Below are 72,089 nucleotides of genomic sequence, written 5' to 3' on the forward strand. Positions count from 1 at the left end.
CTTTTATCTGTGCAAATTCTGTCTAATATATTGATAATGGTATTTCCTGTTTAAATCAAAGTTTGCTTGGCTACAGTTTAAAGGATGGTGAAAATTGATTGAAACTTAAAATACAGTTTTCTGCTTGAACAGTCTGTTAGCTTCTTCATGCTGACTAGTGGGTCAAAAATGGATTACTCTTGATTGTAAAGATTCAAGCTCTTGCCCTACCCAAGTCAGTTCATTGCAGTTACTCTGACTGTGATTAAGTTTTGTTTCTGAACAAAAAATATTCCTGATTCTATTAGAGAACTTAGTCCTGGTTTTAACTATGACTGTTGGTCTGCTTGTCCACGGTACATTGGGCTCTAAAAGTCCATAATCGGGGCCTGAACCACTGAGAGAGATGTGGGAAGGACTGAAGATGAAAGATTACATTGTTAAAGAATGACTTGGGGTTGCTTCTTTAGCCTAAACTTAAGTACCTCACCTTGTGCCTATGTGTTTTTCATTGCTCTATATGCTAGTATGTTTGTATTGATATGGATTTGAACATTTGTCTGAAATTTCCTCTGAGTCACCATCAAAGTTTTCAGCACAGTAGTTTTATCCCATTGCATCAACATTTAAGGGCAGGAAGGAAAGGCACTGATTCTGAATAGCTAAAAACTAATGAGATAATGTTATTTTTCCAGTGAAGTTGTACTCTTTCCAGGAAGAAAATTCAAAGTACTCATTGGAACTCACTCTATATTCAAAACCATTTTGTACAAATCCTGAGATATCCTGCTAGATAATTTTTTAGTGCAGACCAGCAAGTTATGCGCTTGAAGAATAATTCCTCTAAACACAGCAAAATAATTCAGCAGGAAGTTTTGGATACTGGATAAAAGACTGAAAATTCTGATCAGTTACCCAAGATCCAAATACTGATATTCTGCAGTGCAGATCAGCAGGAGAACAGAATTTTGAGAATAAACTTCATATAAATTCAAAAAGTAGGAAAATATCAGTTCTGTATTGAAAGATATAAACAACTTGTGCAAAATTTGCTAACATTTTATGGTCCTGGGCACTTGTTCTGATATCTGAACTCCCTCACAATATGCTGCTTTTTCCTTCTGTGCAGTCAGAACTTCTCTGATGCACCTTGTGTCCTGCCTTTTCCCTTGACTAGCCTGCATTGTGAACCTTTGGTAAGACAATGGTTTTGTCATCCTTTAAACTCTTTTTAGGTAATGGAAGACTAAAAGTACATTCTCCCTTAGATGTGCTTCTCCAAGCTCAGTTCATGATATCATGCATCTTCATGGTATGTATGAAACTTTGTTAAAAGTTACTCTCTTTTATAATTCCTGTTAAGTACAAGGAATATAAAGTCTGTGGAAATATATGTTTTGCTACAGAGAAGATCAGGTAACTCCAGTAAGTGAATACTCATCAAGTAGAGTGTCCTTGTTTCACAGTAGGAGTTCTTGAAGATCTTTTAATTTGATAGTTATCAATAAAGGCCGACCCTGCTCCAGGTTAGACCAAGCTTCGTGGTTATCTTATCATGCCACTGACCCTTTTTTGGTGCTGGCTGATTAGTTAATTTACTTGGTTTCCTCTTTCTAAATATACATGGAAAAAAAAAATAAAAAATCTGTGTCGTATTTTATGGGACATCAACATTTTACGGAAATAAGAAGCAGTATTTCTGCATGTTAGTTCTGCAGCATGCACCATTGTTCACTTTCTTTAAGTGTTTTTCTGTCACGGTTTTATGTAAAGAGAAAGCTCTTGCTGACTTTCTTCTTTTTGGTGGTAGCTGGAAGTGGGAAGAATCTGATTTGCAGTCTGACTTCTGATGTCATCCAGATCCTAGGGGTTGACAGTACTTTGGGGAAACATAGTGCAAAGCATTCATTGTAAAATATTATTGACATTTCCACATTATTCTCTTTGGAAATTCTTAATAATGTCAGACAGAATATACACATAAGGGGACTCATAACCATAGTGTTTGCTTTCTTCTTTTTATCTATTACTACTCTAGGCATATCACAGATGCTTTCAAGGTTAAGGGCCACACATACAGAATGTTTTCAATGGCAACCACTTACAGTTTACACAATGGAAAGTTTACTACTACTCAAGAAGTGTTACAACGCTTGGGTGAAGTCAAATCTATCCCTGTGACTGCCACATCAAAGTCTATAGAAATTAAATTTTGTCAAGTTTAGCTTCCACGGGAACACTAGAAGATCTTATTTCACAGTTTATGCATTGTTAACATGATGCTAATCAGAAGTCTTACTGTTCCCTCGATCTACTCTCGATGCATTCCGAGTTCTAAATTTCATGTTACCGTACGTTCTTCCAGCATCTGCAGGGTGTTTCTAAAAGGGGAAGATCTCCACGTTGCGTGAATGAGCAAAGTTTTGTTGACATTTTCTAATTTGCCTCATCTTGAATATCTGCTTTGTGAAAATATCTTTTCCTGTTGTTCCTGTAGCAGCTCCAATGTAGCTCATTTGTTCTAAAATCTCTAATTGTTTTTATTCAAGCACAAGTCTTACGTACTTTTCCAGCTCTTGAAGGATAGGAAAAATTACATCAAAAGAGTTTAACCATTTCTTAAGAATTTTTTATAGACCTAGACCTAGAAAGAGAAATCAGTAGTTTAGTGTACTGAACAGTGTCCTGTACCTGAAGGGGGTATATGTGTTACACCAGATGGAGTCAGGGCAAATATATGTAAATAATTAACTATTGCACATGAATGAGTCAATCACTTGTGCAAAGTAACCAGGTATAGGAGATATGGAAATGCTGCTTTCTGATCTGTTGGAATTTCCTAATAATATATCTGTCTCAAGATCGGTGTTTTCAGACAGTGCTTTGGTTTATTGCTCTGGAGAAGGCCAGGCCAGTTTTATTTATCATGAAATTGGAAAGAAAAAAAAATCCCAACCATCACTTTTCTGAATGCTATAATGAGATTTTTGTTGAAGGTGTTTTTTTTTTTTCTTCACTATAAACACCATTTTTTCTAGTTTTGCATGCCAAAGAAAGGGAGACCTGACATCTCAGGGAAGATGAATTACAAACAATAAGGTGAATGAAGTAACTGTTCAGACTTTTGCAAAGTGTTTCCTTATCTTTTGGCGGTCTTATATTAATATAAGATAGGAACTGTCTGCCAGTCTTCCCAATCCTAATACTCTTCTCTTAACTGTTCTTAAGTTCTGTTACACCACTGTTTTGGGGGTTTTTGTGTGTTTTTTTGTTTTTTTCCTTTTTTTTTTTTTTTAATAATATTCTGATTATCTCATTTTCCCATTTGGAACACAATCTATTCATAACTGACATACAATTTTGAATTGGTATGCTGCTATATGTGTGTTGCTTTCATAGACCGATCTTGGCTATCCACCAAAGTTATAAGCTAACATTGTATATCCTAAAGTATGTGAAATCATTGATTTTGGGGGCAGTCATTAAAAAGCTAATAGGCAGACTATTTAACATTGATGCTAAATGTAAATTGTCAATGACAGCAGCCAATGCTATCCTGCTGACAAGTGATAATGTCATTTCAACATGTCCTCAGAGCATGGTAATTACTGCTGTATTCATGAATGTATATGGCTTGATGTTTACCTGATTTGAATATGAAAGGCTCTCTCAAAAGTTCATACGTGCTCTCTGCATGCTGAATGCACCGCATAAAATATATTATGACTAACTATCTGCAGATAATTCAGATTCCACTGACCTGAGGATTTCTATTATGGTCTCTACATCAACAAAAAAGGCCGTCTGGAATTCAGAATCAGACTACATTATTAAAATACTACACTAAATTCTCTATTTCAAAGATGAAATTGGTATTTAGTAAGAATGGCAAAACAGATTATCAGTATGTGTCTTGTCAAATAACCAATAATGCCTTATGTTCTTTCTTTCACACTCTATAGAAGCATGCTCTATATGCTTGATGGTTGAAAGCTTCTTTAATATAACTGTACCTGGAAGTTGGTGCTTTTGTTGTTAGTGTTCTATTGAATGAAGAAATAATAAAAAATAAATTCAAATGCTACATAAATGTGGGCTAAAGTTAGAGAACTAGTATGTCTTTCTTCCTGACTTTAATAAATAAGAGCAATCGGTTGTCTTCCAAGACTTTGGGATATGCAGGAGTGAAAAGAGGGTGCAGTAAGGCAGTAAGATTTCAGTGTTCCTATATACTGAGGATGCTTATACAATAGTCACAGTTTAATGAGCTTGTGTGTACGTGTTTTGGAGCTGATGGAGATTAAAAAATTAAAAATATTTTAAAATTCATCCAAAATGCATATATCTGGGCTTAAGAGAAAACCTTCAAAGCCTTCCAATGATCAAATAATCATCTCTCTTTTGAAAATAAGAGGAAAGTAAATCATGTCCTATTTTGTACACCCTAAAATAAAATAAAGCCTGAAGAAGGAGATTAAAGTCCAGTAAACATCAATTTATTTTTTAATTGCATTTTAAAAAGGATACCCTAGAAACAGATCTGATTTGTCTCCTTGGAAAACTGTTCAAACTTCACTGTATAGAGGCTATATACCTTCTTTTAATTTCTATTTTACAGTTACTCATTAATTCCTTTGTTGTAATGCTGACATTCTCCTTTTGTGCCCAGGCTTTTTTGCTCCTTATTCTATTTATAGAAAGCATTTACTTCCTCTTTCTGCTTTTGGCAAAACTGAGCAAACCAGCTCATTTTCTGTCTTCATGAAATAAATTTGCCATAGACTTATTCTTCAACTTTTCCCCTTCTGTACATGACTGACCATGATTTCTCTCTCAGTAGATCCTAGGTTGCATTTAGTACCTTGTCATGTGCTACAGTCATGATTCTTAATGTACTGTGATTGAGTAGTGTGCATGGATTTGTCTTCACTGTACTGATGACCAAGCGCTTTGGTCGCCAAAGGCATAACCTTTCACTCTATTTTATCCAGTTTTTCTTATTCTATTTGTTTTAAGACATCCAGAGCTTCCTCTAGGCCCCTTGTCAATGATTCCCAGTGTGGTGATATCTGTGTATTCTTTATTGTTAAAGATCTCAGTAAAATTTGTCCACAGATACCTCTATGAGAAACCACAGCACAAAGCTTTCTCCCTATTAGTAGTTCCCCCATTTCACATTAAATTGGACACAATCCTTCTCTTCTTCCACACAACTAGTAACTCACGTGTACTAAGCCAAGATGCTTTACTGAATCCCAACAGAGAATTTCTTTATTCTCAGTTCCTTCTAGGAAGCCAGGCATTATAAAAGAAAGTATACTGGGTTAGTTTGGATCAGTCTGTTTCTTGTAAATTTGTTTGTACTTCATCCTTTTTCTTTAGCAGCTTGAGCCAGAATTTAACGTATTGTTAAAACTGCAGTTGTGCAAAGCATTTCCTTTCCTGCCAAAGTTACTGTATTTCTAATTACAAGTCAGTATATACATTGTGATGGATTGCTTAAACATCCTTGGTACTGGACACATTATTTTGCATGCAGCTTTTTCCAGTGTTCTGGAGTAGATTTTTTTATTTTTTTTTCAGTTCCTCTGGCTCACGTGAAACAATAATGCTGCTAGGTTGTATCTGTTGTCCTGTTTCCTCTTGATACACTTTTCAAAGCCTGGCAATGATGCTGACCTTGCTTTATGATTACTTGCTTAGATTTCCAAGACAGTTTGGCCAGTCAATGAGCTTATTTTTTTCCATTTTGAGTAGGTTTCCAGTCCATTCCAAATATTCTTCTAAAGATGATTGATTTGCTCCATCCTTCTTAAAAATTTCCTCTCCCTTCCGATTTTTTTTTTTTTTTTTTTGCTCACATTTCAGATTCCTAATTTTTGTAACTACTTCACTTAAAAATAATCCAATCCAGCTTAGGGTTCAGACAGCTTGATTACTTGATCCAACTTATGTCTTGGTTAACTTCTTAGTCTTCCCCTTTCAAATCAAGTTCAATGAATCCTACTTTTGATTCTTCTTCTTAGGATGAACTGATTTCTGGTAACTTTATTCATGGATTTTTCTAGAAATTCCTGTGGTGCTTATTTACTGCTTATGTGAAAGCAAGATGTAAGGTGTCATCTCTTAACAATTTGTTTTGCAAAAAGCAAACAAACAAAACAAAACAAAACAAACAAAAAGCCCCCAACTAAGCCCTGCCACCGTGGATGTGCATCTAGAGGAAGTGTATAATTTTTTTCTTGCAATTTAGGTGGGAGTATTTGTCTATGCCAAATACTGTCCCTATTCAGACATGATTCAGATGCCTTATATTCTCTTAGCTACAACTACAGCACATATTTTAAGTAGTTTTAATCCAAGTTGATTATTTTATCTGTTATTTTATTTCATTTTCCCCCCTTGAGGGACATAATGAGGTTAACTCATTGTGCCCTTTCTTTCCCCCTTAGCAACATTTCATTCTTTTCTACCTATAGTGAGTAGGGAGTACAGTTCAGTGTCTGTGGTCTAAGGAAAAGTCCAAGATTTTCACTTTAATACTTGATTTGATATATATATATATTAATGTTACGAATAAAATGTTTTGCTTTAGTCATTGAGAATGTTTTTGTGAAACAACCACCGAAGTTTAATCATATCACAAAGGTGTTTGATCCTTGAAATATTTTATTTGCTTCTGAGGATTTAAAGCTTAAAGCTGGCACTACATATGGCTTCTCTTTATTTTAATATAAACTATTTGTTTGAATATAATAATTTGATTTTGTATCTGTGTGGACTCAATTTTTTTGTTTCATATGTGTTTTTTTTCTTTTCTCTCCTCTCTATCTTATTGCAAACCAGCAACTGGGTAGAACATTTAGATTTATGCAAGATCAAGCTCTTAAACTACACTTTATTTATTTACTTCCTTTACAAATACATTTGTTACAACTGAGTATTTTTAAGTGGTACTCTAAATTATACTTAAGAACTGCCTTGTTCATATCTTTGTCTCCTTCTCAGAAGAACAAACTTTTAGTACTGAATGTATTTGTTCCATGGTCTATTTGTGCCAAAACAAGTGTTGGGAAAACTAAGAAGTTACAGCTTCTTTCTCCAAGGGAGGTCCTCCCTCCCTGTTGCTTCCCTCCACCCTCAAGTCTGGACTCCGTCTCTAGGGCAAAGGAAATGCTCCTTTGTACTTCGGTTTAGGTGGATATCTAATCCACTATAATTAGATCCTATGTGATCAGCGCATCTTCTGAGATTGTCAGTTTTTTCCAGTTGTCAGCTAAGATTTTTGTCCTGGCTCTTACTTAATACTCTGTCAGTCTTCCTATTATATCAAACTCAATCACAGCTTAAATACTTAATCTTCTAAGAGGAGCATCTCCTGTGGTGTGATGTGCTGTCACACTCCAATTATTTAAACAGAGCTGTAAAGGTTTATCTCCTCTCAAAATCTATTTATTGTAGCAGATTCAAATAATTATGGGTTGCTTTCATTTTGAGTAAATGCTGAAGAAATGGGCACTGGGAAATCTTGCAAGCAAAATATCTAATTCCTATATGCAAATGAAGGGAGAGAAAGGAGGAACAGACAATGAGCAATTAAAAACTGAAGAACAGCGCATGAAGTTTATTTATGCAAACTTTTTTAAAATACTGAAAAATATCTAAATCCAGGTTTTGTTGTTTTAGGCTCATTTTCCAGATACTGCTCTTAAGAATGAGCTTACTTTTGGGGCAGGGGGAAAATCCCATAAGGTTCTATCTGGCAAATAGTTTTATAATCCTGTTCACGGTAAAACACAGATGGCCACTCGGCAGTGCTCCAGATGCTCCTGCAGGAAGCTTAGTCTCTCTGTGGAGCCATTTGGAGGGTATCCGTGGGTGCTTCTAGCTTGTAACAATACAGCGTTTATTCTTCTCTTTTGAAATATGATCTGAAAAAGAGGAACTATGTCAACTGGGAAGTAGTTTTAAATGCAGGAAGTAAATGGTGCTTTCACCTGGAGCAGTGGTTGTGTCCACTTATTCATAATTAGGATGATGTACATAGCCTTCAAAATGCAACGCTGTATTACGTGCATTCTGTAGGCAAAATGTATGTGCTGAAAAGTAAATGTTATTGTATTGTATCAGTTGACAACAGGGTATCAAGCAGAACACTGCAGGACTGGTAGAACACTATCAGTATGTACTAAATGCAGTAAATTATAATTTTGTGAATCAAGTAATGCTTAAGTTTGTAGTATAGACAGCAGGGTGTAGTGAAGAGCAGCACTTTGAAAGCATATTTCAGATACTGGCTTATTTCACTTCTGATAGTAAAATGCAGAAGGAACTAAAAAGAACAAGTGAACAGATAAGAGAATTCAATACCATTGCTTAAACAGGACTACTAATAGGCATTAAATTGAACATCTGCTCAGCTGTATGTCTGAGTTATAGCATAAAGATAACTATTGTAATTGTACCCTTATGTTTCCGTAGCACAGAATTGAGTGGGTGATACCTAGTATAATGCAAATATAACTGTTATACTGTGGCAGAAGCTGTGCAATTATTTTACTTATGCCTGATAAGAAGAAAAACAATCAAGTGTTTTGCAGTATTCTTTTTTGAAAGAAACCCTTTGAATATGTTATTTGAATTGAGGAAATGCTATCATGAACTGAACACTTAAGCTCCATTGTCAAAAGATCTTTTCAAACAAGAGAAAGTGCTTGGAGTTATTCTTTGGATACCACAGCAACTTGGGGGAATTACTTTTGGTTTTCAGTTGTTATTATTCTTTTTCATAAAAGAAGCATTTCTTACTCTTAACAGTATAGTTTCGGTTTCTGTCAATAAATAATAGTGCTAATATAATCAAATACTGTCCTGGATGATGTCCTGGAAAAAAGACTATTATATTCAGATGAGCACCCTGTCAAATTAGCTCATTTTATTTATATGAGGAAAACCTGAATTGAAAATAAAAATGTTCTAGAAGAAATAGCATTAAGGAAGATGGTGTTGGTGATGTAAAGCAGTGATGTAGTGAAGTTTTAAAATCTTTGTCCAATTCCACTATCGAAAACTGTTTCATAGCAATCTCAGATGTATGCTGTTTTGAAGGATGCAAGCAATTCTATGCACATTTGACATAGCTGAGATAACTGTGACACAAGAGCAAGCTAGTCAGAGCCTGCACTGCAGTGTGGGAGTTTGTGGTGACATTTCTATGACTAGTTAACATGAAAGTATACAGAGCTTCAGCTTTTGGCAACAGCTTTCAAGAATATGCTCATGAAGATCAGAGATTTAAGCCTGTAGATTCTGACTGACATCTGCACAATCTCGAGGAACAGTAAGAGTTGAGTTTATAGATTGAAGACAAGTATTGGGAAAAGTTCTTCCTGGAGAACTCCACAGTTTTTCTACCAGTACTTTATAACAATTTCAGTTATATATATATATATATACACATATATATGCACATATATGTGTTTATTTACACACACACACACACACACACACATGTGTGAATCAAAATGGCAAAATATTTTTATAGCACCAGTCTCTTCTATTGTGGACATTTGATTTGGCTATTGGAATTTAGTAATTTTAAATTAAGTTAATGTTAGAATTTATTTAACTAGTGTGAAATTTTACCTTTTCTTTTAAGATGTGTGCATAGTTTGCTTATGGAAATGAAGATGTTCTGATTGAGAAAATAAGTTTTTCAAAAGCCTTTTCCAAGGTAGTTACACTTGAAATGGGAGAGTAAAAATAAACTCCAGGTTAATCAAAGTCAATGGACTAGCAACTTGATTAACAATAAACCATCTTCAGTAATTTTTTTCATCTTATACTAATATTAAAGTATTTTATTATGGTTCTTGACAGAGAGATGATCATTAGATTCAAAAGATAATCTTCTGCACAGTACAGCTTAACAGGCCATGATTGGGAAAATAACACTAGCTAGGTAATTGTCTGTAGTGCATGGTAGAAGTGAAAAAGATATTCATGGAATCTAAACTCATTCCTGTTGTAAAGAGAAAATAACTCAGTTTCATTCAAATCTTATTTTCTTAATTCACTGAGAGAAATATTGAAATGATATAGGTAAAAGCTTTTGTCAAAAGAACATGCCTGTAATTTATAGAAAAGAATGCACTGAGAGGAGGTATTGTCTACTGTTATGAACAATAAATTCAAGAAATACAGGCTTAGGATCTCCTAACCATCATCCAAAAACACTTGCTTTACGGATAACTGCATGAAGATGAACTATGTTAAATTGTACCTGCAAGTAGATACCTATTATTGCCAGGTGTTCCTGAAACTGGCTCTAGTTTCTGCTGCCATCCCCACATTTTACTTTACTAAAGGATTTTGTGTGATTACCTCGGAAATTAAGCTAGTTTTAATTTGTGACTGTATAGACTGACATGCAATATTTAATATTTGGTCTCATGGATTTTTTGGGGGAACAAAAGTAAGCACCAAGGACATCTTTCTTGTTATTACAAACGTGTGTTACGTTGTTGTAGCTTTCCTTCCATTTTTCCCCCCACCCACCCCTTCCTTTAGCGTATATTAAAGTGTTTCCGAACATTTTTGCAAATGGATCAGCTTCTCTAAAAGCTCTTGCTGATCTTGATGGTGAATATATGTGAGCTCCACTCAGGATTCTGTTGTGCTCCATTAGGTACAAATTTTGCTTACAGATGGAATATCAAGCACAAAATTCATGAACTTCATATAATATCCTCTATGACGTATGACAGTATTTCCTTATAAATGTCTTGCACAGCTTGTAATCTACACATGGAATCAAATTGATTCACTGTTCTTTTGCCCACAACTCCATGAGAGCAGTCCCGAGGACCCATGGCTTTGTAATCTGTTATGCTAACTAACTGTTCACTCATTACAAGTGAATCCAGAGGCAAAAAAATCCTGGTCAAAATGCAGCTGGTGTTGAGGCTTGAGTAATAACTTGCAGTGGTGACTGGTTTACTTTGAAGACACTAGGGAGACTGTTTTCCTGGTGGCCAACCTTCATAGATTGAGCAGCTTATTTTATGATAGCAGTTAAAGGAGAACCCCAGATGCTCTCTGACCCTTTTAGGTGGCTTATGGGTTTTTAATAGGACAGCTGAGAATAAAGTCCTCAATAATCATCATCGGACATTATGGAGTTAGCTACATGCATGCTTTCAGAATTGGGCCTTAGGTCAGAGCGCTACTGCTAATATCTTTCCTTAAGTGTCAGAGTTACAATAGGTGTAGCATTTAGCAGACTTCAGAGAGATGACTGCATCTGTTCCACAGAAAGCTCTTTGTGGTCAGTATAATTAGCTGAAATGGCTGAACGCTTGCCCTAGATTAATCCAGTTGTTTCTTTTGATGCTTTTCATTTGAGGTTTTTACAGGTTAAATCTGACAAGCAGGTTTCTTGAAAGTGGCCGTAGGTATAGAGAATGCAGGTTCTACTTATTTACTCATTTGTTCATTTATGCTTTGTAGGGACAGTTACACTTAAGGAGTGGCTTTCATATTTCTCTCTTGATGAAGGCAAGAATAATGACAATTTCATGTTGAAATCCTTACCTTCCCTTTGTTGTGTTTATTAAACTCGTAACTGAAAGCATAGAACTTTCAAGTTTGCCAATGGTTAAATATTTAAGGATTTATCTATGGTGCAGTTGAGCTGGTTAGCTTGACATCTACTACTATGAAATTTCTGAAATCAGCAGTGTCTAGAAGGAATGTTTTTGTTTAATATTTATTGCAATCCAATGCCAATTGAATGTGGTTACAAAGAAAATGGATATGGATGTCCATTTCGCAGTAAAACCTATATCTGCCTTTTACCTTGGACTAGAAAACTACTGGAAAATTGTTTGCCATAGTTGACTTTCTTCTAGATTAGACAGCTATGTATTTCAGTCTGCCTGGTTTTTTTATTAGAATGCTGCCATGGGATGGAATACTGTCATGTTCAGCCTCTACTACCATACACCAATATTCACCTCTGATGTTATGGGCCAACAGAATAAAATAAAAGGCATTACTTTAGAAGCAACCCTAAGACTTATCATGGTGAAAGGGAAGAGAAGAGGAAGGGAGGATATTACTTGCAACACCAGGGCCCGGGGTTCGAATCCCCCCTGTGGTGCAAGTGGTAGAAGTGCCGCTCTGCAGCACAGAGGCTCGAATCCCGGGAGTTGGACTCAATGATCTCTAAGGTCCCTTCCAACCCGCACGTGACTATTACTATTTTTTTTACCATTTTTTTTTTCCCCATTAACATCTCAAGTCCTTGGTAAATTAGCTGCCCTTTAATCACAGCCTTAACAATCTATGATGAGCTATTAACTGAATATGCATTACATCATTTGTGAAATGCCACTGCACTGTTTTAGCTTTCCCTGCCTTCAGGTTGTAGTAACAAGAATTTATCTTGAGATGGTTTCTTTTTCCCAATTCTGATTTAACAATTATAAAATGTTCTACTCCTTTCAGTCTCAGTAATGTCACTTTATTAACAATGTGGACTTAAAAAGAAGACCATTCTATTTCTGTCTTCTTTAATCCCCATAATAGTGTTTTTCCTCTTCTGAAAACAAAAAGATGAAGACAATAGCTGGCAAGGACTTGTTTGTGTTTGTTTCCTTGGAATGAGCATATTTTGTTTATGGAAAATGGTGTTTATAATGATTGAAATTATTTTTTAAAAAAAATAACCAAATATAATTTGTTTACATAACCTTATGGAGATTATGGCAAGTTCTCATCAATAGAAAATACTTTCTTTTTATAGTCTGGTTTGTTCAATGGCAGGTTACTGATAGCAGGCTCCGTTTATTTATTTATTTTCCCACTGATGGCTTAGTAATATCCAAAGAAGAAATTCAGTCAATTTGTATGGGGTGCTATTATATGCACATTTAATTGCTGTTTAATTTTCAACTTGATTTCTCTCTTTCTTTTTTTTTTTTCCCTTTTACTTTCCCAGAATGAGTGAAAGTAGAAAAAAATGCAGTTTATTTTCTCTCTGGGCAGTTTCTGTACTACCTTTTTGATGCCATACAGAGCAATGCAAATATTTTATCCTTTTTAATATTTGTTTTGCAAAAAATACTACTTGATTTTTGTCATATATTTTATTTATCCAAAGCTTTTTCAGTGTAGAAATCTGTACTACTTGCAGAAGAAAACTTGACTGTGGTGTAGGTATTGGTGGTTTCCTTGTTATCCTTTCTTGATTATCATGGAAAAACTACAGGAGAAGCAATAGGAAAAGCATGATGTTGCTAAAATGTGCTGATTTGTTGAAAGACAAGAAAGGTCTTATGTGAGAATTTGTTTGATCTGCATCGACAGTGCGTATGGATGAAAGGATGTACTTGGTACACCATTGAAAATAATTTCCTAGTACTGCCTGCTGGGCCTATCAAATTGAATTAGCACTTAGTGATCTGGTGAAAAATGTTGCCGGGATCAATCATTTGGGGGATGGCTGCAGGAAAACTGATGTGTATTCTGTCCACTCCCAGAAATCAGTGAGATGTATCACCAGTGCAACTCAAATTCAGGTCCATGTTCAGTGTGCAGTGAGGAGTCAGCACAATAACAGCTATTTCTAACTAAGACTAGTTGTTTGCATACCTCCTTCAGCCATACAGGCAGCTCAGCTGCTGGGCAATAAGTGCTCACTCAAAACTCATACCCACAGAAGAAAACAAACAAACAAAAAACCCACAACATTTGGTAATTATTAATTTGGGACAGTGATATCACATGAAGTTTGGAAGAAAACTCATCTCGTGAGTAACATTGGTATAAACCCATGAAAGAAGGAGAAAGGAAAGGAAGAGAAAGCTGGAGCATCAAGAGACAGAATTTACAGACACAAACAGTGTTTGAAAATCCAAAGACAAATATATTTTAACTTCAAAGTAAATCTATGCAATTTTTTTTTTAAACATTTCAGCTGCTTTCTAATGTATAATTATTTGTTAGTCATGTGAGAACATACAAGTGATATCAACAGGTAAAAAGAATTCAAATACCTAAAATCCCAGACTGCTAAGCCAGCCTAACATTTCTGTTTCAAAGCTTGTTCCATGACCTACTCTATAAAAATTCTTTCATTTTTTCTTCAATTATAGTGCCTTTAGATAGATCCTTTAGGAATCAAGACTTGGCTCACTAAGATTTCAGTGGTTTCTCTAGTGTTTTAATTACATTCAGCATCTTCACCCTGTGGTGAACATCTATATTTTAGTGAGGAGTTGGTAGAGTTTAAAATATATTTCTTGATGATGATTGAAAAATGAATTAATTATGGAAGTCTGAATCATTGATGTTTTGAAACCACTTGATCTTGACCAAATGAGTGCTGAAGTGTTATCAAATCAGAATTATCCTACCCTCTCAGCTCTGTTGAATAATCAAACAGTGGATAATGCAGAGCTCTGCCCTACACCTTTGTTTGCTCACCTACTAAATAAGAAACAAGCAGTTATGTCTTTCAAATTTGAATGGATCTCTTCAAAACAAAACAAATAACAAAAAGACTTCTCAGACATTAAACATTTCATTTCCCTTCTTTTGGGTGTCTGAGTTGAATGGCTAAATTTTCAGCTCAATTTTCTTTACAGACAGACCCTGAAATAGGATAGGAATTTCTGGTGACAGGTGAGAGGCTGGCCCATCATTTTTCCTTCAAAATATTTGATTACCTTATACCAAAAAAAAGGCTAAATATTTATCTTCTATCTTCTAAACACTGTTCTCTGATTTTTCAGGGATGGATTCTCCTAAGTACATGGTTTATCTGAACCTCCATAAATGTTAGCTAGGAAATTAAATCAAGAGTTATTATTGCTTGGCACCATTCCCTCCCAGAAACAGCAGCATTGTCTGGCAGGCTTGGAGCAGTGCTGCCCTGGGCTCAAGTGGTGACTTCCTTGGGGTATTTGAGTGGTAGGAGCCCTGTGGGGGCCACTGTCTGTGTGCCAGCTTCAGGATCCACAGCCAGTTTGGGACTGAAAGATAATTAGATAGAGGAGCTAAGACTTTCATTTGCTAAAGACAAGCATGAGTATCAAAATATCTAACAGTCAGCATAAACCTTAGCTTCATTGGCTATAAAAAAATATGTTGCAAGTATGTTGAAATAAATATGTAAGGATAAATAAATGGTGATATGATGAGTCTACTGTGTGTTCAGACTCATTGGATACATTTCAAATATATTTTATCCATATTTCTACTACTCAGCAGTGCTACCTCTAAAATACCTGTAAACAGCCAGAGAAAGAAATTAGAATTAGAACATTTACTGTCATTCTTACTTCCTCTATTACCACAACTTATTTTATCAGAGCTTCTTTCTCTCCCACCAGAATTTTGCAAAAGTTGGTTCACGTGAGGAGCCACAGATGTACCTTCTTTTCAGAAGTGAAGGCCTCTTTATCTGCTAGAAGTTCAGGAAGTGAAGAAGGTCTTCTGAGGTTATGTGCCATTTTAGTGAATCTATACAGATTAAGTTCTTGAATAACTTTTCATACTTTCAGTCTCAAAAACTCTCTGAGGTCCTTTCCATCCCAGTGCTTCCTTCTAAAAGGTTTCTTAATTGCTTACAACACGCTTTCCACCATGACCCTACCAAATGCTCTCAAATTGCTCACTTTCAGCCAACACATATGTGCTACCTGCACATGCACGCTGGATTGCCCTAAGCCTCTCAGCTTCTATCAGTAGCAGCTGCCCTGGGGCATTCCAACTTTCCTCATCACACCTGTGGGGAGGCGGCAGGAAGGGCTGCTGTGAGTAGCATGTTTCTGATTCTTGCCTTATTTGGTCTCCCTGCATGCCTGTTCTGCCATAATACCCTATAGTAACTTGGATTTGCTGTGATAAACCAAGTCTTTTTTATTACTTCCAGAATTGTTGAGAAGCAAGAACTTTTCGGGTATATGTAAGGACAGTAGAAAAGAGAAGAGGCAGACAAGTTGGGAACAGAAGGAAAAGCCAGGTATAACTGTGGTAATAAGCTTTTTGTGGCCCTCCTAGGGGAAAACTGCTGATCTACTCCACAACTCTAATAGTGTTTTTCTACCACGAGTAAGTTAATGTATTTAATTCTGAAGCACTTTATAACCTTGTATGTATAGTATATTTGAACTGCAAAGCACTGTTATACTTGGCCGTACTAAAAAAGTAAATTCAGACTTTTTTTTTATCCAATCAAACAGCTTGAGCTTATTATATTTAGCCATTATGGACCCCAGCAGAGGTCTAGGAATCTCATTAAGAATGTAAATGTCAGGTAGGACACTTAAGAACCTCGTTATGGAGAAGAACCCAAGTATCAAAAGTGGTTATACATAACATAAATGGCTGGCCAACTTGAATATTGCAGACAAGAAATCCTGCAGAGCTCTGTAATGCAGTTTAATTGGAATGACAATTATTACCAGCTTTATCTTGATGTAATGAAGATTAAGTGTATGGACAGCTAGACTTGTGCTTAAGCAGACTGACTGAAAAAGAAAGTAAAGTAGAGAAAGGCAATAATTCTCTGTAAATATTGAATAAAACTCTTTAAGGCAATAAGAAGTATTTTGTAGGAGTTTTGTGTACTTTAATACAAAATTTGTTAGTAGGAATGCTATGAAGTGTCTGTTTCAGATCTGAAATTCAGACTTTCTCAGAAAAAGCTATTTTCCTAATATAAACCTATCTATTAATATGGTTGTTCTCAGTGTTTGAATATTGTATGCTGCCCTTGCCTTTTTTTTATCGTGGAGAAGCCAGTGACTTAGGGGCTGTAGTGCACAAGGGGCAGACTTACCAGGAATGCCTGGTAAGATGGTTAAGTCCCCTTGTGTCAGGACCACCACACTTCTTTAACTGATTGCAGAGCTGAATTGGAGGGAGTGTAACAGTAGTGTCTGAAGGTGCAAATTTGTGGCTTGCTGCTGTAGTTGGAAAGCTGGCATGGTTGGTAGGGAAGAAGGATAACATTCAGACTCCTCATAAAAGGAGATGAGGCAGTGTGCAAACATTTTTTGTCTTCTCTTTGCTTTTTAGTTGTGTCACTGCGTCATCTTTCTCTACTTTTATATTTTTTCCTTTGTCAAGGAAACTTTGGAGGTTGGTAGGATTGGCTGTTTTAATGCAAGATTAGACTTCTTGTAGGCAGATGGTGTTGATTATTTTGATTTCTCTTTGTTTGAAGAAAGTAAAATGAGCATTCTTGCGTACCTGGAACTCTGATCGTATTGTGGAGGCTACTCAGAGTACAGAGCCTTATGTACTGTATGTTATCAAGATCAGCCACGTGGTGATTAGGAAGAGCTGCCACTTGCAACCAAAGTTCAAGAACCTGCAGCAGCTGAGCTGTTCTAAATAGTAGTCATCATGTTGGGGGTTTTTTGTTGTCTTTTCATTGTGTTTTTTTTTTTTTCTTTAAATCGGTAGAAGCATTGTCCAAATAAAACATCAAAACATGGTGCAGCATGCATTTTTTCTTTTGAGAAAAGACTGCAGAACCAACAGGAGATGCCAGTAATGAAGATGCTAGGATGAGTTTGTTATATCCAAATAACATAGTCGGACTTCAACTCTCCATTGGAATTTTTCCATTCACCACTGTCTATATAAAACCATCACATTGCTTAGCACAATTAGGCTTGAATGTTTAAACAGTCTGGATTGAAATAGCATTAATTAGCTCTGTCATGCTATTACTCATTGTCCATAAGCTCTCTGTTACCATTCAGATCATGCTTGAATTTACTGGCAGAGCAAAATCTGAAGAACAAATCAAACAAAGTATACTTTATGGTGCTGTTTTATTTTTAGCCTGTTTGTTTTTCTGAGGGAAGACATAGAGCAAAACATAGATTTTAAAATGTGAAATGGGATAGGAAAAATGGGAGAAGAGGAAAATAGAGCTGATTATTATTATTAATAATTTTTTTTTTCCTTTTAAATAGTCTGGTATTAACATTTCTATGTAGAATTCATAAGTGCACAGAGTTGGCTATTCCCCCATACAGAGATCCCATTCCAGCAATTTATAAGCATGAGATTTACTTTACTCCCTACAACTGTTTTACTTTCCCGTGCTTTTCTATATTTTTTCATTTCTTTTTAGCTCATTTAAAATAAGCATATAAACTCAAGAAATATAATAGCTTAAATTTGGATTTAATTAGTTCATTCAGAGCCATAGGAAGTCAAGCACAAAGAAATAAGTACACCATGCTTATTGTGATGCAAGTTAGTTTAAAAAGCAGCTGAACAGAAATGCCCACATTTATGATCATTTACATAAGCAAGTGCCTGTTTGAGTACAGTATGCATTTTTTATTTAAATGAGAAGTCATTTTCTGGTTATAAAAATCAGACGTTATTAGTTCCCTAAAGTAACCGATTAGCAATAACTCTGCATATTCTGTGTTGTGCTTGGATGGTGCACCAGCTTGCTCCTTGGGTGTGAGCAATTACTGTCATGTGGCATAAATCTGCTTCATAAAGCCACTGTTGGAGCTCCAGATTCTTAATGCAGGGCCTCTAAGCATAATAGTTTTTTAACGTAACACTTAGGGAATTACCCATGTGGATCAAAAAAGAAGTCTTCAGTAAAAAAAATTGTTCTGTTTTCCGGAGGACTCTCTGACTGGCTCTGTACTACTTATGCATAACAACTGCTGTTTCATAAAATACTAAAACTTACACTGATCTCATATCAGAACTTAAAGTCAATGAAAGTATAGGAAAGAATGAATGTCTGTAGTTCACCAGTTTGCCTTCTCCACTCATCCAAAATTTATGTATTTGTACACATATGCATATATATCAATCTGTAAGTTAAAAAAGACAGTGGAAAAGTATATTAACAACAGTAACCCTTCCTCTAAGACATGAGCCTTCTGAATTTGTTGGGAAAGCTTTTTTCTGCAAAACATATTTGTGATATAATAATGCATTGAAGTATAATCCCTTATTTTTTCACCCTGAACAGAAATACAAAGGAACACACTTTCAAAAACTAGGCACTAATTGAGAAACTTCTTCAGAGTCTATGTAGCCAATATAGTGAAGGGAAATAGTATGTCTATTGCTCTATTTGCTTGTGAAGACGTTATGATGTGAAGATTTTTATTTAATAGCCACTACTGAATCTTTTGGAAATTTCAAGTTGGTTGGATGACACGATCCTTATACTATGGTCTCAGACTGCTTTTTGACTAGCCTATGAAGTTAGCAAGCACCATTGTTTTTCCCTAACCACAAATGAGAAATATTGGCTTCTTGGGTAGCTGGTAGAAATAGTGCTTGAGGACTTCACAAGTAAGGTAATCATTAAGCAACAATTGGACTGTTGTACAATATCCAGGATTAATTTATTCTTATCAGTTATCAAAGCTTTTAAGAAATTATAACTTAGTGAAGAGCATGAGATGTATATCTAATCAGAGCTTTCTGACTGTAAAATTTTCATGCAACACAGACAGACTTCTTTGGTACAATGTTGCAATAAAGCTAACTAGTAAAATTTCATCATGTTGAGCATACAGTTCTTTAAATGTGCTCAAATATTTGGGTGCTCTTTTACTATTTTTTAAATTTATATTTCCAGACTCAGCTAAACCACGTCCTGGATGCAAACCATACAGCCACTATAAGAAATTTTGAGTCAGAAAAAGTTACTCACAACCATCAAGGGCTGCATGGATATTTTTTACAATTTTCCTTTCAATACTATTGACACCCAAGTAAGTCTCAGCAAATATGCTTAGTAAATAGTTTCTACTGGCAACACTGGTATGTCTTAGGAGAGAGAAAATGAGTCATCTTTGAGACAAAATAACTGTATTAGGAAGGGTACTACTTGTCACAGTGATTTGTGTTGTCTGCATAGCAGGAGATGTGAATGCAGCTTGCCTGAGATTTTGATGCTTTCACTGATTCTGATTTGGCCAAACTGAGTTCTGCTAAAGCCAATGGTAATACTTCACTCATCTCAAGTACAGCTTATGCTTGTGTAAGTTTTCATGAAGTATCTCTTTTCCTTCTGTGTCTGATTCATTCAGGAATCCCATCAAATATTGCAAAACCCCTAGCATTTACTGTAATCTATGGGGCAAAAAAAAAAAAACCACAAAAAAAACATTATTTCAAACACTTAGAAAACCTGTAATTAATAGATGGATAACATAATATCATTACATCTAGGTCAGAACGAGATTTGAAAATTACGAATCCGTCCTAAGAATGAAATTGTAAATGTGTATTTCTGCTTACCTTCAGCATTTGTACTTTCTGGCTTGGTATGGTTAAGTTGTTGTAGGCTGGCACATAAGTCCACAGCTTTGTCTCACCAGGGGCAATTGTTTATTTTTTTTTATTTCTAGTATGTTTTTTAATTAGAATTTTGAAATCTGTTTTTAAAGGTTTTATGTTTGTGTTTTTAAAATCTACATCAAGTAGAAGAAAAAATTTTAGTGAATCATAATCTGTTGTATCCTGAAGACCTCAGTGATGAAATATAGAATCATAACATCACAGAATTCTTTCAGTTGGAAAAGGGCCTATAAAGGCCATCTATTCCAACTCTCTTGCAATGAACAAGGATGCCTACAGTAGATTAGGTGCTTAGAGCTCCCTCCAGCCTAATGTTGAATATCTTCAGGTATGGAGATATAGGATAGGATGAGGTATATACTTTTTCTACTGTTGAATGTCAATAAGATGGAGACCTTCCTATGTTAAGGTCTTAGCATTAGCTAAAGCAAATTTCATTTAAAGTAACACTCGATTTAGAGTAGTATAAACAATAAGGCTGCCAATTCGTTGCTCTAGACTGCTGTCAGGAATCTAAGTGAACTTGGTACTTGATTTTGACATACATGTTTATTTTACACCACACGGTTTGCTTTTTCCAATCATACTTCTCCTCAGGGTTTATTTAGTTTTGCCAATACTAACAAAACTATTTGTGTGGTACCTGCTGGATTATTACCAAAGACATCTAGCAAGTCATTCTACACCCTCTTCTTAACATATTTTTTAACTCAATTACATAAACAGTTAACTTATTCCTAAAGTAACTGCCTTCCTAATCCCAAGTCACTTGATTATTCTCTGATTATTTGTTTTCTTGATGTCACTTGTTGAATTTTGTTTTCTCAACATTATTATAGTGCAGTGCTCTTATTATCAGAACATACCTTTCGTGACTTGTGTACTGCAGTCGTTCCATGTTTGTATGAGCCTCTCATGCTTCCTGTATTGCTTTCCATGTTAAAATTTTGCTTGAAGCCAGGGCAATTTAAACATTTAATTCATTCTCTTGATTTTTCTTTTTCTTCTTTTTTTCAGTTGTTGGACGCTAGGTTTAATATTCCTTGGTATTCCTAATATGGACAAATGGAATGTTTGTTGTCATACACTAGAAAGACTAGCTCAGTGCCTCGTAAGTGGGAAAATCAATGTTTTTTGCATGATTCCTCTATTTTGGGATACCCTAAATTTATTAGATCTCTAAAATAAAATCTCATTTGGACCCGAATATGCTTAAGAGCTCATGCTATCCCTGTTTGGGATGTGGTTTAGTAAGCATGGTATTGTTGGGTTGGACTAGAAGCTCCTGTTGGTCTTTACCAACCTTAAAGATTCTGATTCTGCATCTTCTGCTGGCTACCACTGGTCAGAGCTGGGAATTCCCATACATCTTTGTGTATTTTGGCATTTTTCTGTCAAGACTATTATTATGTATTGTGTTTTCCAGGGACAAATTTAACATGGGGAGGGTGAATGAACATTTTCTGCCAAATTTTGAGAGTGTTTGGCAAAATGATAGTATTAATTGAAGAAAAGAAAAAACACACACACACACACAAAAAAACAAAAAAAAAACCTTCTGGGAACTTAAGTGTGCCAATGTAAACATGAGCATTTACGGTATTGAGAAGTGTATTTTAGTCATTTAGTGGTGGGTTTGTAGTTCCCAGTTTTATAAAAGCTGTCATTCTTAATATCAGGCATGGAAGTGTTTCTTCAGGAAGAACAATATTGCTGTTCTAGAAGAAAATGGGAACATAGCTGAAGCTATCCCCTACGCTTCTTCAAGATTCTGATGTTTATTATTATTTTCCCTTTTTAGAAGGGATTTGAGAGAAAGTAGAGTACAAATATTTTTTTGTTTTTTGTAGAGGTGACCGTTTACCAGGAAAATGAAATAGAAGAGGAGAGAGTATAACTGTCAATCACCAGACTTAAATATGGTTTTCTAAATCTTCAGCACAGGTGTTTCTGCATCATCTGCCTAGAGGACAAGTATAGTCCATAATAATATTTCAACTGATTTGTGAGCTATGTGATGCCAAATTGTTGGTAAAATTCGCTTGGGTAGGTATAACTTCAGTGTCCCTTGAAATGGATTAGGAGTCTTCCATTCAGCTATGAAGGCATTATTATTTTCGTATAGATATTTAAATCCAGGCTTGAGACTGAAAGAAGAACTTGTATTTTGAGGAACTAAGATCTTTAGCTATATACTTAGAAGATTTAATTGATAGCCTGCATAGAGACAGTAGTATCTTATTTGCTACAAGGGCAAGTTTTCATCTGTTCACTCTGTTTGCAGGGACAGATGCCAATGTGCAGTGTTATTCTCCTTTTCCCTGCAATTTTAGTGAGAAAATATCATAACTGGGATGAGCTCAGGTATCTCTAGCCTCCAGCCCTTAATGCTTGTGCTCTGCTATCCAGCTGAGCAGACATTCTTACAGGCAAGAAACCAATATTTACAGGCAAACAGACTGGCCAGAATATTTTAATATTTAGCACTGCAAAGCTATTTCTAGTTCAGAGTGGGTCTCTAATTTAAAGGAGCCCTGCTGATTTTGATGAGATGAGGAAAACATTTAAATCCCGCTTTAATCTAATTAGACAGCTCAGGTATCAATATGAAAGTTCCAGCCAGGGCAGTGGATAATTAGGCCACGTATTTGTGTGGTGCTTTTTTTTTCTGTTGATAATATCTGATCTAGGTATCTTCAACTTGTTCTGTGCAAAGATCATTCCTGCAAGTGATGCTTCTGACTTGGTCTAGGCATAGCCCATGACTTTCATTTCTCAAGGGAAATGTGCATGTTTTCTTGGCATAAATGGAGAAACGAACAACTGCATCTACTTTTTGTCATCATCTTCATTTTGCTGCTGCCATTAAGCAACACGTTACTATTTAGTCACAAGTGTCTCTGGAAAGTGTAAACTGTTTATAAAGTCAGCATACATCACACTGCTGAAATCTCACACGTGATTTCTGAGTGCTTTTTTCCTTTATGACTGTAGGGTAATTTCTGTGGGTGAGATTAGTTGCTGCTCAGTATCTTTGCTTTCTCCTCTGTTTATTAGTTGTTTCTTGTTAATAAATAAATCAAACTTCAAAGATTTGTTTCGGATACAGACAATTAATGTTTCCTTAAAAAAAAAAAAAAAAAAGCTACTGCTTATGTACTTATGTGATATTTAAAAGAGACAACTGTTATCGTGACAGTTCTATTTGATTGAAACTGGTATGAACCTGTATGCTTTATGCTATTAAGAAAAAGGCAACAAGGGTTGGCTTGGTCTTGTGACAATCTTATACATGGATAAGTTTTCAAAAACTAATGAAACCTTGATCCTTTTTAATTAAGCTGCACCGTAACAAATGGCTAGGAATAAGTTGATTAAAATGAAGAAAAGGCTATTACGAAATTTTCCCTGAAATTAAGTCTCATGATATACTTGAGGCAAATCATTATGTACCACACTCACAATTTATACCAGCTGCCTTAGAGTGTGCTGCATTAGAGTAATGCCACTGAGAATTTTCCACTTAGTAAAAGTCAAATGAGTAACAAGCTTTTAATCCGTGATAATCTAAAACACGAACAGTCAAAAGTAAAAATGAGCTTTTTGCTTATAACACATTTGATTGTATTAGTGATGCATGTAGCCTAGAATCCCTATTTCTCAGAGATCTCAGGTAACTTATAACTTGATTACTTTTCTGCTGGGAAATTCAAGTCTGGGTCTATGCTTAGGTTATCTAATCAGAACAAAACCATTCATCCTGTTAGGAAAGAGTTACAAAAGCCATCTTATAAACACCAAGACTGAAAAATAATTATAGTACTAGTGTATTCATTAGTCCTTAAGATAAATGTTGCATGGTCTTGAGTAAACTTGTGCTTTATAAAGGTGGTAGGCTTTTTATTTATGCAATGCTAGTAGTAAGCTGTTTCACTGTAAAATGTAAATGGATTCAGGAAGTATTTGTTTTATCGTTGTCTCTGGTAATGACTTATTGTTTGTTCATGGGAGCAGTGAAAGCCTTATTAAATGGAAAGCTTCTCTTTAATGTTTCTAGATAAAAGAGAGTGATTCTTACCTCGTATTTCTATAATTCAGTAATTTTAGTGTTGTCACTATGTTTTTATGTTACTATTGCTTTTCCAATAGGAAAATGAGGTCTTAAATTTTGAATAGTTAGCATTGCTTGAACATTATTTTAATGTTTTTACTTGATTAATTACATTTTACTAAGAGCCACAGTGAAAGCATGAGTTGATACTAAGTCCTCTATATTGTGTGACTGCATCTAGCTTTGAAGACACATTTGAACTTCTTTTGCTTGCAGACTTTGTAGCAGTCAAACTGCATTAAAATGGTTGAATAAACCTGCAACTGTCATTAAGTAGTACTAAAAATTCCTCAAAGGGAAATGATTTACAGTAGATGAAATTTCAGAAGAAAAGCGTACTCAGAGAAGCTACTGAAGTTTCTTTGCAACTCTAACACTTCGAGTTTGTAAGTATGTAACAGTTTTTCATCAACGTTCTTCCACCCTGAAGGACTTATAATATAATTTGAAGTAAGATGCAAAAATTCATATTAAAACAAGATGAGACCATTGGAAGTGCAGACAGCGCCTTGGTGCTTCTCATGTAAATCCCAGTTGCCTGCAAGTGGACCAAGGACTGTCAGACTTGACTTTGTAGGAAGCAAAGGAGGAGAATTATAACCTTGTATAGAAATATCTTGCTTCCATTTTTGCCTGTGTAAAAGCTCATTGGTCACATGATGACCAAGAAATCATTGAAAATGATGATGAGCAAAAATCATATTAAAATACGCACTCACTTCCTTGTAAGTGTATGGGATATGAAGTGGCATAGGTGAAATATGGTGAACCTTGACCACAATTGGACAAAGTGAATCTTTTTTTCTCTGACTTAGAGCTTGTTAATTTGTAACATCACAAATTGTACAAGGGCTATTAATTTGACTTTCAAACAAACTTTTGCATATCAAAAGTGGATTTAATGTCTCCATTAGACGCTGCATAACATGACACTTAACCACTAAATTTTTTTCCAAATACATTTTTGTATGTCTCCTCTTAGGTAGCACGCTTATTTAAATTCACAAGAAAAAATTGGGCTTGGAAATATATGCATGGAAAACAAAGTTGCTCTGAAAGTAATGCTGCCTGTTTATTTCCATGGAAAAGCACAATAAAAGTATTTGGTAGAGCAAATTCTCAGCTATCAGATGAGATTTTTCAACATAGTCACCAGTGTGTGTATTTTCACCAGTTGTGAACAAGATTCTTCATGTCATGCTCGTAAAAATCTGCACCTGCAGGTGTGACCTGCTGTCACTGTCACCACTGCTGAAATGCACTGCCCAATGCCTCACTACACTCACATCCACTGTTTGGTCTCCAGAAACACTGAAAAAATGTTGATGAATGTCAGTGTGTGTCATTTTTTTTTATTTTTTTTTTTTCCTGCATGGAGGAATCTGATGGCACACCTTTGCTTCATCTGCACTGCCATGTCAGACTCTAATCCATGCATGGATTACACCAACATCTACCTCTGACATGATGAGTCAACATAATACAATAGAAGGCATTACTTTTGGAGCAGCCCTCTTAATTCTTTATATATTATGATGTCAAATTGGTGAAATATGAGGATTTAACATAAGAGTTTTAAAGTATTTTATAGGAACAGTGATTTAAAAGGAATGAGTTGGTGTTAAACATAAAAATTGCAGAATACAGCTTGCGTTCCACAAATGACTCTTTGAAGTATAGTAGAATAAGTATAGTGTCAGGGATAGCCAAACATAGGATTTTTGTTCCACGGTAAATATTGAGATGTCCTAATTGTCTTCTGACATAAGCCGGGTTGCAATTTTAAGTCTTGACATTTTAAATTGTGTTTGTAGAATATATTTATTTCCAAATTGTAATGCTATTGATTATATATTCTTTTTAAAGCAATTAGATTTTTAGAAAGTGATTGACTTGCCAAATAGCATTGATCTAACATTGTGCCTTAGAAACTCTGCACAATTGCATCTGGATTTCAAGTGTTGCTCCAGGAGGGTGGAGGACTTCAGTCACGCTTGCTGCCCCAATATTCATTTCTTATACACCTTAGAGAATATAAACCGGCATTAGGTGCATTTCATTAGACAGCTGAATGCTATCCTTACAATGCCTAACAGTTATATTTTATACAAAGAATAAATTTTTTAAATTATTAGCAATATGAAAACAGATTACATTAGTCAAAAACTTCTAAGGCAACCAAGGAGCAGTTTAAGTGTGCACAAGAGTGACAGAACACCAGAGATGTGAGTAACAGTTATCTCAGAGGAGCTTCAAACATAAGCTGAGATTTCAGAAAAATGTTTTCTATTGCTCTTGTTGTAAGAAAAGTTGGGAGAACTTAGTGAGAGTGCAAGTAGTGTGGCCTAAGAGATTCTACAGTGTTTTTGAAAAGAGAGGATCATTTTGCTAGATTCCAAGGAAACCACTTGATGCAACGTCTTCATCTTGCTGGAAGAGTATCTGTTACTGCATCCAGGAGAGATGGCAGCTGTGTCCTGATGCTCATGCGTGTGGATCCACCCGCATACTCTTTCAGAGGCTCCTAAGATTTTCTTTCAGCAATGGACTGTTGCAAACACAGTTCTTACATCTCCTCCCTGTGGTCCTTTGTTAAGTAGTTCATACTGTCATAGTTATGTTGACTCTTGCAGTCTGGATCCAGGCGTTCTGGCCCTTTTCCTGGGTGACTCAGATGGGATATAAACAGAACCTTGGAAAGACTTCGTAGTGTTCAGTATCTCTACTGAGTTGTACGTGTAAGCTTTTGTAATAAGGGAAGTTTATCCTGTCTCTTTGTAATGCAAATTTTTGAAGCGCTTTTCAAGCCTTAGATGAAGTGATTTCCCCATCCCCTCACCTTCTCTTTAATGACAGAAAAGAGAAGACAGTTTGGCCCTTGCCATATCATAAGCAATTTAATATGTCCTACTGGAACAGGAACAACAATGTAAAATGAAGAAAAGAACACGTTTGCAGATTAGGTCCTGTTTGGAAAACCAGTGTTTTCTTGGAGAAAGTAGAAAATCAAGAACTGATTCTCTGGTACAATAAAGAGAATATCAATGAAAGAGAGGAATATTGGCACAGACTACATAGGCTGTCATGTTATTTTTCTTAAAAAGATGGACACTAGTTTCCCTAGATTGCCTTCCTATAAGTGTTGGAATTAGAAAGTAGTAAAGGCAGAGGAAGCAGAAGTATGTGTGTATATAATGGCTGTCTTTAATCTTTTATATGGGAGACAAAACACGGAGAATAAATTGTGAAAAGATTTTTGTTGAGTATAATTGACAGAAGCTGTAGCAGAGAAAGTCAATAAACTTAACATGCAAATAGTGACTCTCATGAATCAGCCCAGTCTCCTGTTTGTCAGTGTAGGAGAAATACAGTATGGTCTACATAGGAAATCAATGCAACTGCCACGCTTTAAATACTCTGAGCTTCTAAAGGTCAGATCAGCCTGGCTATTCTGTATTCACTCACCTCTGTTACAATCTCCTCTTGCTGCTGAGTTTGTCCTTAAAAAAAGAGGGAAAAAAAATCTATCTTGAACATTATGGCCTCTGTCCCTCCTTCGACTCTTGTAATACTGCTACTGTAAGCTCAATAATTTCATCAGACATAAATCATGCTGTCATTCATTTTTTTATTTTCATTTTTTCCTCAAGACATCTCCTACCCAAAGGATTTCTAGAATTTCTTTTAGTTTTGGTGTTTCTACAGCTTCTGCCAGTGCAACTGTGCTTCCCAAGCACGGGGGATACATGTATATCCAGATGTGCATGCTTGATACTACAGCTACATAAATAATAGAGAAGCAAAGCACTGAGAGGTCAAGTTCTTTCCACTTCCACTGCATTAGGAGTTGGATTTGAGCAGTGCTCATCACTGGAGAGACACCCTAAAAAACCTACTTAATTTCTGAGGGTAGTTTTTCTGTTTGTTTCAGGCCAGAATTATGCACTTGACAAAAGGAGAATTGACAGTATCTTAATGTTAGTGAGAAGGTGTACTTGGCAAGAATGAAAGGAGAAATCTTGATAGGAACAAGGGTGTTTGGAGAAGAAAAACATGCTCCACTAAAGAATATAAGAAATGTGGTGTGAGCATCCAGTTGATGAATAACTTTCTAATTGCATCATTTATAATCACAGAAATGTTGGCTAGAAGGGATCTGTGAAGGTCCAGGCAAATGCTCAAGGCATGACTGTCACCAATAGTAGATTAACTTAGTCATGGCTTTGTCTGGTTATCTGAGAGGGAGATTTTGACATCTTCCTGGGTAGAAAAATGCACCACAAAGTGTCCCATAGATCAAATGAAAGCCAGGTGATGAGTTGCTTCTGATCAGTCCTTTCTTTGCGTAGATCTGAAAGAAGCCATTTAATTAAAGGTAAGTATTTGAGTATTCTGTTTTGATTTTCATATGTGCTTGGAGATCCATCATATGTTGATGAAGACATACGTTCTTTTTGACATAGCCATGTTTCTCACTTGACAGTGAATTATGCATAGCAGTAGAAGGCATTGTCAATAAGCCATAGATATGGCTTGGATAAGCAAGGTAAAACTTTAGTAACAGACTGATTGTTTGTGCACTAAGATCTCATTTGTCAGTATGGGATATATTCTCATAGCCCATTATATTCTGTGAGTTTATGATTATTACACTGCTTTTGGTCACACAGAATAGAAGATAACTTATAGAAATGTGTCCGGTATCTCTCTACTAATACATTTCAGCTAGAAATCAGACTGATTTGAAGGGAACGATATACTGTTTTTGCAGCATGTACGGTGATCCGTGCTGCAGGCACTGTTGAATCACTTTCCTCTTTTGCAGTAGTGGTAGTTTCCTAGGTAGGCATGTATGCACTTCTGGCATAGCAAAAGGAGTTTCATGATTCGTGTTGCTGGAAAAAAGCAAAATGTGTTGATTTTCACCTGCAGTACATATGTGATATCTCAGTATCTATGCAGAAATTCTGGAGATCTCTGATTACTTAGGAGGTAAAAATAAACTTGTAAAAATGTGGATGTTGGTGGCATGGTAGAGATATGTGTGCTACAGTATAGTAGCCAATAGTAAATATTTTTCAATCTTTTGACCTGAAATCTTGTTTCTACTTGCTTTTTCTGAATGTGATGAAATTTTGATGCACAAAAGAGACTTAATTTAAATGATTGCTAATTGCAGCTTGCTATGGTTTTTAAGAGCTACGTGGATGATAATTACTAATTTCATACCAGCCTTACATGTGCAATACGATGAATCTGTAATGCTTCAATTATGAGAGTAAACCGGGCTATGCTTTAGAAGAAAACTGATAAAGTTAAGGTTTCCTGATGTAGTATTGATGCAGTACTTCATCTTCCTTTATGTTTGTTATCTAAGGAAAATACATCCCTAAGTGTGGACTCTGATGTTAACTGGAACAGAGACCACATATTTTCCATAAGCTTCAAAATGTGCATAGAGCAGGATGAGACTAAATTGGTAGCAATGGGTTCAAATCCAGAAATCAAATTTTCTGTACCGTCACATCCTTGAGCTATTCTGTTTTGTTCTGAAGTAGCATCTTGCAAGCGCTGTTTTGCATTCTACGTTAATAATTATCAGAATGAAACCTAACAAATCTTAGTAAGTTTTGGATAATGATATTACTACTGAGCTATTTCTAACTTATCTTGTATAGCTTAGGTGGTCAGTACTCCTAATATGATTACCAGTAGCATGGAGAATGACAAAGCTGTGGATGTTGTATGAGTAACAGAAGACTGTAAAACTTTTAAGTTAAAATACAGAAAACAACAGCAGCAAAACACTTTGGTCCATAGAAGACAGAAAATAATAATACCCGTTACAAGCAGAAGCTATCCTTAGCATTAAGATGCTTGTATGACATGACATATAAAAATGTGACTATTCTGCACACTATAGTGCAGTGTGCACACTATGCACACTGCACACTACAGCTTTGCAATAGTGAAGGGGTGTTTTCCTCAGTCTAAAGACAAAAACTAAGATAAAGTACAATAGATAGTAGTCTGAATTCTGTTTTTGGACTCATATGCATTCATTTGAATTCCATTTCCAATACTTTTAAGACAGATAACAACTTATCCTATTTACAGTCCATGTTATCCCCTGGTTTATTGCAAGAGATGTTCTGTAATTGTGAGCGTAGTTCAACATCCTCCACTGCTTAATTCTTCTTCACCTTTCAGGCTCTAGTTTAAAATATGAAAACTGCAGGGGAAGTGATGCTCCCAGATTGTTCCATGTTTGTCTCTGGTCTCTGTATTTTATACAAGTGAATATTTAGGGGTTTGCTCCACAATTGACTAAAAGGATGAAAGGCATGAAAGGAATTGGATCTGCTTATACTTTGTTGGGAGAAAAAAATGCCTATTTCTGCTCGATCTGGTTGTACTTAAGTTAAAAAGAAAACAAAGTCAACAACAACATTCTGGCAAATGCAATCATGTGTAGTTTTGTTTATTTATCTCTTGCCCCCAAATGCCTGAACTTGGAGTTTATGGCCATTTTGTAACTCGCTCAAATCTGAGCTGTCTCATGTAAATTGTGAAGAAGTTCTGGTTTTATTCCTTGATTTTTGTTTTTAAGATTTTACAACATTCCTTCTGCTTGAATCGCTGAATAGCAAAGTAGAAAGTCAGACATGTATAACATGTAATTAAGCTGAATATAGACTGAATATTTGTCATTACTTTGGGAACAAATAGGTTTTTTGTTTGTTTGTTTGTTTGTTTTCTCTCTTTTGTGGGGTTCTGACAGTAAATACTGTGATATGTTTCTTTCATTTTTACAGGTGGATTTTTGAGAAACAAACATTTTAAACAGAACTTTGCTTTTCTTTACAAAGAAAAGCTGAAGAGACTGGAGATTAAAAGTGATGCCTAATTCAAGATACATAACAAAAATCGCACTTGCATTGCACATCTTCACAGTATGCTGTGTGTTACATTTTATGACAATCAGTGCAAGTCAAGCACCTCACACCATGCTGAGCTTAGAATCAGCATTCAGCATGCAATTCTCAGGACAAAAGTAGGTGGTACTGATGGGTATGAAAACTGGTTTGGATGAAAACTACAAAAAGTAGGAAAAAGATCTCCTAACAACAGAATCACACCTGGTGTTAAAGCCTAGTCTTTCATTAAGCAATGATTGTTGCCTGCTGTGTATAAAAATAGCCAACACAAATAGCCCAGCTTAGCAGTGCTAATTTAATAGTTGAATGTGCTTATGGGTGTTCAGTGGAGCAGAGCAAATAATCCAATGGGAGTAGTATGTTGAATGATTTTAGTCCCTTTTTTCTACTTATAGAATAACCACAAACAGATCACAATTTCCTTTAACTCATCTCTTCTTTTTTATTTATATTTTTTTATTTTTATTTTTATTTATTATTAATAGCATCTTCAAGATACATTTTACTGAGTTGATTGATCATGAATATTCTGAATTTAAACCATAGTGCATATTTGTGGTTAATCAAATAAGTCACATTTTATCATTCTTATTGACTGACTTTGTGAGCATACAATGGTTTTCAGGGAGTTCAGCCCAGACATCTGTAAAGAAAGCAAATGAGCAAAAACACTATTATAAATAAACTGTATTTAGCAAAAAAACTTTTGTATTATTTATCTTAAAAATAGGTAGAACAAAATATTCAAAGCATTTATTGACTACGAAGGAGATAATAAGTATTAAGCTACTAACTTCAAGCCTAGTTAAATGTTGTTTCTTAGTATTGCAAGTATGTATTTAAGTGGGTAACAAGGTTTACAAATACATGGATATGTGTATGTTTTGTACATGTTATCCTATAATTACGCTTTCATCTGAGGCTGTTGGAAAAAGACACTGAAATAAGTGCAAGTAGTCTTGAAACATAGTTACTATGAATTGTGCCATTTGTTGCAGTGTTTGTCTCTCTCTTTCTCCCTGGAGGATACCAACAGCTTATAAAAGGCAGAAGTCAAATTAACTATAATTTGGAAATAATACATTAAAAAGATGTTTGAAATGAGAGAGTTACAGTAAAGTAATATTTACAGAAGCAAACCTGATGTCTCAGGAATTTCTGTTGTAGTGTATAACAATTGTTTTAATTTTGTCTTCCAGACTCTTTATGAGAGTTGAAAAGTAAAGACCATGAGGTACTTCTTCAGCTACAGAAACTTGAGATTTTTTGGTAAGGGCTGGGAAGGGGAAACAGAAACTGGGAACCTCTTAATAAATTGGAGGGTAAGCTTACGTTGGATATCAGGAAAAAGCTTCTTTATAGGAAGTGTGGTTAAGCACTGGAATAGGCTCCCAAGGGAGGTGGTTGAGCCATTGTCCCTGGATGTGTTTAAAAACCGTTTGGATGTGGTGCTCAGGGGCGTGATTTAGTGGAGGGTTGTTAGTTAGGGTAGTATGGTTAGGCTGTGGTTGGACTTGATGATCTTTAAGGTCTTTTCCAACCTGAGCCATTCTATGATTCTATGTGGCTCTGCAGTGAGTGGAATTAAACTTACATCTGTAACTGTAATATTTAAATTTTCATATATAAAACTAGAAATACTCATTCTGAAACCAAGTTAAATACTTTTATCTGGAAACATTTATTTACTTACAGTGTTCTGTTATGCTTCCCTCCACTTGGCTCCAGTTCTTCCTTTAAAATAGGGTAATAATAATCAAATCTTGCAAAATGATTTTTCCCAACCAGATGAATTTGCTGCAGAGGGAACTGTGCTGGCTCAGCAGGAAGAAGTAGCTTAGGAGGATGCTTAAGCTGTTTGGCAAGGTTTATGCAGCTCTTCTACTCTATGTATAAAACCACAGTTCTATCAACTTTCTAAACAAAATGGCAAATGATTCCGTTTGTCAGGAAGAGTAGGACCAAATCTGAACTTTTATTTATATTGAAAGGTGCTAAACAGGTTCAGTGTCAATTGACTGAGAAATACTTGTATTCTGTGCTGCCTAGTGCCACGTTGCTTTTATATGTAAGCTTTAAGTTTGGATTTAGTATTCATTTTACTGTTGATCAAAATTTGCCATGAAAAAGAAATTCAGTTATGTGATGACAAGCAGGTCTTTAAAATACATCTTGAAATTTTAACCAGGACCTCCACTGACTGGAGGTTTAGCACTTCAGCTTTCTCTTGCTTATGTGGAAAACTGGTAAGATGTTCAATGTGTGGTTAAGTAGATTATCACAGCTGTCTTTGCTGAAGTAGAATTGAGATTGAGGACTCTTCTACATCAAACAAACGTACTATTTAACTTGAACAGTAATATCCTGTATTAAAGAAAAATGAACAGACAAAGTATGCTTTAAAATGTAATCATAAATGTAATAAAGCCTGTGTCTTGGAGACCTCAGGATCATAGTATGCATCATCTTTTCTCATGTCCTCCAGTTGTTAATATGCAGCTGGTCTCCTTCAGGTGATGTGAGTGTGAGGTTTAGGAGTGAATTGAAAAATTCTATTTCCATTTCTGTCCATCTCAACAGGAAATGATTAAAAATTGTTGAATCAGAGGGTACTGCAATCCTCACTTTCTCATTTAGCTGTAAGAGGGAAATGCCTGCTAAGGATTCATGGCAGCTGATACACTTTATTTCTTGGTCTTGAAGAGACTCTTAGATAATTTACAGTTCTCCTTTAAAAAATCTAAATGTAGACTAGGTAGATGTGTTGCTATAGTAAGCAAATTACAGAAGAAGGTACTGATACAACTGATTTATTTGGGGTTTTATAGTATAGGAGAAAAATGGGAACGAAATGAGATTTTTCTTTGAATTAGAGAAAGAATTTTAAAACAATAGGGTTTGGGCTAGTTTTTCCTTGAACTGATATAGCCTGTTCATCCTGCGTCATAGATTTTGTATAATTTGACCTTGAGCAAAAGAGCTTTTATTCTTGATAGAAACTAATTGTATGTGTTGAGTTCAAATCATAGTGTTAAAATGAAATTAGTACTGCACAGCAGGGGATATTACAAGGAAAAACACACTGTCTTAATGGGCCATAAACCTGAGTAAAGCAGTATTTTCAAACCAGAGATAACTGTAAAGTCATCTTTACTATCTAGTATTCAAGTATACCCCTGAAAGTTATAATTTAGACATTAAGTAGAAAGACTGTAGGAGCTGAAAAGCTGCTCTTACATCTGGGCAATATTCAGGTTTCAGTAACATTACAATAAATCTTTTAGGATCCGTGACAGTATGGACTACAACTGAGGTAAATTTAAATTAAAGTGGTTTTTTTTGTTGTTTTGTTTTTGGTTTTTTTGTTTTTGGTTTTTTTTTGCTTGTTTGTTTGTTTTCTTTTGTTTTTTTGTTGTTGGTTAGGTTTTTTTAGTTAGTGTCAAAGATTGGTGCATTGAGTTTTTAACATTTTCTTCAGAGAAAAGTCAGATTTTATTATACTGATGTGGTCCTCTGAGTTGTGCTCTTTTTTTCATAAGGAGCACATTGTAAATTACTTTGTCTTCTCCCCCCCCGCACCCCCCCCTTTTTTTTTTTTTAACACATTTCACTTTCACAGTGTACACAGTGATGTGATCAGAGCTTGTTTGCTCTGAAGATAGCACAAGTTTTGCCAATGACTTTGACAAAGAAAAGCATTTTGCCCAGTAATTGCTTGTAATATACAGCTATAACTATTCATAATATTATGTGCTATATTTCAGAAACAGAAAGGAAGAGAAATGTAAAGCCATAATATAAAGAACTCTGGAGTTTTGATTCTCATTTACTCTACAATTCCCTTTTATACTGGTTGGCCCTGGGAATATAAAGCATTCTTGATATGATGCAATTATGAACAATGCAATTATAAAGCATTCTTGATATGATGCAATTATGAACATGGGTCGCTTCAAGGTTCCTTGACTGTGACACAATGTAAAGAAGCCATTGTGTACCAGAAGACTAGCACCAAGAGGTACCAGCCTCCCTGACCCATCCTTGGTGTACCCACCTAAAGCTTTTTAGCTTATTCTTTAGGCTCCATGCACTTCATGTCATGCTTACATCTGTGATGCTGACATAGGTAACATGATAAAATATGAAAGTATGAGATAAATTTGTTCTAAATTTCTTTTTCAAAATCTGAAAGTAATTTCTGTATTGTGTTTAAACCCTCTCCTGTAAACAGCAATGTGATAACTTCAAACAAATTAGCCACAGAAAAGTGAACAACTTCATTCTACAGTATTTTGATGGTTTAGAGCATTAAGTGTTAAATACTTTGGAAGATTTATGGTGCATTCAGAGCTAACGAAGATCACAGGGCCTTTTGTTCATGTATATGGAGCACCATTGACTGTGGTGGAATTAATGTCAAAAGGAGTTAGAGGAAACTGCAAGATGACCTGGCAGAGGTATCTTTATATATAGACACAAAGAACTCTTTCCACACAGGCACAAAGGATAGAGGCCAAAGAGCTGAGTTAAAGCTGCTGCTTTAAACTATTTTATCTTCAAGGGGCCCAAGTAGTTGAAGACTCACTGAAAATTGCTGTCTCTACAGTACTGTAGCCCTTACTATAGTGAGTCTATTCTGTGCTCTTGTGTCTGATTAAGGTGATTTTTGTCTACTTTACAGCCATCCACCTCCAGAAGTGTCCTCTTCCACTTCAATACCTCTGCCTTTTGGATAGGCTTGACATGAACAGTAATCAGCAACAAAAAGGTGTGTTGATTTTTATTTTTTATTTTTAAATAATAAAATAAAAATGTATGAGCTGTGGAAGACTGCTCTTTCTCAGCTGTGAAACGGGACTCACAGTGATATGCAGTAGAGATATCTCCTCTGTTTGGTGGTAGCATACTCAGTACTGCTGCTTTCCAGTTCTTGTCCTGGATCACAGCTTTGAATGACAGGATGGTTGCTCCCTGTGACTGTATTGCTGACTGCAATAGGGTGCAGTCATTTCCTACTGTGCTATCATCACACTACATTGTGTTATATATAGCTAGAGAGAAAATCAGAAAAGATGACACCTGGGAAAAAATCATTCTGGATAAATCTTGGGGTCAGTTGTGTTAGTTGAAATGTTCAAAAAGAAAGGGCAGTTATTTGTAAGCTGAAATTGTCATTTGGTAGAAACGAAAACTGAGATTGAAAATTTTTACCCATTTAAGCGTGGGTATGAGAATATCAACTGTTATGGTCTTGGTACTTTCCATCCTCTGCTTTTGGAAATATCAGTCAGCAGAATGAAGTTTGAAGAAGAAGAGTGAAGACTACTGCAAAAGATTTGTGCCTGCTACCACTGTTGTAATATGCATTTAATGGGGATTATTCCCTGTTAAGATATTTCTGAGTCTCTTTGTTAAGTGAAAAAATCTCAGTGTTGTTTAAACAAATGAACTTCTGTCACAGAGTAAGACTTGAAAGTGTAGAATCAATCTGAAGGCAAGGAAAACAAAATTCTTGTCTTGGACTTGTGTTTCAATTTAAGCCAGCCTCAGTATCTGCACGTGCCCAAGACTGACAGTACAGATTAAGTGTAGTCCTGAGACTGTAGCAAACTGAGATGAATATACTGGGCCCTTCCCCTCCTTTTACTTTATTATGGAGAGAGGAAAATAATAGCAAAATAATTTCCTGACGAATAGCTCTGGCAGACACATTGCCTCTTTAAAGTTTCTGATCCGAAGCCACTAACCTGATTGTTAGAAAGTACTGGCACCCAAGACCTTCTCACTGAAACACTGATACACTTGCTTGGATTTTTGTGCCATTCTACTCAGCCTCTTGGCACAAAAAAGTGAAGAAATATGGCAAGATAGATAACTTTTCCCTGGCTAACCCAGGGAATAGAATAATTTCCCCTTGTAATTTTAATGAAGGAGACAATTCGCTCACTGATTAATTATATCTATGCCCTTTCTTTATGCAGGTGTCACCTATGTGTTATCCAAGAGTAAAAAGGCAAAGGAAAGAACAGATGGCATGAAATTAAGACATCCAAAACTATTTATATCCACTGTTAGAAATAAGGCAAATTAAGATCAGTTTTCTACTTCATTGTATGGAAATAACTAATCTTGCAGAAGTATTTCAGAAAGAGCTTTGAATAAGCATTGCTTCTCAAGAAAGTCTTGGTCCTTCATTCTTTTCATGAGTAAATGATAATCTCCTTGCAGACTGGGCTGGAATTGTCTTAAAATGTGTAGTCTCTTTTCCATATACACATTCCCATTTCTTTGGCTTTATTATCTGATGGGAGCACTTCACAGATTTTAATTACAGTTGTATAATAAATACTCTTAATATACAATTGCTAACAAGAAAAAATGTTGCTCAAGTACAAACTACCCATTCGCACCTCTGGATTATTGTTTCTAATTTATTTCCTTTCAGCATCACAAAATGTGTTTGGCATCTTTCTTTAATTGTTCACACATCTGAAACTGCTACTTTGGCTCTTTCCAGCAGGCGCCAAAGTTATGCCTCACTAACATTAGAGGAATTTCATTTGCTTGTATCTTTTGGCAACTGGACAAGAGAGTTTGTAAGAGTAAGCCTTTGCCAACTGAGTAATAGTTGAGTTGTGATACAGGAAAGGGTACATGAAATGTGTTTGCCAGTCAGCAAATGATTGAGTGAAATGTATTAAGTCTGCAGTAAGCAGATAGAAATAATGGATTTGTTATAAATCCACAAAATTATACATGATCTTGAGGACGAAAGACAATCCCATTTATATGTTTCATAGTTTCATAGTTTCGTGCGGGTTGGAAGGGACCTTAGAGATCATCGAGTCCAGCCCCCGGGATTCGAGCCTCTGTGTAGCAGAGCGGCACTTCTACCACTTGCGCCACAGGGGGTATATGTGATGACTACTAATTTCTTGTTGAAGAAATGGTTGTTAACAGTGACTAATAGCTATACAAAAGAGTTGTGTCCAATTTTAAAAATGCTTTGCCTTTTCAATATTTTAGTCATCGTTCTTCTGGAAGCAAAGACTTTTATAATTTACAGCCATAAAAGCATTGCTGTTAGTAACCAAATCATTCACATCAAATGTTGCGTTTTGAAAAGACAGAAAAATAATGCTTTCATTACTTCATACTAAAGGTTGGTTTAACAGTGCTGTAAGCTGTCACCAAATCCAATGGGATCTGACCATATTTTTGGTTCTTTCTCTTTCAGTGCGCCTAAAGTGAACTGTAATCAGTGGGAAGTAACTGAAGTGAAATATTTTCATACAGAGGTCATCATTTTCTTGTGGAAAATGGTACAAGTACATAATTACTTCAAAGCAGGTATGTCTGGCCTTCAGGTTGCAAGTGGCCCAGGACAGCTAGTAATATGTCCCACTCCATGCCAGTGTACCATCATGGCGGTAGCTCTCCTCCACTGAGTGGCCTGGCCCAGCCTTAGGCAGCACCTATCACTCAACAACAGCCAAAGCATTGGCCCAAAACAATCCCTCTTGTTTGAGTGTGGGCCAGAGAAACCTGAGCATTAAATTAATGTATAATTTTGTCATGAAATGAGGATGAATGTAAAAACATTTTAAGAGCTTCAAAAATAAGGAAGATGCTTGATAAAAATGTCGTTTAAGAACAATTGAAATGAGCCAGGTTTATTTCTTTAAATCAAATGAACTTCAAATAATTGGCTTGATGTAAACTGACAAATTACTTCAGCTTATCTGAACACAAATGCTCGTGTGCGCAAACAGCTCAGCAGTATTAAAATAAGAACATGTATATTTTCAATTTGAATTGAGATTTTAAGAATACAGATACCCTCCAGACTAAAGTGCACAAGCTAGAATTTGAAACACATTTGTGGAAAAATGCAAATATTTCTTGCATGAATTGTAATGGGGCTGTAACTTTATTGTTTATAGCTGAGATTAAAGATATGCATTATAGCCAAAGTGAAAACAGTTGTGAGTGAATCGGAGATTTCTCTTCATTACACAGAAGTATTAGATAGATACTGACAGTTAGCAAAGCAAGCCCTAGAGTTTCAAATCCATGTCTAGAGCCATTAGTTCAAGTCAGGTTCCACCAATTTCTTTTACCATGAGCAGGAGACATGCAAAACATCACCTTCAATGGCCGAGTCCAAAGATTTTTATAATATAGCTTTACCCTGAGGGTAAAAAGCTGAAACACAAAAAGGACCTTTGTTTCTATGTTGATTATTGCAGAAGATTTTAGGAGAATAAAAACAGGGATGGAATTGAAGAAACAGAGAATTCAAGGTCTACTAATTTATTCAGTTAACTTTGAATTAAGTGAAAATTGAGGATACCACTCTGGAATGCTCACAGATAGCAACACAGAGAGTGGTTTTCTCCTCCTTATTTAAACAGTGGTCTTAGTCAGAAACCTTAACAAGTACAGCTCTACTCTTGTACAATACATTTTGATTTGTTTGATTATTTGAGGGTCATGTGACATCTGAATTGGCATCATACTTTTCCACAGGCAGTCTATGACAAAATAAATAAATACAAGAAACTGAGGAGATAAAGGCATTATCTAGATAATTTGAGGGAGAGCAGTGGGACATCCAAATGAACGATGCTTTCTCATGTCAATAATCAGAGCAACAGTATTCAGAAATGGCATAACGTTATATCATCTGGCCTGCCAGTTTCAAACTGTAACTCAGAACATCTTTTGTTTCCTTTCTAAAAAGAACAGAAAATCCATACAGGAAAGAAAAATACATCCAAAGTTTGTAAAAGCCCTCAAAATGCAATTTAAAAGTTCCAAAAATATTTTAATTATTCCAATACGTAAAAGTGAAAGGTTACTGGGATCAACACTTTTCTTTAGAATGGAAAAGAAGAAAAAAAGCAGTCACTTTCTCTTGCATTAGGAAGCATCAGGGAGATGGCTTCACTCATGGTAAGGGGATTGTTTTGCTGTGTGGGGTAATAACACAAATCAGATGCTTCTGCAAGATTAATTACAGTACAACTTTTTGCCACCAGTTTCAGGATCTTGGAAAAATAACTCATGAATTTCTGAAGATGTGTTTTTTTCTACCTTAGGCATATAAAATGGTTTAAATTAATTTAATTAGATTAATCTGCTTCTTAAGTGGAAAATGTCTCCTTGTTGGAGTAAATAGACAGGAAGGCTAAACTGAAACCTCATTAGTATCTGTGTTAAGCTTCCTTAAATAAGTTTCTCTTTCTTCCCTTCAGAAAGGGAAAAAGAAAAATACCATAGAATATTAACCACAAACATGAGGGGATTTTTCTTAATTGTACTGAACTGTTATCCTTTCACATCTTTTTGTCATCAGATTCAGTATGTGTTCAGTTTCACAATTTACTGTTTCTCAGCATCATTGTTGCATCAACTATTGACTGTCCTTCCATCTAGTAAAATATGAAAATGATAACAGCTGTCAATATTTACTATGATTTTCAGATAGGATAAAATGTTATCTTAACACCTGTTATGCCTATTTCATAAAATTAGGGTTTTTTTTGTTTTGTTTGTTTATTTGTTTTGGTTGTTTTTGTTTGTTTGTTTGTTTGTTTGCAAAAGTAGAAGTGGAATGTTTGAGTATACAACAGACAGCGCAGTTAATCTTTCTGCAAAACCTTTGTGTTTCTGAAGTTGAGACATCACCCAGAGTAGAACAGTCCACATTGGTTGCAAATTTTGTGCGCAGTTACAGTTTAAAGTTTTGTGTTGTTTTAGTAGTAATGAGAAACAAATGCTGAAACAAGTGGTGTACTGCTAAAAAACAAGATTAAAAAGAGAAAAGCTTTCTGAGTATCTGGGGGATTTTCTCTCACCTTTTTTAAATGCTTGGATTGTTTATGTGTTTGATTTTTGTCTGCTTGAAATGAACTGTGTGAAAGTAACTTACTGTGTTCTGTTCTTGCTGCTGAATCTGGCACAGGGTGTGGAATCAGTCCTGGGAAAGATTATTTCTTGAAGAAATAATGAAATAATAGGAATATTGCTGGGTTTTTTTTGTTTTGGTTTTTTTTTTTTTTTTTGGTGGTGGTTTGTTTTGTTTTGTTTTTTTTTACTTCTCCCTTTCTTTCCAAGTGGATTTGAATACATCCAGTAGTTTGAAAAGATCTTACACTGAAGTTTCTGTGAAAGCTTCCATGAGGTATTAAATGATTATTCTTAGATTTATAAAAAATGCAAGCTCCAATTCATAAATTTGTTCTATGTATAAGAAATTGTATCAGTTCAGGATAACCTCACTCAGGACAGCAGGAACCATCCACACATAACTCACTATAGACAGTGGAAGACAGCAGAGAGGGAAAAGATAGTGAATGAAACATCGGTTAAGGGTATTGATGGCACTTAAGAAGCAGTTTTGAAACATCTCTGTGAGAATCCTTTCACTTGTAATATTTTTCAATAAATAATGTAATAATTTTTCAATAATCTGCTTTTGTTTCCATTCATTATTTTATTTGTTTTCCCTCTCTTTTTTGCTTCTCTTCTTCCCTGAACAAGTTTCTCTTGGGCTTTGCCTTTTTATTGATGGTTGTATTCTGTTCTTTTTCAAAACAAGTTTACTGTGACTTGTTATAATTGTGCTTGCCAAGCCTGTAACAACTGTGCCTCAGAGCTTATTGTTACCTGGATCCACTTAAGCATGTAGAAACTCTTTTGATTCAAGGAGTCTTAAACTAAAAAGCATTTGCAGACCTTCAACAAAAGTACTACTGTGTTACTAAATGTTAGCTTAAAATTCACTCTCACAGAATAATAAGCATTGTCACTGGGGGAATATGGATCTCAGCAAGAGCTAATTTAATCTTCCACCCAAACTGTCTTGACATTGGCACAAGTTTTTTTTTTGTGCTGTGAAATCACAGTTGTTGCCCACCTCTTGGTGACATAAACTTATTGCTGCCTTCTGAACCTTCCATCAGCAGTGTCAGATTATCGTTCATAATGTTGGCCTGTGGTGTTGCTAATACTAATTAAATAACATTCTGATAACCTACTCAAATTGATTTACTCTCAGTTACAAAGAAAACAGTATTCTGAAGAAGCATTGTTTCCATCTCATGTGGCTGATGCTTTTCTGTCTTAGCAACAGAATCATCAGAATTCAATGCAGACTTGATGCCTCTTCTGTTATTTTAAGTCTTACCATACCTTCTTCTTAAATACCAAGTTATTTTTGTATCATTTTTTCAATTTAAAAACATAAATTGTTATTTAAAGATTTTTTCTTTTTACAGGAAAAAAATTCTTGTGGTGGACAAGAAGGGCAATGGATATAATTTATCTGTAATTATGCAAGGCCTTTGACACAGCCCAACTCCACTTCCTTATCTCTCTGTATTGGAGAGTTATGGATTTGAAGGGTGAACTACTTGATGGACAACAAATTTGTTGGGTAATTGCAGCCAGAAGGATATGGTCAGTGTCTGTGTATCCAGGTGGAGGGTGTTTCAGACAACCACAAGTGCACCATGCAGATGCTTGCTGATCACTTGCAAAAATAAAAAGCATATAGTAGTGCTGAAAAATAGTGTTTTGTAGCTGAAAATTTGCTCTGACAAATAGGGTTATTGTGATCTTTCTAACTATTGTAGCTTCCATGGAAATAAGCAGGAGGTATTACTTTCAGAGCAACCTATGTATTTAGGCTCTAACTGATAAAAATATATTTGCTAATATCTTTGCATGGCAATATGCGTTATCTAAGTATTGCAATCAGAATATTCTGTCATACTTGCCAATTTACTGGGATCTGTTGTGTTTCTGATAAACAGTGACAAAAACAAACTTCAGTTCCCTTAGAGACCACTGGTATATTTGAGCTTTTGTCTGCTCGAAAAAGGTAGAGTAATAAATCATGTGAATTCGGACTCTTTTAAACCTTGTGGCCATGTCCCACAGCAATATGTACATACTAATACAGAAATTTGAATATTTGAGTTATTGTTGACCGAAGTGGGCTCAAATGCACTATCAAAGATAAATTTAGGCATAAGGTTTAGATTTTTGACAGTGGGTTGTGGCTTCATTAACCATGAGTTTCTAGGTCCTTGGTTATCTGGATGTATGGGTACATCCAGTTCCCGTGACCAAAGGAAGTCCAGTTTTCGTGGCTCTGTTTCAGTATACCAGAATGTCTTATTTTGCCTATGGGAGATGTAGACCAAAGAATTAGAAAACCTACTCCTTTTTTTCTCAGAGCCAACAAACCACGTTCTGCCTTGGGCCAGTGGCCCAGTTTATTTAAGCTTGCCTGTTGGCCTTTAATTCTGTCCATGTCATTTCTAGGTGTAACAGCATTCATATAGGTTGTCAGATAGCTACTACTTTTAATGATGCTGTGAAGAAGCTCAGTCCTGACATCATAGTGCAGTTTAGCTACTCAAACAGTCTTTTGGTCCTGCTACTTCAGATAGTGTGATCTACATCTGGGACCTACAGAAGATGGATGACTAGTGAGTTCCACAGCTTTGCAAGCTGTCTAGATTAACCTCTGTGATAGCAAAAGTATACCAGTTGTTTTTCCATGCAACCATCCTTTCCCTTCAGTCCCTATTAAGGATTTAGATATTACAGTAGTGATGGCCCACTTTGAATTGGGACTTTCACAGAATCACAGAATAACTTAGGTTGGAGGGGACCCTAAAGATCATCTAGTTCTAACCCCCCTGCTATGAGTGGTGTTGCTGTCCACTAGGTCAGGCTGCACAGGATCCCATCGAACCTAGGCTTAAGCCCCACTGGAAATGGGGCATTCACAACCTCTCTGGGCAGGCTGTTCTAGTGCCTTACCACTCTCTAAGTAAAATATTTCTTCCTGATATCTAACCTATATCTCCCCTCTTTTAGCTTAAAGCTATTCCCCTATTCCCCCTTGTCCCATAACTATCAGACTATGTAAAAAGCTGGTCTCCTTTCTGTTTACAAGCTCCCCTTAAGTACTGGAAGGCCACAGTGATGTCTCCTCAAAGCCTCCTCTAAACTAAACAAAGCCAGCTCCCTCAGTCTTCCTTCACAGGAGAGGTACTCCAACCCTGTGATCATCTTTGTGGGCTTCCGCTCTAACAGCTCCACATCCTTCCTGTATGGCAACCAATTCTTACATCTACTAAGTTCTTCTATTGCAATTGGATGAAACAGGAACACAAACAGTCAACCACAACCTCATGGCAGCAGCTAGAATTAAATATACCAAACTCCAGCATATAGAGATTAGTACCATTTAGAACTGCTTCTACCAAGAAACAGATTATGAAAATAAGTGCATAACAATGCAGTTTGTCATTTGTCACCAGCATGTATTGTTTGTAAAATGCCACAGCCCTTAAGAAGCACAAGAGGGACATTACAGGAGTATGAAGGAGAAGAGGAAGAAACAGAGGGCTTGATAACTGAAAGCTAAAGAGTCTGGCAACTGCAGATAAGCACTCACCTAACAAGATGCTTATTGCTTAATCTATGAGGAAGTATCATGAGACAGGTAAGAGGTCTGGCATGCTACTGAATTTATTAAATATGCTTATTTATTTATTTATTTATTTACTTCTAATTCCTCTTTGGATCTCAAATTTGTACTTTCAGAGAAGCAGAGAACTGCATCTTGGCACAGAAAGGCACAGACCTTTGAGTACCCATCTAAAAGAAGAAATTCCACTTGTTTTGATAAATTTTTGCAGGACATCTGCGATGTGAGCAGAAATAGAATTACCTGTGCCTCATAGCTAGAATGAAAGGTGCCACTTCTGTTTAAGAGAAACAGCAACAAAAAAGAAAAGTATCTTATGATGTTTGTTTTTCCTTTTTAAGTGTTAGTAGTTATAAGAATAAAAACATTGAATAATTACACTTGATAACCATTCAAAGCTTCTCTCTGTTGTCAGGAATGTCTTGGTAGCTACAAGTCTGCAGAGGTGCATACTGAATAAGGGTTTTTTTTTAAAAGCATGTTTAAGAGAGGGGAGCACGCAAACAAGACAGTGAGACAGATTATTGATTTCAACCACAGCAGTCAACACCAGAGTATCCATCCCTGGGAAGTTCAAAGGAGTGTGGATATACTGCGAATTTTAAGTAAGACTGTGGTTATGATGTACTTTATAGCTTCTGGCATTCAAGTGATTTGGTTAGAAACCATGTTTTTTGTGTTTTGTGGAAAAAAAAAAAAAAAAGAAAGAAAAAAAAAAAGACATCAGAAGTTGTGCTTTGTTTTTGAAATGCTGAAAACATTAAAATGTATAAACAATAGCAAGGTTTAATCATGTGCTACAGTTATCTCCTAGAATTATTCCAAGAGTTCCCAATGTTCTGAAAATACTCCTCCTTTTTTCATCTGCTCCCTTTACTTTCACTGGGTTCTCTCCAGTCTAATCCAGTGCACCTCACAGTCTCCACTGGGATCACCATTTCTCTGATCACAGTTCTTCACTGGTTAAACTGCTTTTTGATGTGAACTTAAGTTTGTTGGTAAATAAGAACCTTGTCTAAGCTGTAGCCTTTTGATATCAACAGGAGTCATTCCACTATAGTAACTCTGAGATGGTATCTCATATTTCATGTGATCCTGTGCAGACACAGGAAAATGATGATGAATATGGTTTACATTCCAATTTTAATCCTTCTGCTCCCCATAAACTTTTAAGAAAGTTAGTTTCAGAAACTCATTTAAAGCCAGATCCTAGCTGGAGGACCACAGAATGCATGGCAGGCTTTGTATCTCTGTATCTCTGCACCTCTAACAATAGGTATTAACAACTAATGGAACTGTGAAATAACACTGAATCAGGGCATGAGAGGGATGATTTCCAGTACACCACCTCTTCTTTCTAAAACCATTTTTGTGGCTTAGAAATGCATACTAAGTCATTTGGAACTTGTGCATTTAAAAAAGGAATGTTAACAACTTCAATATCCTGTGTTATCCCACATGTCTGAGTCTCTAGAAATTTGTGAGTAACATGCTTCACCAAACTTCTTATGGTCTTGACAGCAACTGTATTTTTGCCTTTTATCTGTTTTTTGTTTTTTTTTTGTTTAAATTATTATTATTATCTGTTTACTTTCAAGGACAAAGGTATGTGTTGTTGTATATTTCACGCAACATATTAGCCATGTTGGATCCACGCTGTAAGTTTGATGGCACTGAGACACACTCTCATTTATTCACTACTTAAGCAACTTTACTGTGTATCTCTTCTGGACCTTTCTCAGATGCTTTAGCCAGAGGCATTCACATACTTTGTCAGTAACACTGTCAAAAGCGCCATTCTTTGAGATGTCATTTCATTGTTAAGATGTTTACAAGCATACGGTCTAACCTGTTTAAAATTGCTCATATTTTACTGATTGGTTTTAGAAATTTGCAAACAAGTGGTATGTTGGGAAACCTGCAGCCAAGCCTTGAATTACAGTGTACTTTTTGAACATGACAGTATCAGTGTTTGACAGAAGTCAGTTCTCATCTTTTTCTCTAGGTTTTGACAACCCATGTAAAATACTTAACAGACTTTATCTTAACATCACACAACTCTTTCTTGGTCTAAACATTTGCTGTTTTACTTTTACACATTAATTATATACCTATTTGCTAAGGTAAACTTTCCTGAGGAATTTAACTGGATCTAAAAAAAACAAATAAATAAACAAGACCTTTCATCTTTTTAGTGGGATAAAAAAGAAAAAGTAGACCATATAAATAAATACTCGGTAAATGTTTTCAATAGGAGAACTGTGTCAATGTTATTGTTAACATTTTGTGATTGCTTTATATCCTAAATACTCTGAGGGTTTGCATTCCTTTTTTTTTTTTAAGTAGTGAACATAAGAAGATGACTTTGTATGTGACCAAGAACTTATGTTTTAAAGATAGAGTCAGAATAAGTTTGATTTTGTGCTATTTAAGTGTGGTGTAGTTACTTGGCTGATAACATTAAGAAAATAGAATATCAAGATATAGGAACAATTATACAGGTGAAAGAGTATATTTCTAGTTCACGTGAGCTAAACATGTGTATTTCTTTAATAAAGACGAGAAACTACTTGAAAACTTGATTATCCAAAACACGCTGAAGGTTTGGGTGCCTTCATTGCAGAAAGTCTTTCTATCTATGTCAGTCCTTCCTATAATTCTTTTCATCCAAAATAAGCTTTCTAATGTCTAAGTAAGGAAGCAAATGCCTTTCCTCTCATCTTTTTTTTTGTTCCTACTGTTTTTAATAATGTGTCTGACATGCTAATGATTAGGCATGTGTTCGTTCATTGTTGTCTCATCTCAGCTGTCTGATAATAACTTAAGAGGAATGATGAGTAGAATTGCACATCAAGGATCTCTTTTGTTAATGGAGTAACCAGGAGTGCATTTCCAATTTGCAGTTTGGCTCTGGGGCTTCAGAAGTACCACAATTGTTTGATATACACTTGGTTACTTGCCACCAAACATGGCGATGGATCAGTGTGTTATGAGTCTATGTAGAAAGAAAACAAAAAAAAGAGAGAGAAAAAGAATAAATCGGGGGGGTGGGAAGCTTTTATTTTTAAAATAGTAGGACACTTGCCAATTGAGTGCTTGTCTTCTGCAAAACATGTGGAGTAGCAAGCCTGTGTGAATGAAAGAGAAGGAACACGTGTATGTCTGTATTTCTCTTTCGTAATATCTCAACAACAAAATAATTTATACTTTGATTCCACTGTCAGTTATTGAGTTAAACCAGGATTACACTGAGTCGTTTTAGACAACGATTTTGATGTTAGTTCAGAAATCCTTGTGGCAAATCTGTGTTTTCCTTAATCACTTGCAGTCAATCAGATTTTAATTTGTCTGTTTCTTCAGTCCTGCAAAGTTTGGGCCTGGAACCCCTTTCCTTCGACAATCAAAGAGTGTTTTTCCTGCATATGTCAGATGCACGGAATGTTTTTGTATGTTTATTTAGCTCTACAATTATTCCATATTAACAAAAGCAGATTGATTGAGGAATGTTCTTCAGAATGGCTTTTTGAAATCTAGCTTCATTGGAGCTTTTTCACCACCAATTCTGTTATTTTATTTTTGAAATATGGTAAAGGAATTCACTACAAAATCTATAAAACCTCATTCAGGGGATGAATGGCTTATTCTGCTTCTTATCTTGTTAATCGATATTGTTAACTAACTGTGATAGACATAGTTAATGACAGGACTCTAGCTCCTCCAAATTAAAGGTAATTGCCTTGTTCAGTCACGTTCACTCTCCCAAATATAAGTGCATGAACATAAGCCTCATAATTTGTTTTAGACTCTACCATGATTGTTATGTACTCTGTTTTCTTGTTAACAACTAATATTAATTCTAACTCACCCAGCAAAGTTGAAAGCTATAAAACAGTCATCTTGCCTTTCAGATCTGGATGGCTAAATAACACATTACTGTGTTCCATGCTTACAGTTAAGAAGGTAAAAACAGAATTCCAGTACTTACAAGGCTTTGATGCTGGCCTTAATCCGTCGGCCAAGAACTTGGTAAGAAGCTGTCTGATGAGATTCATTTCTTAGCTTGAAGTTAAGTGGTACAGATATCAGAATAACCCCCCTGGATTTTGGTATGCCTTTCATGTATCCTTTTATCAGCTTTATTATTTATTATATTTCTGCTGAGTTTCCTTGAAAAAGAATAAAATGTTTCACTTATTCTGCAGCAATTTAGTGAAAGCTATTTAAAATAATATTTGAGGAGGGAAAAACAAATCAAAATGAATAAAAGCCTAGGAAATACATGATGAAATAGAATGAATATCAGAGCTATTAAATTAATAGGCTTGCAAAGTGCTATTTGTGGTATCTCAGTGGAAGTTTAGAAATTGATACTGACTTATGCAAATTAATTGAATACTTTTGTTGTACTTCAGGAATACATATTCAGGCTCTCTGTACCTATTCCCTGTGGGGAAAATTGCTCTACTTGCCAAAATTCTAGCAATTTCACCTTGCTTTCATCTTCTTAAGGAAAATAGTTCAGGTATTGACTCAGTATGGCATTGATTCAGCAAATCTGTGTAGTCTGAGATTTCATTTGTAGATGGTTGCCGTCTCAAGTTGCCCACCAACTTGAGTTGCAAAGAGTAGCATGAAACAGAAGTTTGGCTTTTGCATATTCCTAAAAGGAGCCCTTTCCTAATAAGCACTGATGTTGTTGATGAAACAGCAGAAAAGCGTATAAAGGATTTTGATGTTAAAGGGAAACAAGCTCATAGAATCATGGCTTGAGTTGGAAGTGACCTCAAAGATCATCTAATTTCAACCCCCCCTGCCATGGGCAGGGTTACCAACCACTTAATCAGGCACTAGATTAGGCTCCCCAGTTTCCCATCCATCCTGGACTTGAACGCTTTTCTGGGCAGCCTGTTCCAGTGCCTCACCACCCTCTTGGTGGAAAATTTCCCCCTAACAGCTTATCTAAATATCTTCTCTTTTAGCTTGAACCCATTTTCCCCTGTCTTATCACTATGTCTGTACATTTACCTAGGTTTGTCTCGACCCAAGCCCAACACGCTGCATTTGGTCTTATTAAATCTCATTACATTCGTATGAGCCCACTTTTCAATCCTGTCCATGTCTCTCTGGATGACATTCCTCCCTTCTCTTGTGTCAGCTGTACCACTCAGCTTGTTGTCATCAGCAAACTTGCTGGGAGTGCACCCAATCCCATCGTCTATGTCAGTTATAAAGATGCTAAATTGTATCAGTCCCAGGAAGAACACAAGCTCATCCACATATCTGCTTAGACATTCAGCCAATCTGAAGCCCAGCAGTACACTCCTGTAGAGCATCTAATGTGCCTGGGCTGGCATGGCTTACAGGGAGCACAGGGCCGGGCCCAACTGTGTCCTTCAGAACTGTTAAAAGCAGGATATTTGATAGGGCTTTGTTGCTTTCTAGAATGAATGTTTTTGGGTATTATCTTCACTGTATCAACTTGTATTCACTGTGCAAATTAGGTGATGGCACAAGTGTTTTGTTCTCTGAGAAGCAGGTGTCAACAGACCAAAGCTGGCTCTTTGGAGTCAGCTGGTTACTTTTTGATGACTTTGAGTGGTTATGACTGACTGAATACTATTCCTTTATTCTACAGCTATGAAATCTCTGTAGCTAACTCCTTTTCCCTACCAGGAGTGTAATTTTTTTCTGGGGCAGGTGTTTTCAGTTGGTTTGCCACAGAATTGCTGGATTGACTATTGCTATAGCTTCTGAGACAAGAGTAGCTGCTTAAGTGACCCACCAAAAAATTAACAGTGAAGATTCAGGAGTGGTGCCAGAAATAATGTCCTTCCTGTTACTGGTTTTGTTTGCTATTCCATTTTAATTTTTTTTTTTTCTGTCTTTTTTTTTTTTTTTTCCTCTGAACAAGATTTTCTTTTAAGTAACAGTATTTTCATGTTCTTTTTCAGAATAATCCTGCTGTATTACAAAGTTTGTCTACATCATGCTTGCCAAGTTACAGTAACATAAAAATCCTATGCGAAACATGTTGCAATATATGTTCTAGTTTGTGGTGTTTATCTGCTAATGGGATAGCACTTCTAGCTTTGCGTTACTTTTCCTAAGGCATCTAGGTGTTGTAGGGTCAAGAGAGCTTGGTACGTATGTGGTATGCTTGCAGGGTTGTTCATTTTGACAGGTAGAATTTGGATACATTGGGCGCAGGTTATACCAGCAAGTGTCCTACTGTCCATGAGCTCTTCTTGGCCTCCCAGTGGCTGCTCAAAGAATGAGTAGGTATTTTGGAGACACTCAGGCCAGGACCCTACCTGGCCCTATTTACTTCTGCAGCCTCACATAGATGCCTTGCAAAACTGGAATGTCTGTGCAGATGGCCACACTCCCCAAATATGGTCTTCAAAAAACACGTTGGTTGAAAGCTTGCAATTTTCAGAAAAGATTCCTGGATGCATAGAAGAAGGAATAGAGTGAATTGACCAATAGTACAGAAACAGCAAATCTCCCTTTGACCTTTCTGTCAAAATTCCTTCTACAATTATTTGCAATTCTGCCAATAGCTACAGACGTTACTTGCTAGTGCTATCAGTTCTTAGAAAGCTGTAAAAATCTCTTCTACATGAAGCTGTCTGTCCTTCCGTTGCACCTCTTACAACAGTGATAGTTGAGCTATAAATACTGTTGCTAATCAACGTTTCAAAATGTTATTTTTACTTTGATAGTCATCACCTGAAAGGTGATATTTGCTTCCCAGAGAGTAGCATCCTACCGAATCCTCCCATGTTTAACTGGGGAACTCCGCCATAAAGACCAAAACTTTGGTCTTTATGTCTTTGTTCTGAGATGTTATCAAAGCGGTAGGTTTGCCATTTGATATTGCCTAAGTTGCCATTTTATTATTATTATTTTCTGCAATGTTTCTAACTTGAGCTTCTTGCTGCTGTTTTAACTCCTTAGAGTTGTTCTTTATAAGAGTGGACAACCTAGTAATGGAAAAAGAGACAGAGAATGGATTTTTAAGAATCAAGTTTGTCTACACCCTAGCAATGAACAAGCGTTTGTGGTTTTGTCTCTCTTTATTTCATGCCTGCACCTTTTTTCTTACTGGATTGATATCAAGGACTTCATGGTTGAGGGCTGCATTCTCAGAGATCACGGCTCCAAAGCCTGTTATTTGTGGTTAGTACCTCTAGGTACTGCTATAATCCAAAAAGAGATTGAGTAATTATATATGTTGCTTATATTCATGTTTGTGCTTGTAGAGATGTGCTGATGGGGTGGTGTGATGAAATGATAAAAATGTTATGAAAGGAAGCTATTCCTTTCTGTGAAATAAGAAAAACTGACACCACCAATTTAATTCCTAGGAGGATAGTGAAAAAGACTAGGGCTACATAAATGTAGCACAAGAAGGAATTGAAAAATAATAATGGAAAAATCCATAGCTAAAGTGCTGCCAGGTATATAGTTATGCATGAAGAGTATTTGGTGATTGATCCACAATAGGACTGAGTGAGACAGAGGAACAACACACAGATATTTGTATCACTTCACAACCTCCACAAGAGATAAACGTGAAATATAGTTGTATTTCATAAGAGACTTATTTTAAGCATTCTTTGTTCCAACACTCCCTTTAACTTTTGTAGTGGGTTTGTAAACACTTTCTTGCTTCTGATGTGTTGGGTTTTTTTTTGACCCAATAGACTCCTTTAGAGAATAAGTTTTGTCCTCACTATTGAAATGGCTGCCTTAAACTACAAAGGCTACAGTTCTCAAAGTATGCGTTGAGAGACAGCAGCCCTGATTTCCCTCAGTTGTATGTATTAATCCCCTATTTTTTTTTTCATTATAAAAGAAAACCTTCTGTCATGTTGTCACTATATTCATTTTTCTGTTAACCGCAAAGTAGAAAAATGACTAGTGAATTACAGATGCCTCAGTCTTTTCACTGAGGTCAATTTTGTTTGAATATGAAAACAAAAAGCCTGGAGAACTCAATTTTTCTCCTCTCCTATTTGTAAAATGATGAAAGTGAACTAAGTTTTGGAGGATTCTGTACATTCTCCTTTTAATCTTCATGAATGCTGGAGAGTGAGGAGGATTTCAGTATTCTCATTTTTAATCTACTTTTCTTTGAATGTACACAAAATGTAATGCAATAGATGATGAAAAAATTCCAATCAATGACAACATCATGTCTCCCAAATTCTGAAACAAAGTCATATTCCTGTCCTCAAGTTTGACAACATGTACCTTGAATTTGACATCACATACTTCTTTAGGAAAAAAATGTGAATATGAAATTTATTGGTAAAGGCCTATGCTGAACATACCTTTCTTTTTTTTTTTTTTTTTTTTTTTTTTTGTGTGTGTCTTTCCCAATCAGAAGAGCAATAGGTCTATCTTACTATTGAAAGATGATTTCTGCATGTTTTTTCTCCTTATTATTATTTTTGTAAATCAGATCTTATTGTTACCAATAACTGATGCCGGGCCGGACCCCATCCAGAGAGAGACACAGTCATGGATGCCATGGAGTCTTCTCTCAATTTAATGCTGTGTCACACGGCTTATATACCAGCTTATTATTTAGAAAACAGCATGATTTGTAAAGCATTTTATAGTAAGGCAAGTGATATAAGGATCAGATGAAATGGTAATGAGGGTTTATGATAGAAACTTATTTTCCATCTAGTCTTTTAAGATCAAGACTGAAATTTTGTAACATTGTCACAAAACCGCAGCTACTTTCAGAGGAAACTTGATAACTGACAACACACAAGGCAAACTGTGTTCCTTTTTGGGAATATGCAGTCCTATGGAAGTCATCAATGTCTCCGAAGGCTGATAGACACAGTGAGGCAAGTGTCTGGAACAGAGTAGTAGTTTAAAATCTTATGGTATATAATATAATAAATACAAGTTTCATAGATTTTTTTCAGCAGTTGGTGAAAGAATCACAAATGAGATAAATTGTTCTGCAATTATTGATGGAATGAAATACTCAGTAGTGCAAAAAACTAATCTAAAATTCAAGTCAGGATAAGAGAAAGTCATTAGCTATGCTGTGTAAAGCAGACATATACAATCAATGTGTGAATGTCACGTTTGTCAGGCCAAAGTGATGGGAAAAGACTTCTACTAACAGAGAGAAAATTGAACACATCTATAACAGTGGAGGATAGTTCATATCCTGTTGTAATTGCAGTGCAGTTGAAGCAGAATGAGAATAGCAGGGGAAAAAAAAAAAAACCTCTCGAGCTTTACAGAAGTATTGTCTGGAATGCATGACAAAGGTAGAGGCCTGAAAGATGAGGAGTCTTTGAGCCAAGTGAAGCAGATCAGGGAGATGCTGTGGAAAGAAAAAAATAAATAAAAAAAGCAGGGTTAAGAATTAGGCAGCTAGGAAGAAAGTAACTGAAAAAGAACCCCAGATGGTACCCAGAAGAACTGATAGCTTTCTTCCTTCTGTCTTCTAAAATGTATCAAGTGTGCAGGGTCAGAGTGCACACGATGACTTGATGGCAAATAGAAACATGGTAAATATAAAAAATACTTGGGAAGTTTAGATGCATGTTAGTAATATGTGTGCACTGGATAAGTTATTTGAGTATCACCACTGATTTTCAAGGTATGAGGTGCCATCAAGCACAATCCTTAAAGCTGACAAAAATTGAAGGGAGAAAACAAATAAAGGCAAAATGGAAATCCACTGATATTGTGGAAATAATATTACTGCATTAGAACACTAGAAGGCCATGAAACACAATTTTGCCTTGCTCTGTCTCAGTGAGAAAGCTCCAAAGCCTCAAAAAAAACACCAAGCAGGTTTGAAAGAGTAGAACAGTTCCTGCTTGACTGGCTATGGAATATTATGGCATGTTTTACTCACAGGCAAATACTTCTTTTTTTGCAATAATACAAAATGAAAAATAGCCACCACCATTAAAACTCTAGAGAACTAGAGTAGTACCTGTAAAGCAAGAGAAATAACATGAATGATGACTTAGTATGAAGAAAAAAGACAGTATTGCACAGTGAGGTGGTCATTTTGTCTCCAGTTGCATGAGAATGAACCAGATTATTTTGTGGTTAGTTTTTTGCTTGCTTAGTAGTTTGCAAAGATATGGAGCTGGGAACAATCTGTCCCAAAGAGATGCCAGACACAAGAGCAATATAGCTGTATTTCAGTGCAAGCAATTCTGCAGTTAGTTCGGAAAGATTGCTCTCTTGCCTGAGATATTCTTTCTTCTCACAGGTTACTTCATCGTCCAGAAACATAAGCAGCAGCTTCTGTGTATTAAGGGACTGAAGCAGTAAATTTTACAGCATAATTCATCAATGGCGTCAGTCAGATTTAAGAGAGAGCATGTTTTTGCTAAGCTGCAGAGATTGCTGTAACTGAGGTCAACAGCAAACTCTTAGTGCTTTTAAAAATTGATTTTACTGAAATCTTACTCCATTTTCCTAGGAATAAAGGCCTCCAAGGATTTAAACTGCTGTAACTGAGAGCAGTGTTTGGCCCGGTTCTCTTTGTAGGTGTGGCGCAGCTCCATTACAACTCCACTACAAATAATAACATCCTTTAAAAATAGAGCCCCCTTTCTAGCATTTTAGTAAGCAACCTTTTGTTTCCTCTTGTAAAAGCTTGGGGGCCATGAGTTAAACTTCTAAAGCCTCTACAAAACCTTTCTCCTTTGCAAAACCTCTGAAGTGAAATATTTGACAGGAATAGGAGCATATTTGCTTATCTGACAGATCTGTGCAGATTCATTGAAAAAATAAATAAATAAAAATTTGGCAAAATCTTGTTTAATTTGAGACAGAATGTTCAATTTTCTATAAAATAACAGAAGATACTGCTCTAATTATCTGACTATTCCAGAACTCACTGGAATCTCTCACAGCTTTATTAAGGAAAGCCCCATCATACATTGGTCTGAAATTTATAAAACAGAAAATTCTTTATAAATGGTAATATTATAATTTCCAATCTTAATAACAACAAAAAAGAAAAAAAGAAAAAAGAACAACCCCCAGCAACAACAATCAGTACTACAGATGGCATGACCCTATCTTCTGTCTTTGGATTAATGTTTTCCATTCTTGGTCTCAGATCTCAAGCTACTGAATTCCTCTGCGTGGTTCTCCGTCCTCAAGCAGCAACGGAGGTTATGGTCTTGGCTATTTCTTGTGATTTATCTCAGCAGTTCTTCTGTATATCCTGTAGTTCCTTTCTCTTCTGGGCAATGATAATAAGTCACCAAACTGTCTTCTTAACGCAAAGTGTTATTTAAAATGAAGTCATACTGGAGAAAGCATATCCATAAAAACAGCAGAGTACACTATGTCCGTGGCTTGTGCTTCAATAGAATGCTCCTCTCCACAGATCTGGCATGTCTCCGGAATCTTTTTCACAGGCCCTACTGCAGAGCATCTCCTTCTTCGATTTTATGTCAGTTTCTTGTTTTATGACAATTTTGACGAGAAAAAGTGCTGGTTGACTGCTTTCATTTTTGTTTTTGCTGGTGGTGGGATTTTTTCTTAATTTTGTTTTTAAATAGTTTTGCAGTTTGGTGGGATGTCAGGTTAGCGTCAGCTCTGAGTGCACACTTTTTTCTGTTAATTGCTGCTAGCTTTCTCAACTATCTTAATCTGATCCCTTTCCTGTAAGTTTCCCACAGCTTCCTTTTGAGCTAGAATGCTGCATTAATTTGGGAAAAGCTTGCAACTATTTGTAATAAATTTCTGCCCTCTGACCATACTGTCCATATTATTTGTCACATCTGTGTTCAGCCTGCTGTTGCTTCCCCATTACAAATCTGATGCTGAAGATGTGCAACTGAAATGACTGAATGTTGGTCGTCTTTGTCTTTAAGACGCCTCCAAGATTTCAACTAATTTCTACTTTGACATACCATTTCCTTGTAGCTTTTCTATAGCTTGATAATACAAATGGCTAAGAAACAAACAATTATTTCTCCTTTTCTGATACCATAGCAGTAACTTTCTTTCATGTGTTAGTGCTGATTCAAAAACAGCAAAAAAAAACCCAAAACCAAACAAAAAAAAAAACAAAACACAAAACAAAACCAAAAAAAAAAAACAACAGAGAAGCTGCTAATACAAATTCTTAAGCTAATTGTCCTAGTAAGTATCGGACTACTTATATAATGAAAAATCCCCTCTAATCAATAAAGGCATTTTGAAGATTGAAAAGTTAGTTCAGATGAATCAAATCTGATGTTGCAGTGGGAAACAGCGGTTTTGTCACATCCAGGAAAACAAATCTTTGTATTCCATTTTCCTTTCTCAGCACATTTGCAGCAGAGGATATGAAGTGTGTGCATTTACAGCCTCATTTGGTGGGCCTTCTGAGTTCTGTTGAGGAGCTCCATCTTTCAAGGCAGAGCTGCGCTTGGCTACACAAGTGGGGAAGGAAGTACATCAGCAAAGTACCCCGTTTAATGCATGAGAGTTGCTTGACCCAGGATTGACAGATTGTCCTACTACAGGTCATTCATTTCCACTTGTGCTTGGAGAATACTCATTATATATAATTATTTATTGCCGGTGTTGTATAATAATTTTATCCATAACATTATGAAGAATATTTAGATAATGTTAGCTTAGTCTTTCACAGAAACGGCAATTCTTTGTTGCCCATGTGGCCATAGAGGATAAATACAAAGCTAACTCATCTGTTCTGGCAAAGTGATAAACTCATTATCATTCAAGTAGAGAACACTGAGGGCTTAGGAGCTTCCCAGCACACCCAGCATATCATGCAGATGAAATGGGGATAAGGATGATTCCTACCCTTGAGCAGAAGTTGACAGTGACACAGGTAAGACTACTGACAAATCGTGCACCTAAATGATGCTGGGTACTACTGGGGACAAGCCTTGCTTGTAGTCTAAGATTAGGAGTTTTCCCAGACATTTATGGTATTTCTAGTGATGTGTTTCAGTAATTTGGGTTAAATTTTAGCTTGTACATTTTCTTCCCTGAAAGAAGTTCCAAAAGACACAGTCCAATAAGGACTTGTTCAGAACTTATATAATACTTGTTCATCCTCCATGATGATGCTGTCAGTCTCCAAATTAATCAGCCTCTCCCCAGAAACCTGAACTAAGCAGTTTCAATGCACTGTAGTAACTGTTTGTCTCCATGCGGTCATTAGAATTTGAAGCAAATCTTTTCAGAAAGGTTTCCTCCTTTAGTGATTTCTCCTTAGGGGAGGCACTCAGTTGGGAAGTGCTAATTGCAAGCACACTGTGAAATCAAATATATATATGTAGCTTACCATTCTGAGCAAAGTAGTGAAATGATTTCATATCATTGCTCTAGATGTGAAGTTGAACTCTCTAAGATAATGTTTCTTATGGCCTTTTACCAATCTCATTCTGCCCTCAGATGTTGCCTCGGACCGTGAACAGAACTCAGTGTCTATTCCAAGAGGGTATAAGAGGAGAAAATCCCAGCTTTGAGAAGGGACACAGAGCGAGGTACCGGGCTCTGCTCCTGGAAACTGATGGCAGGGTGGAAAGGGCACAGGGCCCCACCAGAGAAGGGTCAGATGGGCACTGGGAAACGTCTCTTTGCTGTGAGAGTGCTCAAATACTTGAACAGGCTTCCTAGAGAGGTGGTTGGTGCCTCGTGCCTGTCAGTGCTCAAGAGGTATATGTTTATGGACATTAGGAAATATTACTTCTCAGAAAGGGTGGTCAGGCACTGGAAGATACTGCCCAGGGAGGTGGTGGAGTCACCGACCCTGGGTATGTTTAAGGACCGACTGGATGTTGTGTTGAGGGACATGGTTTAGTGGGAGCTGTTTGTAATAGGTGAATGGTTGGACCTATGCACCTATTTTTATTTTTATTTTTTAGTCAGCAAAAATGGAGGACTTATTTCACTGTCAAGTGTGCAAGTTTGGCTTTGAAAAGACAAGGGAAAACTTCAAATACTGCTCAGTCAAACCATAGAGATCTCTCTGTGAGCTCTTGAAGTGCCTTCCCTAAATTGGATCCATATCCTCCATATTAAAAGTACTGGGCTATTTTAAAATGTTTCCTTATCTATTCTCTGATACGTCCTGACTTTATCTTCTGAAAGGACAAAAAAAGTCAGTGAGTTGAAATATCTGAGAATAAATGATTTAATTTCTTAGTGGCTTCATTTTCTTTTTAGTACAGAGGTTTTCTAGTGGTTTTTTTTTTTTTTTTTTTTTTTTTTTTTTTTTTTGGAACATTCATTGTGTCCTGAAGAAAAATAAATTAGACGAATCAAACTTGTCATTATGCACCTCACTGGAGGTCTGCCAATGTCTCCATAATACAGCGTGGTTTTACAGGATTCATACATTTCTTCTGTAAACGTTCAGCCTAAGCTGAAATTTGGCAAGCCGCTTCATGATACAGTAACATTCTCTCCTGCATATAAATGTTGCTTCTCCCTCTGAAAACTAGCGGTAATGCTGGAGAAGCATTTCTTTTATGGCTTCTATAGATTTTTGTTTAGAAATAGGTAAATTCAGTCTAAGTGCTTGGAATGTCACCTTTTTATTGCATTCCTAACAAATGATTCAGCCTTTACGAGGAAAATTTGCAGCTAAACTGCGTTTGCATTTCCCATGCTTTTCCTCTCTATTCCATCTCCATAATAAGTAATCCTTGTTTTTTTTTTTTTTCACTGTGGAATTGGTGTGCAGTTGCTTCATAATTACAAGTACAGCTACATTACTGCTCAAAGCTGAATTCCTTACGCTGCCTCATTAATCCATTTTTTTGGATTTTCACCTAATTAGTGTGTAAGTATTGATTAGAAAAAGCCATAGCTTAGCTTTAAATAACTGGCTTCCTTAAAGTAACTTTTCACACTTCATTTATCACTTGTTTTTATTACATCCTGTCTTATATTTCTCAGTTTTCTGTATTTTCTCATCCGCTTGTGTTTTCAGGGCAATGTGGTCCGTTAGGAGAACATAAGGTGAAGTATATCCCAAGAGTGCTTCAAACAAGTGAATGTTTACTGCTGACTGGTGGGAAGGTGATAAGAGTTTTTGCATCTTAGCCACCATTCCAACACTGGCTGACAGGTGCCTGTTGCCTTACGATGAGCTCAAGCAGCACCACTTCCTGTTGTGGTATTTTGAGCTCAACACTTGACAGTCTGAAAAGATACGCGGTTAGTTTGAGGCCTAAATGATTGCTGAGCTACTTGGGAAGGCTTTCCCTGGTGTGATTTATGTGGCAGTGCTGTGTCAACCCAGGTCTGGATCCCCATAAAGAAGTGGGATCGACTTCTCAAATAAGACCCTTCATAAATAAGTCAAAGAAATTGAGGAGGAAATGTTCTCACGCCTCCAGACAATCCCATCGAGTCACAGAGGAGGCATCCCTCGATGGGGAGCATTGTTCCGTTGTGCGCGTTGCCTCCTCCCTGAATAAATAGGGGACTGTCAGGCCACCTTTCTTTGTGAGTAGTGAACCTCTCTTTAATTCTTTGTGCTGTTTGTTTTTAGAGAAAATATTTTATCTTTCAATCTCTCAGATTAGGAGAAGCTCTGTGAGATTTGATTAATTAAACAATGCAACGCGAGAGCCGTAAACGTTAAAAAGCCTTCTTGAAAGCAGTCCGTGGCCCAGTCCATTGGATAAATTGATTGATTACGTCTGTGGTTGCTCCTAATAATCTGTAACATTTTTTCATTAGACAGAAAGTTGTTTTCCTATTTAGTATGCAAACGTGAGATCCGGAGCATTCTGCCCATGTGTTCTGATTTCTTTTTTCCATTATGCAATCACAGAATGTGTCACTTCCTTCTTATGAAAGAAAAATGTAAGAGATAAAATTTGTGTTTAGTAAGGATTTTGATCTTCAATATATTAAAGAAATTAAAGTCCAAGGTTGGCAGAAAATCATAAATCATGGTTATGTGTTTCTCTCGAACGATTTTATGGATGCTAGGGCAAAGTTATTACCACGTGCGCTCTGGTTATGCAGAAATGCCACTAGAGGCTGTTTTCTTTCTTCAAAGGTGCCCTTTAAGCTAATGTAGAATTACTCTTAATAGAGCAAACATGCAATTTGCACAAAGCTAACAAAACGCATTTCAGGTTATCTGTCATAGAGGGAAAAAAAAAATAAAAAAAATACAGGATGAGAATTTGGTAATGAATTTTATCCTTCCTTTCTTCTCCATTATTTTTCCCAGAACCTGCAGTTTTCTGAAATGCACTCTTTGCTTCAATTTTCTTTCCAAATTATTTCTGCTATTTATTTATTGTTAACTTCAGAGGTGTCCTTTGTAAAGTTTCAGTATTCAAAGCCTGAGTCACATTGGTGTGGCTTGGTATTCTTTTCTTCCTGGATGGGTTCTGTGGTGATGAGACATTGTACTCTGCTTTTATAATCCTTGTAGGGAAGGGGGGAAAAAAAAGGCTGAAAAATGCACTTTAAGGCATGGATGGTGAAAACAATTGGGTGGTCCTGTGTGGAGCCAGGAGCTGGATTTGGTGATCTTTGAGGGTCCCTTCCAACCTGGGATGTTCTCTAGATGTATGCTTCTATGCTTCTACTCTCCCTCTCCCTTTTCTCTTTTAGCTTGGATTTTTACCTGTAGAAAATGACATTGCAGCAGCTAAGATGTAACTAAGATCAAGGTGAGTTTTCTGAGTGAGTTACGAGAACAATCCTAGTCCTAAACTTGTTGGCTTGGGAGTAGTTCAGAAGCAGTGCAACCCAGAGGGATGCTGGTTACTTCAAGCTTCACAGGGTAATAATACAAGGTGGGGAAATGTGAGCTGATGTTCTGCTTGGGCTTGGGCACTGGCTGAACCCTTTGAAGAACTCTGTCCCTCCCTGTCAGGTATGCTTCTTGTGGCAGCATTAGTGTGTGGCTCAGATGATTGAGAGAAGCAGGTGTTCTGGCATCAGCAGAGGGCTGTGCTCTAGCCCCTGATGACTTCCTCTGATGCTTGTGGTCAGGAACTTGCCGCAGAATGATGGCAGGTGCTCTTCCCAAGAGAAGAAGAACAAGGTTTGGCTTGTAGTTGCCTCTCTCTCTTTTCTCCTCCTCCAGAGAACCACTGTTGTGCAGGGATGGCTGTTCACCCTGCTGTTCCTATAGGGGAAGCAAGAGCAGAATCAAATAGGCTCCTCTCTCATGCTGCTGCAGCTGGAAGCTGCAAATGTTTTATACACACAACTGGAAGAATGAAAAACAAATATCCTCTTCTTCAGAACTAACAAAAACCAGACACATGTATGTAATATATATAATATGCACATACATGTACGCACATATATTGCTCAGAAATCTTCCTGCACATTTTGTCTTCCACCTTCAAAATGTATTAACCCAAAGTCGTGAAGATGTAGCTACATACAGATCAAAACTAGCAGTTCTGAGGAGGTAGTAGTGTTTTACATCAGGTGCTGTCCTCCAGTATATAAAAAGAGCTCAGGGAATGCAACTGAATTCTAGGAATGGTTTGATCGGGGGCTGAAACAGCAGCATCAACAAGAGCTTTTATTACTGGGGAATCTGAAATTTTGAAGGAAATTGGAGCATTTTCTTGGATGTTTTGCTGTGGAAACTCATCTTTGCCAAATAAAGAAAAAGTGTAGTGGAGTGAGATCTGATTAAGGTAAAGTGGGATATGAGATGAGCTTCTCTGGGCCACAGGTGGCCAACTGCACAGCCAGAGAACCCTGCTCTTCCTTCTGCCCTGGGAGGTGCCTGATGTCTGAGCCTGGTAAGGACTGTCCCCAATCAACCTGAGGCAATCAACAACACTTTGCGGATACTCGAAAGTATTTCTCTGGAGCCGTTTGCATTTGAAAGAGAGTGCTCAGTGTGCTTACTGCCTGAATACTTGGCCTGTGAACAAATAACTCCAGTTTGTACCGGTTAACGGGAGATGGAGATGATACCATTGTATCCCGTGAAGACAGATGTCTCCTTGCTTCCTCTTCATCTGCTGATTTAAATTTGCAAGGCCTGGAAGACAGGAACAAAAGGAGTTCCTGCTGAGATCCCAAAGCCAGAAGCTGTCACTCCAAAAGAGCTGACTTGACCACTTTGGATTATGAATAAGAGTGTCTCCTGTCATTCTTAGTTGTCATCAACTGAACAACACAACCTCTGACGATCCATCAGACTGAAGATCAGCAGCTGACAACAAGACATCCCTGGACATCACCAGCTCTCTAGGCAACCTGTTCTAATGCGTAACCATTCTTATTGTTCACCTAATCTACCTAAATAGGTAGGGTCAGTGTTCAATACAAGCATGAGCAAAAGGAAGGGTTGGAGAAATAAAGTAACAGATGCCGTTATATTTGATGAAGACAGTGCTTTAGTCTGACTGAATAATCAAACCTGAAACAGGAGCAAAAAAGAAAGCGATGCTCACTCCCTTGTTTAAAATACCAGAACAAGGCTGGCTTCTCATGGCTTTGTCTCTTGGTGCAGTGCAAGCCTGGTGGAGCCACTCTGGAGAGTTTGGGGCACCAGCAGTGTAACTGAGCAGTAGCAGCATTCAGTTAGCAAAGCCCTGCAGCCAGTGCCCTTGTTTTACTGGGGCAGGAGGGTGCCTTGTTGCAAAGCTGTGGCACACCCGGGGCTGAGCTCGGAGCTGGGATGCTGCAGGCTGCAGCTCAGCTTGCGTTGTCCTGCTGGCAGAGCTGACCCTAAAACGCAGGAGGACTAGAGGGGGTGGTTTGTGTGGATGTTTAACGCACTGGGCTGTGATATGGGGGCTCAAGTGCTGGGGGCGTGAAGTGTGGCTCTGGAGGAGCCTGCAGGAAGGGAGCTGGGGCAGCCCGGTACCCCGGGGCTCCTCTCTGCCCCCCAGGGTCAGCATGGCCGTGCGCGACCCGCTTTAACGCGACGGCCGGGCCGGGAGCGCGCAGGCCTCTCGGGAGCGCGCTGCTGGCTGTGGGCGTGTGGGCTGGGCGGCGCTAGGGCCCGGGGCGGCGGCGGCGGCGGAGCGGGGCCGGGCGGGGGCGGCCCCTCCCGGGCGCCGCGCGAAGGCGGGCGCGGGCGGGCGGGCGCGGGGCATGGTCCCGGCGGCGCGGCGCGGAGCGGAGCGGGCGCGGAGCGGTGGCATGCGGCGCGGAGACATGCGGCTCTGCTCGCGCTCTGCTGCCCCGCCGACATGGACCGCCGCCGCCTGCCGCTGCTGCTGCTCTGCGCTGCCCTCGGCTCCGCCGGGCGTCTGAGCGCCCGCCCCGGCAACGAAGGTGAGCCGGGCCCGCGGGGTGGCGGGCCCCGATTTTCCGCGTATTCTTACATTTTTATTTATTTATTCAGTTATTTTTTTCACGTTACGGTGGTCTTGGGCGGCGGCCGCCCCTCGGCCCGGGAGCGCTCTCGCCCCGGCAGCGCGGCCGCCGCCCGGTGCGGGGATGCCGAGGGGGGGGCACCGCTCCGGCGGCCCCCGAGGAAAGTTGGGGAGCGGAGAGCGGGGTTTCTCCCCGCAGAGCTGCGGGAGGGCCCGAGCAGCGCCGGGCTGCGGATCCCCTGCCTGGCAGGTGCCGGTTCCGCAGCGGGCTGGGGCGACTCTCTCCGCGGGTGAAGCGGTGGCACAGCGCTGCGCCCCTCCGCCTCGCCCCGAGCGCCGCGCTGCGTGCGGGTGCGGGTGCGTGCGGAGAGCGCTTCCCAAGTTTTCACAAATAGCGGAAAGCCGCTCAGCTCCTGTCAGACCTCCTCCGCGTTCCTCGGCTTTCTCCCGTCGGTTTCGGAGCTGATGGTTATGTGTGTGTGTGTGCGTGAACGTGCGTGAGTGTTCATCGGCGATGCTTCTCCCTTCTCCCTTCGCTCTGGTGGTTTTTTCTTTCAGGTGTCATTTGATGAACGCGCACGTTGGGTCACGGAAAGAATCGATGACCGCCGGGCGCTTTGGGGAAAGTAACCGCAGTACTTCGGGGGGAAGCTCGGGCTGCCCCGACCCCGTGCTAAGGGAGATGCGGCTGATGCCCGCAGGATGCTGTCGGGGTGCCCAGGGTGCGCGCTACCATCGCATCCACAGATAGAGTCTGGTGGGATAGAGCCTGCGGCTCCGGAGAACTTGTGATGCCCAATGGGAGTGAGGGGGTTGCACCTGCCCGAGCCGTGGCATCCATAAGAAAACACATAGAAAAGCTGTGTTAAAACCAGTTCTCCCGTGCGAACAGTGCTGATGTAGTTGGTATTCTGGCTCTTTGCAGGCAGTGAGATAAGAGGTTCAGGTGATTTCTGGAAAGGGGAAAAAATAAAATGCATACAACAAATAGGGAAAGACCAAAACTTTAGGGTCCGTGAGCGATCCGAAATCAGTCAGTTTGTTGCTGGGAAGAAGCGGTGGTCCCGTCGCGCCTGCAGAACAATGTCGTGTCTGTTTGTATGCTCTATGTAAATTTGTTCTGCATGGGCAATGCTTTCCAGGATACCTGGAAGATGACGCTGCTAGCGGTTGCTTGCCCCTAAGTCCACATATGTGTACTATTTTGTCATGCATTGTCATGTTTCAGCAATGATTTTCAGGTAGTAAAAGCAAGAGCAATGGTGGGGGGTGCCCTTGTCTCATGGCTAAAAGCGGGTTGGGAGTGCTGGGGGTCTATCAGCCAGCAGCACAGCTCTGCCTCCACAGCAGGAGCGGCACACGGACTCAGTCCATGCGCTGACCAAAGCCTGCCAAAACAGGAGCTGGGCACTCGGCTTTGCTAATGATACTTTTTTGTGTCTTTTGTTTAAAACCATTGGCACAGAGAACCGGGAGAGGAGGGAAAAATAAATAATAGTGCAGAAGACACGTTAAGCATCTTGTCTGAGTCAGCCTTCTGTAGGTACCGCTGCTGCTCTCTGTGCTCAGTTTCAGGAGCATAGCCGTCATATTTTCAGCCTGGGTTGCAAAAGGCAACGTGCATTCAGTGATGGGATGGTGACTGGCTTTGCAGGCTTACTTTTCTTGAGGGATGGATTTTGCTATTCCTTTCAGAAAGAAAAAAAAAGAAAAAGTAAAATAAAATAGAACACTGTCAGTTTTCTTTTAAAAATGGGACCAGCTTCAATGTTTGTTTGTTTTCACTAAGAAAAGCGCACTAATTACTTTATTCATAGTGTACGTGGGCTGATCATGTGAGTGGAGAAATCCAAATTATGATTTGCTGATGCTAATTTGTTTAACAAGTCAAGCATTAGCACGAAGCTTTAAATAACGCCAAAAGATTGCTTTCTACTTTTAAATTATGTTGTTTTTTTTTTCCTCACCACTTCTGCTGTCAGCATTAATTCCTTCCCCTCCCAAAAAGTTTTCTTTCTCTGCCCCTGACAAGGAACCAGACCCTTCGAATGGAGCTTGTTAACTGGCTTGTGGTGAAGGACGCACTTTTTTTTTTTTTTTTTTTTTTCCCATATGCTTTAATATGAAGCTGCCGTGGAACTTGTCGTGGATCGGTGTAACAAAGGATGAAGCTCATTTCTGGTTGCTCTGTGTAACTTCTGAGGGACGTGAATGTCACGATGGATACATTGAAAGGGTTACGCTCAGGGCTACCAGGGAGATGTCCTATGTTTATTTGACTCGAAAGAATCACTTCTGTTTTGAAAATGCAACCTCAGTTAGCATTTAGAGTTAATATTAAAGCTGACAGCCATTTGGGCTAGTGCTGATACTTCAGAGGATGGGAAAAAAAAGGAGAAAAGGCTGGAAGGGGCTGAAGGCGAGTTGTTGGCTTACTTCCTTACATTACATTCTGTCAGTAAGTGTGGTCCTTTTTACCCCGTTTTTAAAATCATTATTTTGGATAGTTGGAATATTTGTTAACTTACTTCATCCCAGAAAAGTTTGGAGGCTTTTTTTTTTTGTCTTGATAAAACACGTTTTCCAGCGAGTTTATTGTTAACCACCCTGCCACGCTCATTGCAAACACTCTGCTCTTTCCCTATGTAGTCACAGAGGTTCAGGGAGGCTCCCAGAAGTTCAGGCTTGTCTGCGTAGGGTGGCAAAGCATGTGCCATTTACTGGGGGGGGGGGGGGAGGGAATGGACGTTTAACATCCAACCCTTAGGTTTGAAGGCACTCATAGGAACCACACGTTCTGCTGTGCCATTCTGCTGAATATTTTTTCACGTGGGGTGGTGGGGGTTTTTGTGTGTGTGTGTCTGTTTTTTCCTAGAAAGAAGCAGTTTGTCTATGAATAATTCCTAGGCTTTCAAGGAATTGACTGAGCTCTATCATTCGGTAATTTAATAATTTTTCCCCAGTCTCTCTGGTAACTATATTGCCTGCCCGAGGGTACCAGCAGCCTTAATTTCGCTGTTTTATAACCCACAACAGTTAACACTTGACCCAGGTCATTAACAGGATTATCAGCAAATTTGTTTAAGCTTTTACTGACAACCCGAATTGCTTCAATAATATTTTGACTGTGCAGACAGGAAACTTCTCGTAACCTCTCAATCTAGCATAAAATTAATTTCTTGCGAACACAGCTCCCAACCGATCGATACGGTAAATCTGCTTACAGTGCGTGGTTTCAGATAGTGTCTGTTTTGGTTAACAGCAAGGAGGTTCCAATCAGCCCTCTACTTTTGGTCTGCATTGGCTTCGGAGATGTGGTTTCAGCTTTTATTCATTCACCAGCAGCTCAGAGCTCTGCGTAACAGCACAATTAAGTTTACCATTTTATCTGTTAGCACTTAAAGTCGCTGAAGGCAGTGTGGTGCGCCTTCATAGCAGTGACAGCCGTTGGCACGGCTTTGAAAAACGCAACGTTTGCACATGGAGCAAAGTGCCTGATCAACTTCCCCGTGTAATTTGGAGAAGGGCTGGGAGCACTGGAAACTTTGTGGTGGATCGAAAGGGAATGGCGCGGGGCAATGCTTTGCGCTGATCTTGCCTTGCTGCATGTCAGGTATGGTTAGGGCAGGGAAAGTCCTCCCGTATGGTGACACAATCCCTGCTGGCACTTGGAGCTCGCTGCTGAGTGTTGCCCTGTAAAGGATGTCAGAAGTCAGTTTAGAAACCTTAACGTGATGCCTCTTAAATTTAAGCTCAGATTGGTGGGTTTCCAGCAAGCTGTTTTTCGTACAGCTGTTATCCAGCGCTGCTGTGCTTAATCCGAAGCTGTACGACAAGAAACTAATGATCGTGCTTTAAAATTCACATGGTGATGATTTTAAAAGCTGTGCGACGGGAGAAGGAAGTCGGGCAAATCCCTCATTTCTGATAGCGGGCGCTCACAAATGGAATCATTATTTATTTCCTTTTCTATGACTGAAACTTATCTTACGGCTGATGTCAGTACAGTGCTCTAAAAAGGAAAATCTCTTCATTCCCCACGACAAACTTAAAGCAGATGTCTGAAGCGCAGAGATGTTCAATTGGACACAGCAATTAATTCTTATTGCAGTTAATTTGGATGCGACATATTTGCTGCCCAACGAGCCGGTCAGATGACACATACTTGTTACAACTCTCTTTTCTGCACTTTCCTCTGTAGGAAATGAGGCTTCAGGGCTATTACCCAGACAATAGGCACGCAAAGTTGCTTGCAAGAAATCTTTGCAAATCAGGTGTGCTTTCTGATTGAACTTCCAACTTTTTTCCCTACTCTGTGGGGATACAAGAGATTAGTTTTATTTATTCGTTTATTATTTGCAGGAGTTGGGTTAATTGCTATTAGTGTACTTACTCCTGATTCTGCTTCAGAAGTTGTAAGTTTTCCTCCAGGAGTGTACGTAATGGCTCTTGTTCTTGTAATCCCTGCTTGATGAAAGTTTGGACGTACAGATGCAGGTGTTCGCTTTCCTGCTTTCAGAGCTCTGGATTTTATCACCAGTGAGGGTCACTGCAGAGCTGTTACCGAATCCAGCCTGTATGGTTTGTCGCTTTCTGTGCGGAGCCTGTGTTAGCTGCATAGGGTACCTGTAATTCAGGGAGGTGCCACCGCTTTGTGCCTGCTGTTGGATTTCAGTCATTCAATTAATTAATTAAATGCTGCTAGTAAGCAGAGATACAATCGTGTCCTTGTTTTTGGTTAAGGTTCAAAGGTATTCTCAGTGGAGGTGGTGGTTGTTGAAACACAGCGGGTCCTGTTGCTGCCCTAAGGTGCAAAATGAACTGGACTTCTGTAGACGTGTCAAATAAACCTTCAGAGGTGGAGCAGAGAGATCTCTTAAGCCCACCGCATTCCTAACAGATAATTTCAGCATCCCAAGAGTTGCTTTCCTGCCCTGAAATGTAGTTTTTTATCTTTTTGCTTTTAAACATATTTTTCTTACAAAAAGAAGCCTGATTTCTTGAAGCGTTCTTGAAAATCATTGAAAATCTATTTATAAGGGAGGAAAATCTTGCAGTAAGAGCTGACACAGTCAGTGGAACATTTTGTGTACAAATGCATATGGCTGCTGCTAACTCCTCTGTTTTGCTAAACATTCATTCAAGTGACATAGCCTTTCTTATTTCCATAAACCTTGAGCTGTAGCTTTTTTTTTTTTTTTTTTTTAATATGCATTTAAATTTTTCTAAATAAGACACAATACTCAACAGAGTTTAGTTTAGTTTAATTCGAAAGACGGGATGTGAGCTCCCTGTGGTGTAGTTCTGGAAACAGAACGTGGCAGTGATTTGCTGCGTTAGGATCGTATTCACCCACTGGCAGTCTCATGCTGCTTACTTTTTAGGTGCTCGATAAATCCTAGCGCGATTTCTTATTTTGCAGCGTGAAACTGATGTCAAATTGAAATTCAGTCCTTTGGACTGAAGATTCCTTTGAAATTTCTGCAGTGAATGAATGGAAGAAATAGAGATATGGGAATAGAGATAATCCTGTCTGAAAGAAATCTTAGGACAGTGACAAAAGAGTCCCAGCCCGTGTGAGTGATGAGCGGAATGAATGAACCACTGGCGCGTACAGTTCTAAATGTGCAGAGACGTTATTAAACTAGGCACACTGTAAGCAGAAACTTTAGCACCACGCTCCTTTTTTTTTTTTCTTCATAAACTGCTGTATCCCGCTGTTCCGGGCAAAATATGGAGAAAAATCCCATTAATCTGCTGGAGAAATATTGATGAAAGAATAATAGCAGACTGAAGGAACAGTGGTGGAAACTTTCTAGCAATTAAGCAAACAATAGGGTGAATGGTAAGATTCAGTTGGGGCGGTTTAGTGTCATATGCTGCAGGGATGGGGATTTCTTTTTGGCCAGCTGGTTTCTTGTGGCATTTTTATATCTCTATTTGGAAGGAGAAGTTCAAGTTACATTGGTCTGTTTCTGTTTGTTTGCTTTTTAATAATAATGAAAAATAAACAACATCAACAAAAGAATAACCCTGAAACTTCCAAAGTGCAGATTCCGCACATACAATTTTGTTTAATTTATTTTAAACTTTCAAATTTCTGCCTCAGGAAGGAGGCTTTTCTATAAGATTGAGCATGAAGGGCTTAAACAACGAAACTGACAGAAAACCTTCTGATTCACGGCAGGATTCCCACAAACTGCAGTGACAAAGAGAGGAGCAGCGCATTGTTCCTTGGTTTGGTTGTTGAGGAGCTGGAAAGCAGGTTTTGTTTTTTTTTTTTTTTTGAGGACAGGGCTTTTTGAAGGATCTCTTTTGGAGCGGAGAAAAAAGCTAAGATAGAAGGAGAAGTAAACAGAAACTGAAGTGAAAGTTTGAGCTGAATCAGACCAACATCTCAGCTTACTCTCGAATTAGTGACACCGTTAAGCACCCAGAATTCAGGTCTGACAGTGATCTGAATGCCGAACAAAACACAAATTAAGAAATTCCTTGCCGCCCTGAAAGTCTAAGCATTGTTTACATTAGTGAGCTTCACCACTATGATTTACCAGTGGTGAATTTCAACAGACTGCAGTTTAGGAAAGGGTAGAGACATTTTTACCATTCCATTTGCTCTTTTTGCAACGGTGCTTTTCTTTTTCTTTTTTATGGTATTTTAAAGGAAGAACAGCAGTTCCTGTCTATTCATTCTTACTGTTCATGATGCACAGTGGCATATATTGAAACAGGTTCTGAGAACCCAAGGGTTTTGTTTTGCAAAAACTTTTCTGCCACATACAGAGAACAAACGTCCTGGCAATGACAAGAAGTCAGCTTACCTGGAGAAGAGGGTTTCAGCTATGGAAAATATCATGTGGTCACCCAAATTATCTGGATACCTCCAGATACCCAACTGTGGGAAGCCTTACATTATCTCCTTTGTTCCCACCCCACTGCCACGTTGCCCTTATCACGTGCTCATCACTTTTCTTTTCTCTCTTCCCTCTCAAATCAACAATTTAAGATTCAATCAACATTCAATCAATATTCAGCCATGCAGAATCAAAGGAAGAAAACATGTTGTCTTCTTCTTTCCAATTGGCTTTTAGGACGTGTCCATTCCTTCTTACCAAATCATGTCTTCCAGGAGAAGCAAGATGCTTCAGTCCTGTAGATGACCATAGGAAAAGTGCAGAACTACATGTTTAATGGCACTGCCTTTAACACAGTTGGCTGTGTTTGTCCTAAAATCTGTATTAAATCTGGACAGAGGTTGTTCAAGAAACTGAGGTAGGAGTTGTCTGTGCTTTGCTTGGTTAACAGTTCTGGAGAAGTGAGTTGCATGCTTAGTTTGTGCAGCTTAATGGAAACCTGAGCCCTTTGTGGGAAGGTAATGGAAGCAGAAGAATAAGCAGAAGACAGAGGTCTGAAAAAACTGGCTTATGGATAGACGGGAATAGAACAGTCATTTAAGCATTTACCTTTGTTATAAATATTTGTATTTCTCACATATGGAAATAGTGAAAAAAAAACATTAGCAGAGTTTTGGTTGCAAAGGCAGCAAATGAAGTCAGGGGCAATTCCATTTTTCATGCAGATAGCTCAGCACACATGTTCTGCATTAATTACCTCCATAAATTCTGTTAACCTGGCAAACAATGAAAATATCATGTTGGTGACATCACTGTATTGGAAAATAAAACTGGTTTAAGCATCTTGATTTTCTCAATGTGACACTTGAGATTCCGTAGGCTATTGGCATTTTACTCCCCCAGTTTGCACCAGGATGTTTAGTCATTTGTTCTATGGGTTTATTTTATCTATGGAGTGGCTGTGTAAGACCTCAAGCATTTCATAGCTCATGTGAACTGGCACCCTTGGTTCACGTAAGTAGAGAAGATTGACAAAGC

At 37.6% G+C, this 72,089-nt stretch overlaps 1 protein-coding gene and 1 long non-coding RNA gene across 3 annotated transcripts in view; both read left to right on the plus strand.

The window, feature by feature from the left end:
- The first annotated feature begins 32,593 nt into the window (after window positions 1-32,593).
- Window positions 32,594-43,054, plus strand: LOC107321316. Its single transcript, XR_001558532.2, has 4 exons — window positions 32,594-32,664; window positions 36,077-36,163; window positions 38,633-38,745; window positions 42,678-43,054. It is a non-coding gene; the product is annotated as an uncharacterized LOC107321316 (long non-coding RNA).
- Window positions 43,055-63,973: 20,919 nt separating this feature from the next.
- Window positions 63,974-72,089, plus strand: part of EPHA3 (EPH receptor A3) — a 211,175-nt gene continuing 203,059 nt past the window's right edge. For both annotated transcript variants that reach the window (XM_015878647.1, XM_015878656.2), the window contains exon 1: window positions 63,974-64,156. In XM_015878647.1, the coding sequence (XP_015734133.1) occupies window positions 64,072-64,156 (85 nt within the window). In that variant the 5' untranslated portion in view covers window positions 63,974-64,071. The remainder of the gene's footprint in view (window positions 64,157-72,089) is intronic.

The sequence above is a fragment of the Coturnix japonica genome, chromosome 1 (assembly GCF_001577835.2).
Source record: "Coturnix japonica isolate 7356 chromosome 1, Coturnix japonica 2.1, whole genome shotgun sequence".
Lineage (NCBI taxonomy): Eukaryota > Metazoa > Chordata > Aves > Galliformes > Phasianidae > Coturnix > Coturnix japonica.